Source organism: Lactuca virosa, chromosome 2 (genome assembly GCF_052849685.1).
Source record: "Lactuca virosa cultivar CGN04683 chromosome 2, Lactuca_virosa_CGN04683_v6, whole genome shotgun sequence".
NCBI classification, from domain to species: domain Eukaryota; kingdom Viridiplantae; phylum Streptophyta; class Magnoliopsida; order Asterales; family Asteraceae; genus Lactuca; species Lactuca virosa.
Window position 1 is genome coordinate 256,831,046 of NC_136427.1, and position 72,089 is coordinate 256,903,134.

At 38.8% G+C, this 72,089-nt stretch overlaps 2 protein-coding genes, 1 long non-coding RNA gene and 1 other non-coding gene across 12 annotated transcripts; 2 read left to right on the forward strand and 2 right to left on the reverse strand.

Annotated features, from left to right (window-relative positions):
- Window positions 1-4,008: 4,008 nt before the first annotated feature.
- Window positions 4,009-5,610, forward strand: LOC145160835 (uncharacterized). 2 transcript variants are annotated; one of them, XR_013738255.1, is made up of 5 exons: window positions 4,009-4,311; window positions 4,430-4,580; window positions 4,655-4,758; window positions 4,893-4,950; window positions 5,212-5,610. It is a non-coding gene; the product is annotated as an uncharacterized LOC145160835 (long non-coding RNA). The 2 variants fall into 2 exon arrangements; XR_013738254.1 differs by having other exon boundaries at window positions 4,013-4,311; window positions 4,893-5,610.
- Window positions 5,611-8,206: 2,596 nt separating this feature from the next.
- LOC145160836 (coatomer subunit beta'-1-like) lies at window positions 8,207-13,615 on the reverse strand. 8 transcript variants are annotated; one of them, XM_079080195.1, is made up of 11 exons: window positions 13,059-13,615; window positions 12,709-12,785; window positions 11,426-11,487; window positions 11,177-11,317; window positions 10,979-11,053; window positions 10,377-10,502; window positions 9,743-9,845; window positions 9,528-9,646; window positions 9,265-9,381; window positions 8,984-9,187; window positions 8,207-8,430 (listed from the first exon to the last, which is right to left on the reverse strand). In XM_079080195.1, exons 2-5 carry the CDS (start codon window positions 12,725-12,727, stop codon window positions 11,045-11,047), a joined length of 231 nt encoding a protein of 76 aa, XP_078936321.1. In that variant the 5' UTR covers window positions 12,728-12,785; window positions 13,059-13,615; the 3' UTR covers window positions 8,207-8,430; window positions 8,984-9,187; window positions 9,265-9,381; window positions 9,528-9,646; window positions 9,743-9,845; window positions 10,377-10,502; window positions 10,979-11,044. The 8 variants fall into 8 exon arrangements, with proteins under 8 accessions (XP_078936321.1, XP_078936317.1, XP_078936318.1 ...); XM_079080191.1 differs by having other exon boundaries at window positions 12,709-13,611; XM_079080192.1 differs by having other exon boundaries at window positions 12,709-13,609.
- Window positions 13,616-36,665: 23,050 nt separating this feature from the next.
- On the forward strand, window positions 36,666-39,580 carry LOC145158423 (putative glycosyltransferase At5g03795). The gene is made up of 3 exons (XM_079077325.1): window positions 36,666-37,092; window positions 38,360-38,930; window positions 39,079-39,580. The coding sequence occupies exons 1-3, from the start codon at window positions 36,666-36,668 to the stop codon at window positions 39,578-39,580; spliced, it is 1,500 nt and encodes a 499-aa protein (XP_078933451.1).
- Window positions 39,581-40,208: 628 nt separating this feature from the next.
- Window positions 40,209-40,280, reverse strand: TRNAE-UUC (transfer RNA glutamic acid (anticodon UUC)). The gene has a single exon. It is a non-coding gene; the product is annotated as a tRNA-Glu (tRNA).
- Between the last annotated feature and the right edge of the window lie 31,809 nt (window positions 40,281-72,089).

Consider the following 72,089-nt stretch of genomic DNA (forward strand, 5'->3'; position numbering starts at 1 on the left):
TCAAAGCATTTCCGTGGAAATGTATTTTATTAATTTTAAAACTTTGGGATGTCAACATCAATACAGAAACATAAGCATAAATAGAACTTACATTCAGTACACTAGTGATGTACATCTCTTTAAACTCTCGGTGTAGTGTAGCTTTATGTCGACACCTGTGATACAAATAATATGAGTGGGTCAGGTTGGGAAACCTGGTGAGTATACAGGGTTTTCAACCCACAATAATAATGTTATTATGTTTCATCATCAAACAATTAACCCAGTTAACCATCCCCATTATCTTATTTATTTATTAAGGATCTACCCTAAGAATCATCTATCACTCATTCCTAAGGGTTTTCCTAAGGAATAGGCACGAAGTCCATCGTCGTCAGGGTTTATTCAACAGGCACTAAATCCATAGTTGCCAGGGTTCATCAAACGGTTGCTAAGTCCATAGCTCTCTTTTATCGACAATATTATTTGCGGGAGTCCACCTACAATACATGTCAATGGGTTTTTAGAGTACATCGGGTGAACATATCGCTCACAACACCTACAAGTTGCGAGCCTGCTAGTGTTCCACGGATCGTCTAGAATAGTCCATGGTTGTCATCCATACTCTGCTAGATGACAGGGCCATCGTTTGGGTAAAGGTTTCTCTCATTTTTCACCCCTCACCCTCATCTCATGATCCATATCACCTTTTCATCTCGTCCTCCAACTCATTTTTTTTTCATCACACACCAACTTATTTCATCTGCCCATGTTCTACCCAACATATTAGTAGATATAAAACACATATATAGTTCAGATCTTAAGAAAAAGTTTAGATCTGTAAAAGAAAATACATATACGGTTCAGATCTGAAGAAAAAGGTCTAGATCTGAAAAAAACAAAGTTTAAATCTTTCATCCATCATAACTTTCAAAGCATAAAATACATATATAGTCTAGATCTGAAGAAAAAGTTCAGATTTGAAAAGAAAGAAGCTTAGATATTTCATCCAGCACAGATCTCAAGTACAAAATACTTATATACAGTTTAGATCTAAAAAGTTTAGATCTGAAGTGAGAAAGTTTAGATCTGAAGGGAAAAGTTTCAGATCCAAGAAAAAAAGTTTAGATGTGAAAGATAAAGTTCAGATCTGAAAAGAAAGAAGTATAGATCTTCATACAACATACATCTCAGGTAAACAGGTAATATATATATATATATATATATATATATATATACACACACACACACACACAAAGCACATAATTTATATAAAACACTTCATATCTATGTGTAAGATGAAAGTGACCATACACTCACTTGATAAGGGGGTGATTCGGACATCACTTCGCTTCTTAAAATAATCTTCTTTGATGAAACCGGGAGGTTTGCTTGAAAACCGGGCTCTATGCGGGCATAGTTTCAAACCGAAAAACTCTTTTTATCGGAGTCTTCTAGCGCTCCGGGGCTTTCTTCAAGTGCTAGGGAAGTTTCCTAGGCTTTTGGGGGGTGTTTTGGGAGGTTTAGAGAGTGTGTAGAGAGAGAAAGAAGTGGGGAAGGAGTGAAGGATGAAGGCTGGCCTCGGTTGGTATTTATAGGCTGAAAATGGGGTGAACTGGTCGAGTTTCTGGCCCAACTCTTCGAGTTGCTGGTCCAACTCGTCGAGTCAGTGCCACGTTTTGTCATCTGGTGCGGAGAAAGCAATAGCTCAGATTGCGCCACGTCACCCATTTTGCTGCAAGACCCAGCCGACTTCTAAACCCGGTAACTTTTGCATACGAGCTCCATTTTCGACGTTCTTTATATCCACGCGTAGGTGGGAACATTCTCTACAACTTTTAATTAGACTCCATCGGCTAATTATCGATCGATTTTAGATTTAACAGTATGAGAAGATTACACTGCTAAACGACCGTGTAGAATTCATAACTTCTACATACGGACTCCATTTTTTACTGTCTTTTTATCGTTGAACTCCTATTAATGAGATCTTCAATTCGCATTTAGGTTGCGTCGGCTAAAAATCGCCCGATCTAAAATTCGAACTTCGGGTTTTTCATTGCCGATCCGAAACTTAGAAAAATCATAACTTCCTCATACGAAGTCAGATTTGGGTGTTCTTTTTATGCACGCTCTCGGTTTAACGAACACTACGACTTTAGTTTAGATCGATAGGGCTAAAATGTTCTGTATCATAAATTTACTATTTACGTCATGCAGTGTCGTGCCGGTTCTGTCGCGAAACTTCGACGTGCCATAACTTCTTCGTTATAACTCGGATTTCGGCGTTCTTTATATGTACGGAATCCTTGTCACGAACACTAAATTTTTTTCATAGATATCGAGTTTATCTAACATTTTATTTTTGACACTTATTTTCATTCTTGATTTATTATATCTTTATAGACAAGTATATAAGCACGTAAAATCACATAATTCACATAATATTCAAGTAATTCATCTTTATTACTTCAAAATGAGTTACAATGGTTGACCTATACTATCACATCATCGCATCAACGCTTAGCCTCGAAACACGGGCGTTACATGTAGTAACTTGTACCTGCAATTGTCTAATTTGGAACCGAAGGATAAACTTGGAGACTTGATTTTTCCAGCGTTGAAACCAATTCCCATTGTCGTGAACCATGAGATGGATCTGGGTAATAATGAAATTGATTAATTACAAGTGAATTATTCGAAACTGGTTAGGCAGATGATTTCTTTTATAAACAATCTCTATAATATCCCCATCTGAAGATGTCACCACCTTCTTCCTCATTGAACAATTTCAACTAGAATACTTGTAATAACTTCTTGGATTTTCACTGCCTTTCACTTGTTTTTGCCTGTGCCTGTATTTTCTCTAATTATACCCATCATCTAACTTCTTATGTGATGATCGATGACCAGTTGGGTAATTTGATTCAAAGCTCTGTTTCTGAAATGAATATTCTAATTTTACCAAATTTCTGTCAACTTTGATTCTGGGTTGGTGATAGATTTCCTAAAAAGTTTCAATCCAATTTGTGGTGAGTTCTTGAAGAACTAAAAAACCTATAAAAGATAGAGATATGAAATGAAATTAGGACTAATAAAAAATAAATTAGGGCTAAGAGGAACCCTAGGCGTCGGGGGGGAAGAAATATGAGTAAAACGGTGAAACAGTGGTCGTTGATGGAATACAGAATTTAAGAATACGTGATTTCAGTCATTTTCATATACAAGAACTCACCAATTTCAAAGAATCAGAGAAGATAGAGAAAATGACGAAGAAAGAAGGAGAATCATAGATGAGAATCGGACCTGTGGAAAGAACCGGTGGTGGCTAACACGGCGGCAGTGGCTAGGACGGCGGCAGAGAGCGACGGTGGCTTGGATGATGGTGGAGAAGAAGATGTCGTTTAAGACCGAGCGTGATAGAAGGCTATATTGATTTCATAACTCGTGAGAGAAAAAGAATACGACCTGAGTAAAAGGAATTAGGTTAGAAAACATTAACTACCCAGATAATACTTGCTCATTCTTCAATCTACGATATAACAACTAATCATGAAATAAATGAATAATTCAAAATTCATCATCGATCACAGTTACCAAATTTTTTGAAAAAAATGAACCATGCCGGTTAGAACCACCACAATCAACCGCCTAACCTTTTTTTACCATCTTACCATTATATATGAATTAAAACAATTCAAAATTTCAAAAAATGCTTTTAATTCTATAATACTATTCTCATTGGATGTTTTCATTTTCATAAAATATTTGTATTTTTACAAGAACCTACTTTTATATATATATATATATATATATATATATATATATATATATATATATATATATACCTTAAAAAGCATTTACCATGTTTTGCTGAATTTTAAAAGGTACAACCCCTTATACAGCATTTACAACAACTTTATAAAAAATAAAAATCTTATTGGTCAACGTATTCTTTGAACCTTCAATTTCGCTAGCTTTTGACCACGTCCAATTTCCTATCCCATCCAACAACCACCCAAGTATGTCGCCCTTTTCTTCCGTCTATATTGCAATATCTCTGTTAATATTTTTCCCCATTTATATAATCGTCCCCTATCCGAAACCTCACTCTCTATCTCAATTTTAATCCCTAAAACTCACTTAGATCTTGATATTTTGGAGCTGACAGCCTACGATTTCTCTCTACACTCTACCCATCTGTATTCCGACACCACGAATCATCGGCCATGTATTTGGTCGTCACTATTGTCGCCACCAAAAAACACACAGTCGGACCACTGATCCAGACCCAGTATACCGACGATGGTCCGCTTCTAAGCCCTTACCAAGGTCTCTTTCTCTCTCTCTCTCTCTCTCTCTCTCTCTCTCTATCTATCTAATATGTGTGTGTGTGTGTCAATTTTATGGATTTGTATCTACGCCCATATGAGATTTACCGGTTTTGTAGGGACCTGGCTACATAGCCTTCTTCACATTGGGAGCTTGGAAGGTTAACGGAGGTTGGGGTGGAGGTGCAAACCATCTCTGTGGCTAGAAAGCCTTATTCTCTCTCTCTCTCTCTCCACACTACTGACTTTCTTGAAGAAACCCTTTCTCAGGTTTTAAATTTACATCTTAATAAGTTTTTATGTGTTTAGGTTTCTTTCAAAATCTCATATATGTTGTCTTGTAGGTTTGATAAACGGTTTTCAGATTTAGATGCAGATGAACCAAAAGGGAACGAAAATGGTTTTGAATATGGGTTATCAAGTTGCTCATTAGCTCAAACCCATTAAGGTAAGTTTTATTGCTTTTCTTTGATTATTGGTCTTTTTGTCTAATTTTAGGGTAAATTATGAAGATTAGGTATGGAAAACATTAGTACTTAATATAACTAATTACTCATTTGTATTGATGAATTTGATGTACAGGGGAACAAAATTATAGATACATGTTGATGCTTGTTGATGATCATTCTATTTCAAAGAGGTAAATAAATTATAAACATTTATTGTTTTTCTTTGATAGTGAGTTGGATTGGTTAGTATTAGATACATGTTCTGACCCTAAAACTATATACTCTCTCTGTCACTTGATTCTCATTCCTTGATGAAGAACACTTGCAAACCACGGTTTGTCTAACCCTATTTCTGTCTCTTGCTCTCAAAAGCTTCTATCGGCTGCTTCTCAACCATGATTACTCTATTAATTTTCTGATTATGAAATTTGTGTGTTTGTGCTGATGTGTAGCTTGAAGAACCGATAGTCTAAGTTTCACCTACAGCCCATCTGTTTTCTCTCTTTCTCTTCCTCTTTGTCTCCTAAAATAATATTCCTTAAACATGTATACAACAGGGGATAAATGGAAGGACTGAAAGCTTAATTTTGTGTCTTGGCTTTGTAGGGAAACAAATTTTGTGAGCATGAGTATTGATTTATGCTAATGTTAAATCTGGCACACCTGATCAGGTGATGAACCTCTATCAAAATGACATGGTTAACAGTTAACAGTTGGGGACATGTATGTTTATGCTTATGTTTGGACTCGAATTCACGTGTTAGTTTGGCAAGCCATTTTTTTTTTATTTGTACGCCCTTTGATTAGGGCTTAACTTTATTTTGACTGATATAGTTGGTGGTATTTGTCTATTCCTCCATAGTTATCTTTATAAATTTTCAAGTGTTGATTTAGTTTGACATTAAGGGTTGAAATTAATAGTCTAGCTGTAAAAATTTGATAATGACCAGTTTGCCCTTGGACCAAAACTAAAAAACAATAACGACAAGGACTAACTTTGTAATTTTTGCATGTCCTTGAATAAAAATTTATAAATCACAGATGTGCTCTTCTTTTTGAAAGTTTATAACAAAATCAAAGGATAAGAGCTATTTACAAATTTACTTTTTGTAGTGTACTTTTTCCCACTATCCAAGGGCAAAATGGTCGTTTTAAAAGTCTTAACACTAGGCTATTAGCTTAAGAAAAATTGTAGAAAACTTTTTGGGACCAAAATTGTAAAAATCGAGGACCAAAATGTAATTTACTCGAAAAAAGAAATTAACTTTTCATTTACGTGTATTTCAATTATAACATCTTACTTTCCGTTATATGTGTACTATAGCATCGTACTTCCATTTCGTTTTGGAAATAACAATATGCTTTCAATGTTCCATCCTACATTCTGTAATATCTATTACAACTTTGTACTTGAAACATTTACCAATTATAGAAATGACATACAAGGAAAAATGAAAGTACAATGTTATATTTATATTGGGTAGATTATCGATGTACAAAGGTTTATTAAGAAAAAAATTGGAAGTACAGTGTAATACACAAATAAATCAAAATACATTGCAACAACCACATATATAATGAAGCATCATTGTCTTTTAATCTTCCCGATGAAAATTTTAGAAAATTGTGATTAGTTAAGACACCTAATGAGGTATGTGATCATTTATCTTATTAATATTTTGTACGTTGAATAAAATCTATCCAATTAAGACATTCTACTTTGAATCTACACTCTGGTTGTCGCGGATCTACAATATATGGCTTAATGAACTCACATGCAACTACTTAACTTACCAAAAAGACACAGATCAAGGAAACAACATCAACCCCCCCCCCCCCCCCCCACCCACCCACACACACACACACACATACACACTCTCTACCAATGGCTTTGCCAATATCCCTTGAAATTGCTTTTTAGAGTCCTCACTTTTTTTTTGATTTCTGCCACAACATGTTTGATGAATCCTCGAGTTGTTGATTTTGCTATATAAGGTTTATTTTTTCTGCACTTCTGCCACACTCTACCAATGGCTTTTCCAATGGTCCTTGAAATTGCAGTTGTTATGGAGTTTTTATAACCTCATTTGTTTGATTCTTCATATTGTGATAATCTGATTCGTGTACAAGCATGATTTGTATTTACTTTTTTTTTATGTACTTCCCATATAGATGTGTTTACCCAGCAACTAATTACTTTCACAAAAACAATATATTGACTTTAGGATTAATATATATTATTGGGAGGGCAAATGAAATGGAGCAAATTTTTATTGGCCAAGCCTTTGTAAAAACAATTAAAAGTGTTCCTAACATTAGAGGTGAAATTGATGAATTTTTGGCTGTCTGGAAAATACAGCACGATGTATGTGATGCTAGCTAGAGCTTAATTGTGGAAGATTTGAAAGTAAACGGATTTTTTGTGGAATAGGATTTATATTAGATCACTTATTGAATACTTTTTATACAAAATTTTCACATGATTATTATTAATACTGTAAAGCTTGGATTATATAATATTTCTACCAAGAGAGTATGTAACCTTTGGATTTATGTTTGATGCATTTTTGCATACCAAGTTAAAGAGTTTTATAATGAAAGAGTCTACGTGGTGACTTTTATTTAAAAGTTTCTACGAGATTAAGTAAACACCCGATTTTTAAAAAATGAATTAGGGTGAATAAATTAATTTCATGAAAAAAAAAAACATAATTAATAGCAACCTTATAAAACCCTAAAATAATATGGATTGGTAATATGTGGTTTTAATTACCCTAAACTAAAGTAATTTTTTGTATATTTCATGGAAAATTATATAAAAATAAGGTATTTTAATCGAAGTTTATATTGTAAACTTTAATTTATAAATAAAAAATAATTATTTTACATAATTTATCCATATGGTCTAAAGACTAAAGCAAAATCTAAAATTTAAATAAACAAAACCAAATTAAATTTTTTAACTAATGTTTATTAATCCACAAGCAATAATAATTAAATGCAAATAAATAACAGTTATATAATTGTTAACACAAAACAATGATATGATTTTATTTTAACCAAACAACGGCTATCCCCATTGAATGTGGTGTATAAACACAATGAACATTTATAAATAATCTCAAATTTTCATTTTTAATTATTATTGATTACGTTTATGCTACCATGATTTTTATTGATAATTGTTTAGATGTTTTAACCACGTAAAATAATTAATTTCTTCTACAAATTAGTTTCTAAAAGAAATTATTTGTACCCGTCGCTTGGCGCGGGTAAACGGCTAGTATATATATATATATATATATATATATATATATATACACACACACACGAGCCGTTTACCCGCGCCAAACGCCGGGCGACAGATTTTCTTTCAGAAGATAGTTTTAATGTGATGATTAGTTTCATTTAGACGTGAGCTATTCATTGTGGCCTTTTGGTAGACTATTTTGTGTCGAATAGTTCATTTAAACGGATAGTTTCTAGCTAGGTGCATAGTCATACAATACGGCCGAAGTTGAGTATACATTTGGAATTTCATCTAATAGTTCATACTTGATTTTACAATATATAAATTACAACAATCTGCAATCATATAGTTTTGTACATTTATAACATGTCCAATATATGAACTACACCAATCTGCAATCATGTTGATTAATCTGCTAGTCCTGCATTAAACATCAAATGAGCATATAAGATACATATTAACAAATTGATATCATACCATAAATACTACACATTAACAAATATACTAAAATAAGTTAAAAATCAATTTAATAACTGTCATAAGCCATACCAAAAATATTTTAAATCATACCAAAAATAATTAAAAACTACTTTATTAGTAGTCCTCACTAAAAATTAATTAAAAGTTGTGATTTTTTTATTTCGCAAAATTGACATCATTTTCAAAGATAAAAAAATTGTACTGAAATTTTTTTTTTGGCAACAAAGCTTTATTAAAATCATTAGTTGAAAATGTGGTTATTTTTTTATTAAGCCTTATTAAAATCAAGATTTTTTTTTAAATGTGTAATGAAAAGTTTAATAAATAAAAATGAAAACATTAAAGTATTGAAAAAAAAACACCCTTTGCCTAAGCAACAAATCTTAACAAAATAGAAGGAATCAGATTCCTTAGGGAATCGTCCATTCCATTCCATCAATGAAAATAGATAAATAATAATAATAATAATAATAATAATAATACGGAATTCTTACTTGGTGAAGTCTAAAAAGTGTATAAAACGCATCATTCCCGTAAAAAACACGGAAATCTTTTTTTTCACCACCACATGAAGAAGAAGCTACACATTTCGCCAAGGGCTTAACGGTCCGTAAAAAATGCTCAGATGGTGGTAATAAATACACAGAATCCTCAATTCCATTCCCTTCTCCTTCACTTTCCGGTTTACATTCATCTAGCTGTTTGTATAAAAGAAATTTTAATTACAAATAACATAGATAAAAAAATGGGTGATATAATACTGTGACACAGGAACCTCATGAATATTTGACTTTGCTTCATGACTATTTTCAGTAGCATTACTTGGTCTAAAAGCCCTCATGTGCAAGGTATATGAATGAGATTAACGGACTTAAACTCACTTCAATGAAACCTGGAAATAGGGACCAAAGTGGGAAAAAAAATCTTTTTGGATCAAAACCGACGAAAATTAAGAAACATAGGGACAAAAAATGTAGTTAACTGAAAGAAAAAACAAAATAACATACTGAAAGATAAAGGTAAAAAAAAAGAATATACCCATGAGCTTTTTCTATTATTTTGACTCTAGAAAGTATACAGTCTAATAAGTTGTCATTCATTAAAGTGGAGGCGAATAAACGCTTCTTATCTAGAATAGCAGCAACTTTTTTCATAACCTGAGTGATAATAAGTTGGAAGGAAAAAGGAAAAAAAAAAGAGCTGAATATCAAATTCTAATAAATATACAAATAGAAAAGGTTGCAGAAACTAACTGTATCTTCAGCTGAAAAACCACTGCATTCTAAAGTAATTTTTATCATCAGATGTTTTGAAAAACTCCACAATCCTGCCAACATGTTTTTGCTTTCCCTCACCCTGAAAAAATTTACTTAGATAAATGACCTTCTTACCCCTGTAGTTAAGAATAGAAGTGGCAATGCTAATACATAATGATCTAAACAATTGGTCATACAATTGACCTTGTTATCAAGGAACTTGTTCACAATTAGTCAAACTAACCTCTGTTCTTTGAGGCACATTTTGATTAGTAATTTAAGTATAAACCTTGTATTAATGGCTATTTTTAAAACTTTTATATAAGAAATATTATGTTTAACGATTTGTTTAAAAAAAAGTAAATATAAAAATGCCATATTTCAAAACAAATCATTTTACTTTTTGTATAAATATACCCATTAAAAGAACGTTGTGGAGTCATTTGTTTCTCTGTTGCTAAAAGTATAGCAAAATGAAAAAATCAAAATGTTTTTGTATACATTAGAAATTGTAGGACTCCAACGGAATTGAATTGCCTCTATTTAGCAACCAAACATGCCATGGAATGGAATCTCAAATTCCAATTCCAATAATGCCCTTAGTTTTTAATTAAAGAGCTATTTATATTACCTTGGCAATGTCAAGTTTACCAAGCTGAATGGCCAACTCAAATCTATAATCACGGTCTGTAGCAACTTCCAAGGCCTCTTCATCTACAGGTCTTCCACTATCGAGATGTGCCGATACTACATCACGCTGCAACATAACAAAACTTATATATTAATCATATTTTTGCACAATACAAAAAAACACAATGTACTTTGACCATTTTATCGGTTTAGCCACTTAATTAAACCCTTTATACTCTTTTTTTAATGTTTAAAGAAACCATTTTCTCCCATTAATCGGTTTTGAAAAATGTTAAATTACAGAAAAGCAAAACATATTTTCAACATTTGAAAGATTTAGCCACTGGACACTGAACTACTTTTTTATGCTTAGTACAATAATAGTTCAGTGGCTAAATTGATATTGTAAAAGTAGATTGTGTTTTTCTGTATTTTGCCTTGAGATAAACCCAGGTAACCGCCAAAATGGTTTTCTTCTAAAGTATTTAACTTTTAAATCACTATAGAAAATAGTCAAGCGGCTAAATTCATATAATGCTTTTCTGTATATTTCCCTTTGCACAAATGTAAATGGAGAAAAATGATAAAGATTAAGGATCTTACATCGTATTTTAGCACGTAGAATGATGAATCAATGGAAATTGCCACTAAATCACCACTATCAGCCCATTATAGGTTCTAAAAATGAAGAAAGAAAAACAAAAACAATATTGTTTCTTATATTTAAGCAGAAGTGTTGACAGAAAAGGTGATATGTGAACAATATATAAGCAAAATAAAGATAAGAGTAACAATTATTACCTTGACATTAACATCAATCCGTTGAATCAATCTGCACTCAGACCAATCATGAAAACATATAAAATCATTTGAGCACATTGCCAGCAAAGATCCTCCATATATTCGCTCAGCTGAAAATGTCGGCCTGATACTCTTCTTTTCCTGATTAATAAGACCATCGAAAAGAATTTTAAAAAAATGAATAGAAATGCAAGAAGAGGGGCAATTTCGTCATTGATTAAATTCATTAGGTATAGGGAGTGCACAAACCTGGAAAGATTTGTTAAAAATCTTGACTTTAGATGTGCTCTCTCTAAAAGCATACTCAACATCTGTTGATCAAACAAATTCCAAAACAGAAAAGGTGATATGTGAAAACATACATATCGGCTTCCGTTTCAGCTATGGATACATAAAGCCTTTTGTATTACAAATGATCAATAAAGATTTTATAAGCAATATGTATGTAAGACTTCTAATTTAAAAATAACACCAAGATCAATCTCGAACACAGGCATAAACTTCTAATCTCAAGCTATGTTATTGCAGCAAGTGAGTTAATATGCAAAAGAAATGTTGAAATTTTTTTATTAAAAAACAACAAAATATTTCGAAATATAAAAATAAAATATTAAAGCCTTTTGTATTACAAATGATCAATAAAGATTTTATAAGCAATATGTATGTAAGACTTCTAATTTAAAAATAACACCAAGATCAATCTCGAACACAGGCATAAACTTCTAATCTCAAGCTATGTTATTGCAGCAAGTGAGTTAATATGCAAAAGAAATGTTGAAATTTTTTTATTAAAAAACAACCAAATATTTCGAAATATAAAAATAAAATATTAAAGCCTTTTGTATTACAAATGATCAATAAAGATTTTATAAGCAATATGTATGTAAGACTTCTAATTTAAAAATAACACCACGATCAATCTCGAACACAGGCATAAACTTCTAATCTCAAGCTATGTTATTGCAGCAAGTGAGTTAATATGCAAAAGAAATGTTGAAATTTTTTTCTTAAAAAACAACCAAATATTTCGAAATATAAAAATAAAATATTAAAGCCTTTTGTATTACAAATGATCAATAAAGATTTTATAAGCAATATGTATGTAAGACTTCTAATTTAAAAATAACACCAAGATCAATCTCGAACACAGGCATAAACTTCTAATCTCAAGCTATGTTATTGCAGCAAGTGAGTTAATATGCAAAAGAAATGTTGAAATTTTTTTATTAAAAAACAACCAAATATTTCGAAATATAAAAATAAAATATTAAAGCCTTTTGTATTACAAATGATCAATAAAGATTTTATAAGCAATATGTATGTAAGACTTCTAATTTAAAAATAACACCAAGATCAATCTCGAACACAGGCATAAACTTCTAATCTCAAGCTATGTTATTGCAGCAAGTGAGTTAATATGCAAAAGTAATGTTGAAATTTTTTTATTAAAAAACAACCAAATATTTCGAAATATAAAAATAAAATATTAAATCGTGTGCTAATCATAACATCAGAAATTTAGAAGCAATTACCAAAAGCCCTTGTTCTCATATTGTCGATTTTCCTTGGCTTGGCCTTTCTCCTTTTTGAAAGCCATCTATTTTAAGGTCTAAGCCACCGGCATACCCGAAATTGAAATAAAAACCGAAAATATCCAAATCATTTTGATGATGAAAGATGATGAAGAACTAAGAATCACATAGAGAGATCAGGGTGAACTGGTCAAGATAGGATTGAAAACTTTGTTATGAAGCCATAATTGGGGTTTCACAATGACAAAAACATCTAGAAACTTGTTTAACTTTGATGAATGACTCCACTCATTCAGATCACGGGATGATGAACACACAAATACATACAATCATACTAAAAAATGACTTACATTGGTTATGATTTTCAATTCAAAATCGGGAGCAGTTGAAGATGATCGCGATGTTAGGATTTATCATTTATCAAACACATATACACACACTGCCGGAGGCTTGAAGTGAAAAATTGGGGTTCAGGAAGAATGGTGAGGGATTTCATCTTCGTTTTCATCAAAGACCAACTCCATTCTTCGTAATACACACACTGATGGATGCTGGTGGTGACGGTTAGGGTTGTGGAGACTATTAGCGTTTGTCGTCGTAACAGAAGGTAGAAGAGGGGCAAGAGAGGGGGGCGATGGTGGAGGTAACTTAAGGTTAGGGTTTCCAGTGAATGGTGTGTAACGAAGGGTTATGGTAACATAGGGATACCTGAGACGGAAGAGAGTAAGCGAGAGATAGAAGAGATGTTGCTGGTACGATGGTAGTTTGGGAAGAAGGAGAAGCGGCGTAGCGGACGGCTTAGGGTTTCTCGATGAAGACGACTGGATTAGGATTTCAGTGAGTAATTGTGAGTCCGGGAATAAAAAATGTTGTTTGATTCCCGAATTAATTCCCTAAACGATTCATGTAGTTGTATTGGATAATAAGTTGTATATGGTATTGTATGTCTTAAATTTCAAGAAATGTATAATATGTTTAATAAGATAGTTAAGATAAGTTTTATATATATATATATATATATATATATATATATATATATATATATATATATATATATATGTGTGTGTGATATTTGGCCCATTAGCATGGCCTAGACATATGTGGCACACCAGCCTTGCCTGACACTCTCCTGTCAACCCTGCTTGGCGCTCCCTTGCCAGCCTTGCCTCACACTCTCCTGACAGCCATGTTTGGCGCTCCTTTGCCAGCCTTGCCTGACACTCTCCCGCCATTCCTGCCTGGTGCTCCCTTGCTAGGCTTTCCTAATGCGTGCTCGTCAGCCTTGCCTGGTACGCGCCCCGCCAGCCTCGTCCAACGCCCCTAGGTGGCCTTGCCCAACTCCTTTCTAGTTGGTCCGGAATTGGGTTTGCCCAAGGCCTGGCCTAATTCCCCTTGACCGAATTGTCCCCTATAAACTGAACAGTACCACCTCCATGGAGAGGGACTCTTCCCAATTTCTCAGCCGCCACTCTAGATCTTCTCCGGTGGCTCAGCCGCCACTATCCTCCTACAATCGCAATGCCCATACACTACCCCCATCACCAAGATGGTTCTCTCCAGCCAAAGAGAATCATCTCATCACTACCAACCGATCTAACTTGATTGTTGGAGCTTACTCCCGGGGCACAGTCCCTGGGGCGGTTCTAACGACTTTGCTCTGTGATCCTCAGATCTCCGCCGCAGCAACTGTCTAGAATTCTTCTCAGAGATTTATGTTGCATCATTTGGCGTCATCCTAGACCGGAACGAGTAGCCATCGCCTCAATTGGTCTGAAGCTCGTTCTTTCCTAGATCAGTCAAGATGTGTTGCATTTTCACATCAGGTTTGCTCAGATCTGTTCATTTCTATAGTCATTTGTTCAGATCTATTTGGATCTTGCCAAGATATGTCCAGATCTGATTAGCTATCTTTCAGATCTCTCGATCTGATGCGTTTTTCGTTCAGATCTTTAGATCTGCTTCATTTTTAGCTCAGATGTCTAGATCTACAAGTTTTTGGTCACTCAATCATCTCTCAAGTTTAAAAACACCTTTTCAGACAAGTTTTTATTTATATTTTGGTGGTTCACATTAGCAAGTTGGGGAGAAAAGAGGTTTTTACGAGTCTTTTCCCGTCTCTGTTCATATTTTGGTGTTTTATCCAGCAACTTGAGAGGAGAAGAAATTTTCGTAATTTTTTACCTTATTTCCAGTTTATGTTGTCAAGAAATCACCTTTAGTTTATGATTTTCTGTGTACAACTTCATTCAAGTTGGTTATTTGGTGTTTTCTTTAGAAGCTTAGAGAAGGAAAATGAGTTTTTATCCCATTTTTTGCTCATATTCTATCAGAAAACACCTTTCTACCTTAATATTTACTCATATATTTCGCCCAGATCCCTAGATTTGATGTGTTTTTTGTTCACTCAAACATGCTTAAGTTTGCAAATAATTTCTCAAATAAGTTTTTGCTCACATTTTTTGTGGTGGTTTTGTTCAGTTTTGAGAAGAAAAGAAGTATCTTATGAGTTTTTATCCTCTTTTTCAGTTTATATTATCAGAAAATCCATTGTAGTTGCTGATTTCATATATACAACTTTGTTATGCTTGGACATTCCACAAAACCACCGATAGAAAAAAAAAATATAATTTAAAATCATTTTTTGATACTTCACCTAAATATTTTACTCAACCACTTCTGTTTACCCTTATCGTTAGTGTACAAGAATAGCCATTTGTGTTTCTTTTCAACAAACAAAAAGAAAAGGTGTATAGTTTACACCAGAAACCGACAAAAACATATCTAAGCAAGCAAAAGAAAAAAAACTCAAGGTGGGGCCTTGTGCTATTTAGAAGACTGAAGGCAAAATTGAGGGTGGGACCCATCTTGGTCCATCTCCGTTTTCAATGTCGTTCTTCCCAATCGTGCAATCCCTCGACTCCGATGAAGCAACTTCTGTTGAAATAATTCAGAGTTCAGGTTGTTTTTCTGCACAATTTTTATTAATATTAAGTAGTTTTCCCATTGAATAAATCAAAGACCACGTGTGAAGATGATTCCCTGGTCTTTAGCATGTAGCTAGTTAGTTCCTGCTTTTTTGCTAATTTTCTAGTTTAAATAGCAAGGCATATGTACATTGTGTTTGTATCCCAATTTTCTTTCTTGTTTAGTTCAGTGAATAAAAGTACTTTGCCTCAAAATATCTCTTGTGCCTTTACTTGTCATCTGTGCTTCTCTGTTCACTGTACAGACTAGTAAAAACTGTTTTTCCAGTTTTACCCTTCCTGTCACATACAAGTTTTTTGTCCCCTGTGCAGTTTACTTTCTTGTCCCCTGTTTTCTCTTTTGGTATAAAGTTCTAGTCAACCCTGAAAAAGAGAAACATTTGGTATCAGAGCTCACAGGTGCATGCCCAAGTACCAGTCTCGTGAAGAGATGTCTGGAAATAATGGAAATGGTGACAAGGAAAGTCAGATCACTTTTCACTACCCTATGCTCACCAGGAGTAATTATGGTGCATGGGCTATAAAGATGAGAGTCTTCATGCAAGCTCAAGGAGCTTGGGAAGCAGTGGATCCCAGAACTCAGAACACGGTGGTAGAAGTTAAGAAAGATAAGATGGCATTGGCAGCCATCTATCAAGGCATTCCTGAAGACCTGTTACTCTCATTGGCAGAGAAGAAGACAGCCAAAGAGGCATGGGATGCCTTAAAAACCATGTTTATGAGAGCAGATAGGGTGAAGACAGCTAGAATACAGACATTGAAGACAGAGTTTGAGGCCATGACAATGAAGGAGACAGAAGGGGTAGATGACTTTGCTGCCAAAATATGCAACATTGTGAGCACCATGCGCACTCTTGGGGACACTATAAAGGAGTCATATATTGTGAAGAAGCTGTTGAGGGCAGTACCATCCAAGTTCCTCCAAATTGCTTCAACAATTGAGCAATTTGAAGATATAAATTCCATGTCCATTGAAGGAGTGATAGGAAGGCTTAAAGCCTATGAAGAACGGATGAAATACCATGTTGAGCCAGAAGATAGAAAGCTTCTCATGACCTATCAGCAATGGTCAGAGAAGAACAAGAAGAAAGGTGAGGGTGACTCAAAAACAAAGACAAACCGAGGTGGTTTTAGTGATTCACGTGGAAGAGGAAGAGGCAGAGGAAGAGGTCGTGGTGGCCATGGTAGAGGTGGTCACCATAATCAGGGAGGCCAAGGCACTTCTAGCAGTCAAGATAAAAATGGTGTACTGTGACATCCCCAATTTCACGGCCAGAAAAGACCGATTTGTTTATGATTTGTTTTTAAAATCAGAGTAATCGTTTAAAGAAAACTGTTGCGGAATTTGTTCCCAAAACAAAATATGATAAAAATTTATCAAAGCATTTCTTAAAGAAAAGTATTTTCATTATATAACAAAATCTCGGGATGTCATGTTCCGATACAGACACATAAGCATAAACAGAACTTACATTTATTTACACTAATGATTTACATCTCCTTTAATCCCTCAGTGAAATATGTCTTCGTATTGATACCTGTGATACAAAGAAAACTGAGTGGGTCAGGCTTGGGAGCCTGGTGAGCATATAGGGTTTTCAACCCACAATAATATAATTATTATATTTAATCAACAAACAATCAACCCAATTACCCATCCCCATTATCTTCTTTATTTCTTAAGGTTTTACCCTAAGAACCAACTATCCTTCATTCATTCATTCCTAAGGATTTACCTAAGGAATTGGCACGAAGTCCATTGCTGCCAAAGTTTATCTATCAGGTACTAAATCCATAGCTATCAGGCGCTAACTCCATAGTCACCAAGGTTCACTTAACAAGCGCTAACTCCATAGTCGCCAAGGTTTACTCAACAAGCTCTAACTCCATAGTCGCCAAGGTTTACTCAACGTGCACTAATTCCATAGTCGCCAAGGTTCATCAAATAGGCACGAAGTCACATCGTCGCCAAGGTTTATACAATAGGCGCTAACTCCATAGTCACCAACTATCCCATCTACCCATGTTCTACCCAACATTTTCGTAGATATAAATACTTACACAGTTTAAATCATTTAACACCTGTATAAAACATCAATTTCATGCCCATTTCAAATAGACAAATAATATATAAACACATAGCACGTATTTCATAGCAAATACTTCGTATTTATGTGTTAGAAGAAAGTAACTACACACTCACACCAAACGTATACTTAATACGTTCAAACAATACTTGTATTAAAATCGTGTTTATGAAAGGGACTATACACTCACCTGATCAGAAGATGATCGGGTAGCACTACGACTCTAAGAGTAGTATTTCTTCGGTGAAACTAGAAGATCTTCACACACCGGGCTTCTCGCAGGCAGAGCTTCGGCTCGGAAACTCTTTTCTTCTCGGGATCTTCGGGCTTCGGGACTTGCTTCAGGTATCGGGATGATACTGGGGCTTCGGGGGGTTAAAATAGGGATTAGAGAGGGTATCGGGAGTGAGAGAGTAAGGGAGGAGAAACCAAAATCGGCTGACCCTTGATTTCTATTTATAGGGTCATTTTTCAGCTCTCACGTCGTGAATTTTAAGTTCTCACGTCGTGAACTTAGTCGTCACTGCATGCGTCATCACAGGTTGCGTCTGACAGGCTCTGAAAGGTCAAATCACTGAGTTCACGTCGTGAACATTGTATTCACGTCGTGAACTCTGACACAGTATCGGGGTTCGCGCCCCAAACTTCAGAAATTCATAACTTTTGCATACGAGCTCTGTTTTCGACGTTCTTTATATCGACGCGTAGGTGAGACTATGCTCTACAACTCTCGTTTAGACTCCGTCGGCTAATTTTGACTTTATTTTTACTATATTTTTATTATATTATTTTTAGTAGGTCGGGACAGGAAAACTCCGTTAGAAATTTATAACTCTTTCATCTGTCTTTCTACCGTTGGACTACTATCAACGAGATCTTCGATTCTCGTTTAGATTGTTTCGGCAAAATATCGCTCGATCTCATATTCGAACTTCGGGCTGTACACTGCTAAGCCGAAACTTCGAAAAATCATAATTTCCTCATACGAGGTCAGATTTGGGCGTTCTTTTCATGCACGCTCTCGGTTTAACGTATTCTACGACTTTCGTTTAGATCGCTAAATCCAAATATCGCTCTATCGTAAATTCACTATATACGTCGCGTTGTGTCGTGCCGGTTCTGTCGCGAAACTTCGACATGTCATAACTTCTGCGTTATAACTCGAATTTCGGCGTTCTTTATATTTTCGGAAACCTTGAGACATATACTACAACTTGGTTAAGATTAATCCTTCTAAATAATCTTCCATCAAAAAGTCATTTTTGATGCTTATTGTCTCTAAATTGACTAGCCCTAATCTACGGGCGTTACAATTATCACCCCCTTAGGATGATTACGTCCCGGAGGCTTGTAAAATGATTCCAATCTTATGACTTAAGTCAGATGTTACATCGAACTTGGTCCTCTGGACCATGTAACCAACTCATCGTAGTCAGACTCAATTTAATATGACCACTAGGGTCGGAATAACCATCATCCTACTAGCCATTACCGAAACAAGGGTAATGACATATTTGAATAAAACGAGACCAATCACTAGCTTCTTGGTAACCTTGTGACTTTCCCTGATCCAAGCGTGAGTCCTGTGCTTCCAGTAGTATAGATCTCTACTACCATTCACACCTACTCATACTCGTCCCAAGTATTGTCTCGCAGTCAACCAAGTCACCATACATAAATCATATAATCATTCAACACATCAGATAACAAAACCAGGGTCTATATTAATTCTTGAAACGATTACACAAAGGTTCAAGTTCACCCTATACTATGCCTCTAATAGGCTACACTTCCTGATACAGACTTTATATATAGGTATGAAGTCTTCATCTTTTAATCCTCCCATCGTTTTCTGCTTCGTCGAGGAGTATGTGGAATGCCCTTGGCTGTGGAGGTGTGTTTTTCTTTGGGCAATCTTTAGAAATATGCCCTTCTTCGTTACATCTGTAGCACACCTTCTTGATAGGTGCGCACTTGTTGGCGTAATGCCCTGTCTTCCCACATTTGTAGCAAGTCATCTCCTCGCTATATTTCCCGAAGTGTTTCTTTTTACACTTCTCACACCACTTAGCTTCATCTTTTCCCCCAGATTTCGAGAATTTGCTTTCTTTGTTGGTTATTGAAGATCCTTCACGTTTCCTTTTCTCTCCAACTTCAGCTCTCTCCAGACCCTTTTCTTTTATTTGGGTCTCAACATTCTTGGCTGCCCAGATGGCAGCTTTCAGAGTGGTTGCTTGCTTGACTATCGGACCAAAGTCCGCTGGTAATCCATTGGCAAACTTGTTAACCTTGGAAAGTTCAGTTGGAATTAGGTATGGAATAAGCTTCATCTTCTCCGCAAAGCTTGTAGCGTATTCAGTGACGCTCAATTTTCCTTTCTTCAGATTCTGGAACTCATTGTTGATTTCCAGAAGATCCTGCTCAGAGCAGTATTGCATTTTCAGTTGCACCACGAACTCTTCCCAAGACATCTTGCTAGCTTCCCCCTTGGGCATCGAACCGGCCAGTAACTTCCACCAGCTCAGTACTCCAGATTTTAACAGAGGAATTGCAAGAGCGGTCTTTTGTCTGTTGCTACACTCGCAACTTTCAAACATTGTCTCCATCTCGGAGATCCAGTCCATGACTTGCACCGGTGTCGGGCTCCCAGAAATACACGGTGGTTTGGATGCCATGAAATCCTTGTACTTGCATCCACGTCCGTCATTTCCTCCATCCTGGTTGTTTCGGCGAACTATTGGTGGGTTGGCTTGACCAACGGTCCCACTGTAGTTTCCTCCTTCCGAATGCCCTCCATTTACTTCGGGCTCTTCCACTTGAATTGACAGTTCTTCACGATTCTGTTGAAGCAACCGCCGGGTCTCCTCCATTTGACGATCCAACATCGCCTGCATCATTGCTTGTACACCGGCCATCGTCATTGGATCAGGTGCTGCAGCTACAACAGGTATTTGCTCAATCACTGGTGGTTGATTCCTGTTCTCATTTGCATTTCCAACTCCGCTTCTAGTTCTTGCCATTCTTGAGCTATACACCGAATAAGGTGAATTTAGATCCTCATTCACGATAGATACATATATCATCCTTATCACTCCGAAACGTTTACATGCTAGTCCTAATATCGTAATCGTACGCTTAGAATCCTAAACACATAAGGTTTCCAGATCCGGTCGGCAACAGACCATAGATCCGAACAAATAACATTATATATGGCAAACATATAACATTTAGCACATAAAAGCATTTTAGGCATCATTCCTAAATTATACTAGTGCTTGTGTCAATTTAGGTGTAAACCTAACATATTTTAGACACACTCCTCACGATCATTACTTAGCATTCTAAGTTTAAGTCTAGAAATTTTCCAACAAAATTCCTAGTTTGTTTAAACTAATGCTCTGATACCAACTGTGACATCCCCAATTTCAAGGCTAGAAAAGACCGATTTGTTTATGCTTTGTTTTTAAAATCAGAGTAATCGTTTAAAGAAAACTGTTGCGTAATTTTGTTCCCAAAACAAAATATGATAAAAATTTATCAAAGCATTTCTTAAAGAAAAGTATTTTCATTATATAACAAAATCTCGGGATGTCATGTTCCGATACAGACACATAAGCATAAACAGAACTTACATTTATTTACACTAATGATTTACATCTCCTTTAATCCCTCAGTGAAATATGTCTTCGTATTGATACCTGTGATACAAAGAAAACTGAGTGGGTCAGGCTTGGGAGCCTGGTGAGCATATAGGGTTTTCAACCCACAATAATATAATTATTATATTTAATCAACAAACAATCAACCCAATTACCCATCCCCATTATCTTCTTTATTTCTTAAGGTTTTACCCTAAGAACCAACTATCATTCATTCATTCATTCCTAAGGATTTACCTAAGGAATTGGCACGAAGTCCATTGCTGCCAAAGTTTATCTATCAGGTACTAAATCCATAGCTATCAGGCGCTAACTCCATAGTCACCAAGGTTCACTTAACAAGCGCTAACTCCATAGTCGCCAAGGTTTACTCAACAAGCTCAAACTCCATAGTCGCCAAGGTTTACTCAACGTGCGCTAGTTCCATAGTTGCCAAGGTTCATCAAATAGGCACGAAGTCACATCGTCGCCAAGGTTTATACAATAGGCGCTAACTCCATAGTTACCAACTATCCCATCTACCCATGTTCTACCCAACATTTTCGTAGATATAAATACTTACACAGTTTAAATCATTTAACACCTGTATAAAACATCAATTTCATGCCCATTTCAAATAGACAAATAATATATAAACACATAGCACGTATTTCATAGCAAATACTTCGTATTTATGTGTTAGAAGAAAGTAACTACACACTCACACCAAACGTATACTTAATACATTCAAACAATACTTGTATTAAAATCGTGTTTATGAAAGGGACTATACACTCACCTGATCAGAAGATGATCGGGTAGCATTACGACTCTAAGAGTAGTATTTCTTCGGTGAAACTAGAAGATCTTCACACACCGGGCTTCTCGCAGGCAGAGCTTCGGCTCGAAAACTCTTTTCTTCTCGGGATCTTCGGGCTTCGGGACTTGCTTCGGGTATCGGGATGATACTGGGGCTTCGGGGGGTTAAAATAGGGCTTAGAGAGGGTATCGGGAGTGAGAGAGTAAGGGAGGAGCAACCAAAATCGGCTGACCCTTGATTTCTATTTATAGGGCCAATTTTTCAGCTTTCACGTCGTGAATTTTAAGTTCTCACGTCGTGAACTTAGTCGTCACTGCATGCGTCATCACAGGTTGCATCTGACAGGCTCTGAAAGGTCAAATCACTGAGTTCACGTCGTGAACACTGTATTCACATCGTGAACTCTGACACAGTATTGGGGTTCGCGCCCCAAACTTCAGAAATTCATAACTTTCGCATACGAACTCCGTTTTCGACGTTCTTTATATCGACGCGTAGGTGAGACTATGCTCTACAACTCTCGTTTAGACTCCGTCGGCTAATTTTGACTTTATTTTTATTATATTTTTATTATATTATTTTTAGTAGGCCGGGACAGGAAAACTCCGTTAGAAATTTATAACTCCTTCATCTGACGTCCGTTTTCGTCTGTCTTTCTACTGTTGGACTACTATCAACGAGATCTTCGATTCTCGTTTAGATTGTTTCGGCGAAATATCGTTCGATCTCATATTCGAACTTTGGGTTGTACACTGCTAAGCCGAAACTTCGAAAAATCATAACTTCCTCATACGAGGTCAGATTTGGGCGTTCTTTTCATGCACGCTCTCGGTTTAATGTATTCTACGACTTTCGTTTAGATCGCTAAATCCAAATATCGCTCTATCGTAAATTAATTATTTACGTCGAGTTGTGTCGTGCCGGTTCTGTCGCGAAACTTCGACATGTCATAACTTCTTCGTTATAACTCGGATTTTGGCGTTCTTTATATTTTCGGAAACCTTGAGACATATACTACAACTTGGTTAAGATTAATCCTTCTAAATAATCTTCCATCAAAAAGTCATTTTTGATGCTTATTGTCTCTAAATTGACTAGCCCTAATCTACGGGCGTTACATGTACAATGCTACAATTGCCAGAAGCTCGGGCACTATGCAGTTGAGTGCAAGAACCCAAAGAAAGAAAGAAATCAAGAGAGCAATCTAGTCCAGGATGACAATTAACCAGCTTTGATGTTGTCATCCTTTGTGGCTGAGGAAGAGACATGGGAAGTGTTCTAAAATGAAGAAAAAGTTAAGCCTGAAGTAAAACCAAATGGTGGAGTCTTGAATCAGTAAAAAATGTGGTATCTAGATACTGGGGCTAGCAACCACATGACTGGGGACAAAGAAAAGTTTCAAACACTGGACATAAAAGTTCATGGAGTTGTGAAATTTGGAAATGAATCCAAAGTAATAATTGAAGGGAAAGGATCAATCCTACTAAAATGCAAGAATGGAGAAGAAAGAAGGCTGAAGGATGTGTACTGCATACCTGATCTTTGCGGCAATATAATCAGCCTTGGGCAACTTTCGGAAGGAGGTGATGAGATTAGAATCAAGGAACATTTCCTGTGGGTTCATGAAGATACTAGAAGGCTGCTAATGAAGGTGAAGAAGTCTTCAAACAGGCTCTACAAAATTCAACTAGAAGAGGTTATACCAAGGTGTTTAATAACCAACATAAGTGATCCAACATGGTTGTGGCACACGAGGATAGGCCATGTGAATTTTACCTCTTTGAAGGCTATGTATGAAAGGGCCTTGATTGAAGTAATTCCAAAGGTGGTGGTGCCATCAAAACCATGTGAGGGGTGTTTGAGAGGAAAGAAAGCTCGAATTCCATTCCCAGCAAGCACAAATTTCAGGGCCACGAAGAAGTTGGAACTTATCCATGGTGATTTGTGTGGACCAGTCTCACCTCTAATACCTGAAGGCAACAGATATTTCATGCTGTTAGTTGACGATTACAGCAGGGTCATGTGGGTGTACTTAATGAAAACAAAATACGAAGCTTTTCATACCTTCAAGAACTTCAGAAGAAAAGTGGAGAATGAAACTGGTGAAAAGCTAAAAGTATTAAGAACAGATCGTGGGGGTGAGTTCTTGTCAAATCAATTTGATGAGTACTGCAGTAAAACCGGATTGGAGCGCCACTACACTGCACCTTACTCCCTACAGCAAAACGGGGTGGTGGAGAGACAGAACCGGACGGTGCTAGAAATGGCTAGGAGTTGCCTGAAGACGATGACGGTACCCGATGTATTGTGGGGCGAGGCTGTGAGTCACGTGATTTATGTATTAAATCGCTTAAGCACCAAAGCTTTAAATGACACTACACCGTATGAATTGTGGACCGGAAGAAAGCCACACGTTGGTCACCTGAGAGTCTTTGGTTGTGTCGCTCACATGAAAATAGCGAAGGGTCACCTCAAGAAATTGGAGGATCGGAGTAAGAAAGTGGTGTATCTTGGAACAGAGAAAGGCTCAAAGGCTCACAGGTTAGTAGACCCTAATACCGGTGCGATGTATGTAAGAAGAGATGTAATTTTTGAAGAAAATCAGAGATGGGAGTGGGAGAAATCAACAAAGATAAAATCGACGCCAGGGATAGTCTTCGATGACCAGTACTATAGCGATGAAGGGGAATGGGTGCCGGATACGCTTGAATAAGGAAACGGGTCGGATACATCAGAGCTTGAAATTGGGGCACCACATATTAATGATGTTTGGGCCGAATCTTCTCAACCCACCAACTCACCAGCGGATCCAAGCCCACACACTGAATCTGTTAACACACCACCAGGTACGCCCGGTTCTCCAATTACCCCAAATCTCCCAACTCCCGTGACGACTCCAAGCAGCGACTCGAGCTCCACAGGTGGTGGAGCCCCAAGACGTTACCGTCTACTCACTGACTTATACGAGAATACTGAAGAAATCGAGTTACCATCAGAAGAACTCATGATGGTGAGCAGTGATGACGAACCTTCAAACTATGCAGAGGCAAGTCGCACGAAGGAATGGGTACAGGCGATGGAAGCTGAAATAGCCTCGATTGAGAAAAATAATACCTGGAGTCTGGTTGAAATACCAAGAAATCGGAAGGAAATTGGATTGAAGTGGGTCTTTAAAGTGAAACGAGACCCGACTGGAAGAATAGTGAACCACAAAGCTAGGATCGTGGCAAAAGGTTATGTACAGAAGTATGGAATCGACTATGATGAGGTATTTGCGCCTGTTGCTAGAATTGAAACAGTTCGTGTTATTCTTGCTCTTGCTGGTTCGAATGGGTGGGGTGTTCATCACCTTGATGTGATGTCAGCATTCTTGAATGGGAAGTTAAAAGAGAAGGTGTATGTCACACAACCAGAAGGGTATGAGAAGAAAGGTGAAGAAAACAAGGTCTATAAACTATCGAAGGCCCTTTATGGGCTTAAAAAAGTGCCCATGGCATGGAACTCGTGCCTGGATAATCACTTGAAAAGTCTTGGATTCCAAAGGTGCCCCCAGGAATACTCTGTATATACTAGGATGAAGAATGGAAACACTTTGATCATTGGAGTTTATGTTGTTGACTTGTTGGTGACTAGAAGCTCTACTGCTGATGTGAAAGAGTTCAAGATGGAGATGAATGCAAAATTTGAAATGAGTGATCTTGGTCTTCTAACCTACTACCTGGGAATTGAGGTAAACCAACACAAGAATTCTATTTCATTGAAACAAGAAGCATATGCTAGAAACCTTCTAGCAAAGACTCGTATGCTTGAGTGTAATCCCACAAAAATTTCCATGGAACACAAGACACAACTCACTAAAGAAGGAGATGGAGAGCTGGTCAACCCCACTAAGTACAGGAGTATAGTGGGTGGACTTAGGTACTTGACTCATACCCGTCCAGACTTGGCATTTGCAGTTGGAGTAGTGACCCGCTTTATGGAGAGACCTACCATGGTTCATCTTCAAGCTGTGAAAGGGATTCTCAGGTATATAAAGGGTACCTTAGACCATGGTTTGGTCTATAAAAGAGGAGAAAGGAAAATCAATATTGCAGAGTATTCGGACAGTAATCATGCAAAAGAATTGGACGACAAAAGAAGTACAGGGGGCATGGTGTTATATATGAATGGAAATATGGTTTCTTGGTCATCACAAAAGCAAAGATGTGTAGCTCTATCTTCGTGTGAGGCTGAATTTATGGCAGCCACCATGACTGCATGCCAAGGCACTTGGTTGCGTATGACTGCATGCCAATGCATTTGGCTGCGTAGATTCTTGTCATCAATAACAGGTCAAAACATCCCACCAGTGGCAATGTATGTGGATAACAAGTCAGCTCTAGAGCTCATGAAGAGCCCAGTTTTTCACGGAAGAAGTAAGCACATAGACATAAGATTTCACTTTATCAGGGAATGTGTGGAGAATGGTGAAATCACAGTTGCATATGTAGATGGAAAGGAACAGAAGGCAGACATACTTACAAAAGCTCTGGCTAAAGTGAAGCATGAGGAAATGTGTAAGTTGATTGGTATGAAAAAGGTTGAGAACTCTGAATTAGGAGGGAGACCACTACCTCCAGATCGGACCACCTGTTGTTGCCAACCACCATCAACACAGGTGACGTAAAAGAACAACTTTGTCAGTGATTTGTATCGTCGTTCCCATCTTCTTTTACACCCAGCGACATCCCCAAAAAACCACAGCCGCCAGATGCATCAAAACAGTGTCGTCGGCGTGGTCGGTGTCCTGATCCCCTTCACTGTTGAGCTCCGACGAGGATCAAAAAGAAAAGAAAACAAATGAAAATGAAGAAGAAGAAGAAGTTTACTCGACCTACAATCACCTCCGGTCGTCGATCTCATTTTCAAAGATGATAAATTGATGGGGGCCCACATGTGGTGATTGGAGTGTCCAATACGCCCAAACAAAAAAAGGTGAGGAGAGAGCCACCATCGTGAACTCTTAGGCCTCCATCTGTCGGTGTTTCTTTTTTGATATATCTTTGTGACAGATGTGAGAATGAGACCTGCAAGAATGCTTTTTTTTAGTCTATTCAATGCTGACAAAGAGCAAGGGGACCCATGTGGAAAAGCTTTTGTGTCTTAATTTTGTTATCCAATAGGTGTCAAGCAAAAAAAAAATACCAAATGATGGCACAACATAAAAGAGAAAGACATCTCCGAGAATTTCTAGCTATCAGTCGCCGGTGCCCCATCTTTCAACAGGAGCGTTTGCAGCTTTGCTTCCCCTTGGAAGTCGGAACGAATATAAAAAAATGCAGCAATGTAACACCCCAAATTCAGAAGGTCAAGAAAGGAAAAGAAAAACCCCAAATCAAGAGGTCTACTCGTCGAGTCCAGGGAGGAACTCGACAAGTAGGAGCGCGTTTTAGGTCGCGGGTTTAGTGACCTACTCGACGAGTCGGTAGACCGACTCGGCGAGTTGGTCTGGGTTTGGGAAACCCTAAATTCGGACTTGGTGCCCTATTTAAACATCTCATTCTTATTCCATCAACCTCATTTGTAGCCTCCATTGTCCAGAGCTTAACCCACAAAACCCTAGAGCCTTTTTAGAGTGTGAGAGCCATTGTTGAGTGTCTTATGTGTTCTTGGAAGTTAGAAGAAGGAGAAGGAGCTTGAGGGTTCAAGAAGAAGTTTGTAGATCCAACATCATCATCCCATTTCCATCCTTTTCTGGTAATAAAGTCTTCATCTTGGTTTATAGTTTCTTAGATCTCTTTATGTCCATTTTATGAGAGTTTTGGTCCAAGAAGCTTGATTTATGGGACAAGGACGTCCCAAGCAAAGAGCTTTTCAGATCTAGAGTCCATAAGAATGGTTAAGGCATAAAGGTGCAAGCTTTATGCCATTAGAAACCATCATGAAAGCTTTAAGGGGTTGTTATGGCCTTTTAAGCCTCAAAAGGCCATGCATGGAAGAAAAGGCAGAGACTTTACGTGTTATACCGATCTTAGGAGCCCAGATCTACCTTTGGGAGAAGCTGTTTGGCTTAGAAGTCGTCTATATAGAATGAGACATAGAGGGACTCAGCGAGTCACTTATTGGACTCGGCGAGTCAGTCTGCTTTCTTACCCCAAAACCCTTCTGTTAAAGGGTATGAGTTGAGTTGGTATGGGACTCAGCCAGTCTGGGTCAATAGCGAGTATGAAGATCATTGTACTCGGCGAGTTCAATAAGGAACTTGGCGAGTCTAAGGCAATCTTCTTAGTTTATAAAGATGGACTCGACGAGTTGTTCATACAACTCGCCGAGTCATAGTCTGGACATTCATAAGAGGGAGATGAACTCGACGAGTTCAAGGATGAACTCGGCGAGTCGTTTGATAATGGTCCCGATTGTAAGACTGAAGGAGAACCCGTCGAGTTCTTGCTAGACTCGACGGGTAGGATCGGTGGTTGTATTGGGTTGGAAAAGCATGGACTCGACGAGTTGGTAGACCGAATCAGCGAGTCAAGTCAACTGGAGGTTGACTTTGACCGTTGACTTTGACCAAGTTGACCTGGATTGACTTTTGGAATATTGTGGTCTAAGTGTTACTTTGGGGTATTGATAGTTCGGGAATTGAAGAATCAGCAGTCCGGGGGATTGCCAGCTAGCAGCCAGAAGAGTATCAACAGGTTTTCAGCAGTGCGAGGTGAGTCTCCTCATTGTGTGCATGGGTCTACGGCCACAATGTCGGCCCATTATGTTTATGCTTATGGTTTTGTGTAGTAGGAAGACCCGGGGGTTAGCCCTAGGCACTTATTGTGATATGTTTGGATTTAGATCCGTTACCGGGGTTAGCCCGATGCAGTTTATATATTCCGGATTTCGGTCCGATGCCGGGTGGTACCCGAGGCAGTAGTGTATGTGTAGTTTTACTTGTTGTCTTTGTGATACTTGTATGTGCCTGGTAGGGAGGTGAGTCGGGTGAGGTCCCATATCTCATCACTATCCGAGTATGGACGGGGTTCCGTATCTCATTAGTAGTAGAGCAGGGGCGAGCCCCGAGTTAGGAGGGAGGTGAGTGTGGGCGGGGGCCTATATCTCACTATCAGCAGGAGCGTGGACGGGGTTCCATGGCTCATCAGTAGCAGGATAGGGGCGAGGCCCAAGTTAGGCGAGGCCTTAGAACAGTAGTACAGTAGAGCATGTTTAGATTTATGATATGTGTTATGTTGTATGCTTGTATATGTTAGTAGCGGGCGAGGCCCAGAGACAGGCGGGGCCTAAAAGAACAGATTTGTATACCGAGCGGGGCTCGATGCCAGGCGGGGCCTGATGCCAGAGCGAGTCCGATGCCGGGACTAGTCCCGATGCAGCGGGCGGGGGCCCAGTATGTGGTTATGTATGTGGTATGTGGTAGGTTGGGGAACTCATTAAGCTTCGTGCTTACAGTTTACAATTTTGATTTCAGGTACTTCCGATAGCGGAGGGAAGAGCTCGGGATGATCGCATCGCACACACCAAGAAGTTTAGCCTGGGATGTTTACTCTGATAAAATAAAAATATCTTAGAATTTTTATAGGGTGTCTAAATGGTAAAATGGGGTGTCCATTTAGCCAACCCCTTCAAAAATTAAAAAGACATAGTGGTGGGCCCTCATGTGGAAGACTTTTGGGTCTTCAACTCGTTTCAAAATAATAAAAAGAAAGGAAAAAAAAAGAAAAAAGTGATCCATTTATTTCTCGTATACGGTTGTCAACCAAAAAAAATAATAAAGAATTAGAACTTGGGCCTCTCCAATACAATTTCAGGCTCCGCTGGTGGGCTACTATTTATATTTTGGGCCATTTCTTTCACAAATGGGCTGTAATCATATTGGGCTCCTTCAAAACTAGTTTTTTATTTTATTTTATTGGGCCACCTCAACAACTTATATGGGCTAATTTTACAAGACAAAAGCAAACGCTTAACGCCCAAATGCTGCGATTCCGCTCACCAAAATACGTTTACAAAAGATGTGTCACAACCCGAACTACTTGATGTTTTCAAAAAAAAAAAAGGATAAGAGTAGTGCACTACTGCTACTCCGTAAAGCGCTATTTCAAAAAATGATGGTGATAGAAAGTCTCAATTGAAAACCGACGTAATACACACATCAACTTATTTTAAATGCAAGGTCTACCCATCTTTCTACCACATATCTATATATTATTTCTATCTAGTAAATCTAAACTAATTACTAAAGCTTTATTATGACAATCATCGCATGCATTTACCCTTAGGGAGATAAGGTATTTATGCAACAAATACTGACCTGCTACATAGTAGAAAATATTTCCATATGCAAAGATGCCACACATTTTTGTAACTGAATTAGCGAACAATCATTGAGTTAATGAAACCAATTTGCCATCGTTGGTGCTTAGCTATTGATTGCATGCCACTAAAGAATTCCCAGTATACGAGTAGCTTGCCTTACAAACTTATACAAAGGCACATGTTGTGACCAACTTCCAAAACCTCATACTTATATGCTTTAATTTCCATTATCATGTATTTATCTTACTATTCTTTACATAGTACAAAACTGGATAACTTAGTATTATTCTTTACAATGACATGTACAAACGAGTGAGGCTCAAACGTGAAAGCACAAGCCAATATCATACTTTCATCGTTCTCATATTTCACCCTTCCTAAAAGGGGGGAGTAGGAGGGTTGACATCATCCTATGCAAAAGCGTTATTTCTATTTCAAGTAAAGAGTTGAACTACATAACGAGCTGACATTGCATACAATTCTGGATCCCGGGGAAGCTTCACGGACCAACACCAGACATCAACCATGATGCCCAGCTATCAGTAGTCGTGTTGATTGGCTACCGGCAGTCTCGCTGCTCAGCTCTCAGCATCCGTGTTGCCTGAATTTCAACAACCGTCCCTAAACCCTAAACCACGCTGCCCAGCTATAAGCAGCCGTGTTGACCGAACCATGTTAGTATTGTTGCCCAGCTCAACAATCGTAAAGCCCAGTCCTCAGCAGTTATGTTGTCTGACTCACATCACTCGTGCTACCCAACTCTCAGAAGGCGCACTACCTAGCTCTTGTCAGCACTTGTGTTGCCTAGCCCTTTCCAGCAGCCGTTTTGCCCAAGTTTTAGCAGATATGCTCCATACTCTAAGCAACCTTGTTGATCATCTCTATACATCCATCATTCTTAGTCTTCACCTTCTCTAAGAAAGGGGGGGGGGGGGGGAGAAGGGTTGGTATAACACTATGTAAAAGTGATTTATATTCCAAAGAGCAGAGTTAAAGTACATGAAGAGCTGATATTATATACGATGGTGCATTCCCGAGATGATAATAGTATTCCAGATTGAAGGAGCAACCCCGCGGTTCAATTCCAGAAAATGGCCTTGCTGCCTAACTCTTAGCAACCGTGTTGACCAGCTCTCGATAGCAGTCCTGCTACACACCTCTATACAACAGCTCCACCATCTAGCTCTTAGTAGCCTCAACTCTCGACAAACAGCCAAGACAGCGAGACACTGATTGTCACTACAACTAATGATGCAGCAAAGTATCAAGTGTCGTTACATTCCGGTTGTACTGATCACCCAGGCTGGGCACATAGATCGAAGTCTGCTAAGCCTAATCTTGCTAAAGATTCAGAAGGTTCAGTTCCTTTGCCTCAAGTCGCTTAGCTTCTTAGCCCGACTCCATTATAGCGGTAACCTTTGCCTACAAGGTTCAGAACCCTTGCCTTGAGTCGCTCGGCTTCCCAGCCCGACTCCATTATAGCGGCAAGATCCGCCTGTAAGGTTCAAAACCCTTGCCTTAAGTCATTTGGCTTCTCAACTCGACTCCATTATAGCGGCAAGCTCCGCCTGCAAGGTTCAAGAAGTTCTCCTAGGCTACCAGGCATCATACATCAGACAATTCTATCATGCAATTCCTGAAGATCTCTAGCCTACTTATAACATGCAATTCTATCATAATCATCATAAACAAATAACAGTGTGGGTAATTTGGGGTATACTTCCTTGCTTTGAATGATCGTACACATCTCATCCTTCCTTGATTACTTTTGAAAATAATTTTGGAAACCATTTTGAAATTTTTATAGATCCTTAGTTTGAGTTTGGATTCACAAAAATGCTCATCCAATTCTCTCAAACCAAGGCTCTGATACCAACTTGTAACATCCTAAAAATCGAGGTAAATTTAAAAAAAAAATTCAAAACCAACCCAAAACCATAAATGTTTACAAAACATAATTCTCAAATGTTAAAATCACATATATCAGAGTTTCCTAAAACCAAATCTCATAAAATCCGAAGGATGTGCACGATCGAGCCTTCACATTTCCCTATCCCCTGAAGTACCTGAAACCATAACAATCTAACTGTAAGTCAAAGCTTAGTGAGTTCCCCCGAAGTACCACACTCAACCATACAGATAACAACATGCATATATGAGCCTCTAACCTGACTGGATTGCCTCACAGGGCCTACAACCTATCTGGACCGCTCTCCGCGCCTTTGGCCTGACTGGGCCGCCTCTCAGGCCTTCGGCCTATCCGGATCACCCCGAGTATCTTGGCCTTCAGCATAAAGCAGGACTGCCTTAACTCAACAAACCATAACATGTCGACATATACAATAAAAAATAATAATAACCATCAAATATTAGTAATCATATAGATCTACCAGTCTAACACATAACCAACATAACATCATGCCAATATATCAAGATACATAATCCAGTGGGCAAACATTGGTGCCTTCGACCCATAAGTACAGTGAGGAAAACTCACCTCACAATCTAAAATGTAGTTGAACAGATCATAGCTCCAACTGCTGACTCTACAACAAACAGTGACATGATCTCAAACTACTGCTCAAAATACCCAAAATACCCCTAAGTTAAAATTGGTTAAAATCCTAGTCAAAGTCAAGTTTAATAAGTCAAAGGTCCCACTTAAACTGAGTACGCCTTGCGTACTCCCCTCTACGCCCAACGTAGAGGGTGCCTTCCAAGCTACGAGCTCCAAACATGGTACGTACAGTGTACCTCTGGGTACAGCATACCAGCGCTGAACCACACTTCATCATTAAGTCCTTATTTTAGTAAGCTAAAGCACCAAACTTCAGATCCAGGTAAGAAGGGACGTCTTAATGGTTAAAGTCTCTGACTTTGTCCATTTGCATGCATACAATAGGGTATAAACTCAAACCCTTGGTCCAAAAGTCATCTAAGACCCCAAAACTCTTGCACGGCTTAATAAGAGTGTCCAAGCTCTCATTTTTATGAATCCATGAGCTCAAAACTATAGAAAACTACATTTCAAGGACCTAGAGTAGCTCATACTCTACTAGATCAAAACTATGGGATCAAAAATGTACACAAACTCTAGACTAACAAGATCTAAGCAAATACTTCATCAAGTTCCAAGCTTTATACCTTCAAAGGATGCTTGAGAGTGAGATACTTCTGGATCTAAGTCAAAAGTTTTATTACACTTTTCTTTTGGTATTCGTTGTTGGTATTAGGTTGTTTTTATTACACTTTCTTTTATTATAATTTTTCTTTCAGTTATGAAACTAAGTCAAAAGTTTTATTACACTTTTCTTTTGTTGTCGGAGCTCTTGAAAACCTTGGTCGTCGAAAGTTTTCTACTCTTGTTATTCTTAATGTTTCCGGTTCAATTCATGTTTTTTTAGTTGATTTTGAATCTTCTTAAAAAATAGGTTTTATTATTTTGAATGATTGGTCTAATCTACGTTGTCCTATTCTTCCTTAAAAAAGTTTTTTTTTATTATACTTTTGCAAGAATATCGCTTCATGTTAAGAGAAATTATAATGTTTTCGTTTTATTTTCTTGTTACAAATATGGTTTATTAAGGGTTTTAATGTTTTTTTAAATTTACATGTAGTGTTACGAAAAATATAGATGTTATGCTTCGTTTGGTATTATTTAAAAAAAATCATGTCTTTTGTAATTTGTTTTGTTCTTGCCAGACACTCCATGTTGTGTGTTTTTTTTCCTAACGTTCTTGTTCCGATTCGAGTCATTTTTTCTTTTTCCGGTTGTAGTTTTCATTTCCATTTTATGTTACAAAACTATTTGATTCGGGTTTGTATTCATTTAGTCGTATTTGTTTATGTTCTAGTTTTTCTTCGCGTCTCTATTTTACTTTTATTTTTGTTTGTTGGGTTTTGCTTTTGTTTCGGTGTTGCTATTAAATGTGGGTCATGACTCCATTGTTTCGAAAAAGCTCATGACGGTGTTGTTAAACGTGGCACGTGGCAACGTGCAATATGGCGTGCCATAGCACAAGATTTTCCTTTTGAGACATTTTTTTTCTTCTTTGTTATGTCTTTTCTAATAGGTATACAACTTTTGAGTTTTTGATCATTTTTTCTATTAGTTATTGATATAACATCTTTAAAAACTTGATATGTTTTATATAAATCTATATTTCTGTGATAATATAAGCAGGGGTGGACACATAATTTCATAGTAGGAGTAGTACGGGTAATTTAAGTAGTGGTAGGCAACCACAAATTTTCATAGTAGTAGTGACACGGGGTGGCACGTGAAATTTAAGTAGTGGGGTGATAGTAGAAAAAAATCAAAAATTTTTGTACTGCGTACGGAAATATCAGGCGTTGTCGGTGTCACTACGGGCAGCATATCAAAACTGCCCCTGAATATAAGTATAAATTAATACAAAAATTATTGTCTTACATCACGCCTTATAAAACGTTATGGCCTTGTCATGGCTCGTAAAACTTGAAGTTTTGGTAATGCATGTGGAAGATATGGTGGATAACCTATTGATTCATGTTCAAATCCTGTCACTACTCAGCCCTTGTGGCCATGGAGGTTCGCCTGCAGTGACTCCAGGGCATGAGGCAAAGCCTCATGTTTGCAGCGGGGGATTAGTCGGTGCACGAAAGCTGGCCCGGAAACCATCGTTAGGGAAATTCCCTTTTTAAAAAAAAACTTGAAGTTTTGTATTGCCGTCATGTCACGCCTCATGTCTTTGAACATTGGTATTAGGCGACACTTGGGCACCCCATAGGGAGGTCTCAAGTTCAAACATTTGATGTTGGCCATAAAAAAAAGTGCACCATGCAATTATAAAAGAGACTACTTAGTATTATTGACAAATGCGAGCCTTTTCCCCGAACTCCTATATCGGAGAGCCGCAGTAGGTGGTTAAGAACCTAACTTTTATACGTACTTTTAAATATTAACCCATCCTTTATAGAATGTAGGTTTGTTGGGAAGCAAATTGCATTAACCCACCTTTTTTGTCACATCTAACTTGGTAGCTAGGTTTCATATGTTCTTTCAAATATTAAGTCACCCTCTATAGAATTTGGGTTTGATGGGAAGTGACTTTAAAATCTTCTAACAATGATATGTGACATCTTTATATTAGTTAATTTTGAGGCTTATATAAAATATGTTTTTTTTAATTATTTATTTATATTTAATTTTTTTTAATCAATTCGTATAATACATAATTATCTAAAACTAGTAATAAAATGATTCTTCAATTACACATCTCTTGAATGAGGTTATGCTCATGCTATACATATGCCGGTCCATGCGTTCCTTCATAAATCTACTTACGACATCATATGTTATGCCGATACATAAGTTGTAATATGTTTTTATGAACAAATTATGATAGCACCATACATAAAAATCGTAAGAATCACATAAAAACAGTCCCTCATATATATATATATATATATATATATATATATATATATATATATATATATATATATATATATATATTTCTCCTTAAGTATCCTAATTTAATTCCACATGTCAAACTAATAAAGAATATTTAATTAAATATCAGTAATAAAAAATGAAAAGAAAATATTGATATTAAAATGTGTAATAACTATTCCACATGTCGTTCAAAATATGTTATTTCATAAAATGAATCTTCACCAAAAAAGTTTACTTAAATTTACGTAAGTCTCCACGAATAAACAATTAGAAGACCTCGTTGTGATGGATTGTCTTGTTAATTACGAAAGTATTTTAGATATCTTTATTAATTATTTTTTTGATTGAATTATATGTTAAATAAAAGAATATATAATTAATATAAAACCAATGTTGAAGGGAAAGAAGCATATCATGATGATGGAATTCTGTCCTTGTCATTCTCCCTTTATTAAATTGTGTGCGTTTTTAGTGTTTGTGTGTGTGATATATACACCCATATACCTTCTGAATACCTTAGGTAAAACTCATTGCCTGTGTTAGTGTGTATATATTATTAGTGTTTATGTGTATAGATTATTTATGACCATACTTCTCCAGAACCCAATAACGACATTATATCTTTGTGTCTGTGTTGGTGTTTGTGTTTGAAAGTTTTGAGCTTTGATCACCAAATATCTGGCTCCAATGGTGTTGAAGACTTCATTCAAAGGCTTGTTATTCATGACATCATGCACCTTGGTGGTTTTGAAAGTAACCTTGTTTTTCATAACATTTATTCCTTTAACCTCAAAACTGACGATACACGACCATGATGATCACAATTTTGATATAAAACCCCCGCTTGCTCAATCTGCCAAAAGCTTTAATCCTCACATCTCAACTCATCGACAACATGAGGACGTTGCTCGGATATTGCCCCAAGAACAGCCGGCCTCCACCCACGTTGGTGGACTGCAGCCTGGAGATGGCAATGATGGCGGAAATTCACCGGAGGTGACTGGTCCTCCATGGCAAAGAGGAAGTGGACAACGTCCCGTGGTAAATACAAGTCAAGCGGTGGTGCATGAGGGGGGTCAACTGTTAGCTGGAAGTTCTAACCCCTCAAAAACAGGTAATATTGCATCACATCTACTATAATAAATGAAGATCAATTTGCTACATGTCAATCTCTCATAAGTTTTGACACTTGTCATTTTGTGATATTTTTAAAATAAAATAAAATCCACATGTCAATTTCTAGAATTTTCAATTTTTAAAATTAAAGTCACATAATACTTATGTGCATCTATATGTAAAGTATTAAATGTAATAGATGTCATAATAAATTGCAATTAATATGTTTTTCATTCCTTATTTTAAAATTTTATTTTAAAAAATATTTATTGTTTATATTTTGATATTTAATCTTTTTTTTAATCAACCCGTGTATTACACGAGTTTTACACCTAATATAGGAATAAAAGACAAAATTACCATACAATATTGAGTATATTACGCCACTTGTTTTGTTAATTTATTTTAGATAAATAAAATTCCTTTTTTTAGAACAAGATCCATATTTAGTGAAATAAGTAATGTTTCAAAGCCAAAGGTATTATTGAGAAAATATACATTTTTTCAGAAATGTTTTCAACAAAAAATGTGTAGTGGGGTAAAAGCCAAGATGGGTACCAGAGGTACCGGTACCTCCAAGCTCACGGCTCTGACCCTTGAGTATTTCAAAATGGTGTGGTGAGCGGGTTCACTAACCCGTTCAAATCTTTCCCTCTAAGGTTGTGCATTTGACTTCAGTACTTGTACATTAAGGAGTAGGTTGGGAGGGTTCAGAAAGATGAATTTCTTGTTTTACCTTTCGGGGAATATAGAAATGAGATGAGAGATAAAAAACTAATTTGATGTCTATATATGTGGTTGTTTTTTTGGAATTATTTTTCAATTCTATTGATTATATAATAATTTAAAATTATGACAATTATAATATTATTAAACATAAATTCAAACACAGTTTAATGATAACAAATAGCGTACACATATTAACAATATTAACAAATATGTATTTAAAAAAAAAATACATCAACTAAATTTATGAATTAAGAGACAAAAAGTTATACAAATAAAAAAAACTTCAAACAATGGAATTTAACTGAAACCAAATTATCAAATATGTTGAACTCCTTAAATAAATATTATAAATAACATAAAACTAACCCTTTGTGCCCTAATACAAGAATTTGGGCGTAACCAAAGTATAAAATACTTTAAGGCCAAACGGCACTCGGTCCAGTACTAGATCTTTCTTTTGGTTTGGGCCCAAGTTGTTCTCTTCTTTCTAACTTTTGAGATTTATTTTATTTTTATTTTTATTTTTATTTTTTTAGGAAGGGATGTGAGTGACATAGAGATGTACCATGACAAAGACATCTTCTTTGAGAACTACAAACAAATGAACAAAAGTTTAAAAATCTACATTTACCCACACCAAAAAACTGATCCATTCGCCAACGTCCTATTGCCCGACACCCGCAATTCACCAAGTGGCAACTACGCCAGCGAAAGCTTCTTCAAAATCGCTCTCTCAGCGAGCCACTTCATTACACAAGATCCATCCGAAGCAGACCTCTTTTTCTTGCCTTTTTCCATTGCAAGTATGAGACACGACAAAAGAATCGGAGTCGATGGCATTAAAAACTTCATCAAAGATTATATTTCAACCATCAGGCACGAGTACCCATTTTGGAACCGGACAGGTGGTGCCGATCATTTCTATGTTGCATGTCATTCTATTGGAAGGACTGCAATGGATAAAGCACCCGAAGTTAGAATCAACGCGATTCAAGTTGTTTGTTCTTCAAGTTACTTTTTGCAAGGCTACAATGCACACAAAGATGCATCAATACCACAAATATGGCCAAGACCAGGCGTCACCCCTATCCGACACCCGTCTGAAAGGTTAGTGCTTTGATAACATATTGTAATTATTAAGCTCACATTGACAGACTAGCCCAATAACCTCATAATCACTTTATAAACATGATAGCAGACTGGTAGTTATTGGTAGCACACAACTAAAGAGTTAACATTTTACATGATGTTGCAGGGACATGCTTGCGTTTTATGCAGGGGCGATGAATTCGAGGGTGCGTGAATCGTTGGTTAGGACATGGATGAATGATACGGAGATTGATGTTCATAGAAAACGACTTAAAACGCCTTACTCGGATTCACTACTTGGAAGCAAGTTTTGCATTCATGCGAAAGGGTTTGAAGTGAACACGGCTCGTGTAGGTGATGCAATCTATTATGGATGTGTTCCTGTTGTGTTGGCGGATCATTATGAACTACCATTTGCGGATATTTTGGATTGGAGTAGGTTGTCGGTTGTTGTTTCGACGGAAGATATTCCATTTTTGAAGAGGATACTCAAAGAGATTGTTGATTCTTATGAGTATGTGAAGTTGCAGAAGAATGTGTTAAAGGTACAAAACCACTTTCAATGGCATCGAAAACCGGTAGATTTTGATACGTTTTATATGGTGATGTATGAGTTATGGCTAAGGAGAAGTTCTATTAGGATTCATTTATTCAACGACAACGAGTGATATTTGAAAAATACAGTGTATTTGAAATTTTTAAGAGACTAATAATTAAATTGTTTTAAATAGCCAAGTAGGATCTTTCAAAAGTTATCATTCAAGATCATAACTTTGCAGGTTTCTTTCAGTAAATGAATTACTGTAGCAGAATCATAGAAAAAACATAAGATAAATGAAATTCACATTTGTAATCAATTCAATCCAATTTCAAATATAAGAATCAACATATGTCCAATTAAAACCTACTTTTAATTGATATAAGAACACCCAAATGAAATTGACAAACTTTTTACCAAAAAGAGCAGACGCAAATGAACTCTGCATCACTAATCGATTTAACTAGCAGCAACAAGATATAATTTGAAGAACTATTAACAAGATTTGAACAATGTAAAAAGAAACACAAATCTAAATGAACTCGGTGAACAAGATATAATTAGAAGAAAACGCAATGAACAAGAAGATGAAATAACAAGATTTCCACCGTAAAAAGCATATGCATATGAATTTCTGAGACAGATGCATTAAGAGAATCGAGTGAAGGGAAACCTAAACCAAAAATTTGACCAATTAAGAGTAGCAGAAATATGAATATGAATTAAACCCAAAAAAATGGCGCCGATGGCGAAAACAATTCCATTGCCGGGAATCGAACCCGGGTCTCCTGGGTGAAAGCCAGATATCCTAACCGCTGGACGACAATGTAGTTGTAATCTTTTTGGATATTATCCTATTAATTGCTAAGTTTAGATCAAAATCCCATTTTTGACTTGTTTTCATTCTACCGTAGATGTATCAATAAAATTGATTTTTTATCTACTATAATTTATCTCGCCAATATTTTGTTAACATAATAGATTTTAGTTATAAAAACTTATGTACTATAATTTTCAAAATTAAGTTATATTTTTTGCTTGACTAAATATCTAAATGTATTAGAAGTTAGTACATTTTCACAAAATACCGACAATAGTAAAAAAATAGGTGATATTTTCAAAATTTAGACATGAAAATTGACATTTCCGGGTATAGACATGCATTCCGCGGAGGTAGCTCCGCGGAATCTACTGTAGTTCCGCGGAATGGCAAAATCGTAAATAAATTAGTGTATTAAAAAAAAAAAAAAAACTCAAGATCCATTCCGCAGAGCTACAGTGGATTCCGCGGAGCTCCGAGGAATGGATCTTCAGTTTTTTTTTTTTTTTTTTTTTTTCAAATCGATTTTTCGGGGTTTATATTCATTCCCCAAACTAATTATTTTCATGATAGTATGAATTTTTATTGACAATGTTTGGAATGAATGTGAGGTGGAAAAAAATTAGTCTTTTAATTAGAGATCATTACATAAAAGAATCATTGGAGAAGTTTTTTTTTTTTCTTCTGAAGATCCATTCCTCGGAGCTCCGCGGAATCCACTGTAGCTCCGCGGAATGGATCTTGAGTTTTTTTTTTAATTTCATCATTTATTTACGATTTTGCCATTCCGCGGAGCTACCTCCGCGGAATCCATGTCTATACCCGGAAATTTAATTTTTTGTGTCTATATTTTGGAATTCAACCCCAAATAATGTTTATACCCGGTATTTTCCCATTTGAAAACTATGCATATTTTAAAATTTTAGATAGACAAGTAACCGGTTGTTTAAGTTATTTTCCATTGACCCGTCAACAGTAAATATGGAAGCATATGAGGTTTTTTTTATGATAATATATAAAAAGATATTTGGTTTTTATATGGTCGACAAGTTAAGACTTAAGAACATCTATAATAAGAGTTCTTAGTGGATTGTTTTAATGTAAAATCTCAAAAATAAAATTATCTATATTCCTCCATATAAGAACATTTATAATAAGAGTTCTTAGTGGATTGTTTTAATGTAAAATCTCAAAAAAAAAAATGATCTATATTCCTCCATCAAATGTGTGCTTTTTCAAAATGTTTTATATGAATATTTTTTTTGAAATCTTCAGAAAAGTCCCAATATTTTGGTAATTTTTTAAATAAAGTCCTATTTTTTTTAACAGAAAAGTTTCGACTATTTAACTTTTTCAATATATAAAAATCCAAGAAACCGGCTAATTTATTCAAATTACCCCTTTTTTATATGTTCAATAGGTCATTTGACCAAATCGTTAATTTTTCCAAAATAATTGGACTTTTCTGTAGATTTCAGAAAAATTTATATATAATATATAAACATATTTTTTACGTATTTATATCTATTTTTACGTATTTATGTATTTTTTTTAAGTTTTTATATGTATATGTTTACATATTTTATGTATTTTAAATGTATAAACATATTTTTTACGTATTTATATGTATTTTTAAGTATTTTACATTATTTTTAAGTGTTATTTTTTATGTATTACGTATTTATATGTATTTTTACGTATTTATGTATTTTTTAAGTTTTTTATATAGATGTTTATGTATTTAAATGTATAAACGTATTTTTTTACGTATTTATATCTATTTTTAAAGTATTTTACATATATTTTTATGTGTTTTTTTATGTATTACATATTTATATGTATTTTTACGTATTTGTATATTTTTTTAAGTTTTTTATATAGATGTTTATGTATTTTTATGTATTTTATCTATTTTACATGTATAACCGTATTGTAGGATCTCATGAAGATGACAAATGCGGAATTAAGAACATGCATAATCGAAACGACTCAGATTAACGTTGAAGCATAAGATGTATAGATAATGGAGTAGTACAAAAATGTAGAAGCATGTGCCTGCTTACTACAATACTCTCTCTCTCTCTCTCTCTCTCTTGACGAAACTACTCATTTATACAATGAGAGTTTTCTCAACCTACAATGAATACTAAAACTAGTATTTATAGGCTAGCTCAACCCATAACCCATATCGAATAGGGAAACGCCACATAAGTCACCATCCAATGAAGAGCTTTTCATCCCAACATTCTTCCCCATAAAGCTTGGAATGGATAACTCGGCTTCAAGTTCCAAAAGAGCAACTTTGCGAATTAGACCTCAAGCGTAGCAAAAATATAGAAGCAAACAACAAATCTTCAATTCTTCAATGATCTTCTAATCCAGGTTCTAGAATGTGAGACATTACAATCCAAAGCATCAAAAGGCAACTTTGAGTCCTTGAGTATCCAAAACTCCAAGGCAAATTACCCATATTTCAGCATAAAAGCACATCCCAAAAATCTTCATTAAGAGCAAACCCTTCATAAATGTAACACCCAAAATTTTACAACCAATTTAAAATTTTTAAAAGCCTTTCCAACCATTAAAAATCATTACAATTTTGTTTCAAAATGTATACTATCAGAGTTTTTCCCATAAACATAGACAAAACATAAGGAGCTGTACGATCACGCATTCGCCTTGTCGCGATCCCCTGATGTACCTGAAACAATAAACTGAAACTGTAAGCCCGAGAGCTTATTGAGTTCCCCCAAAATACCCATACCCACAACAATACACATATAATCATAACAGCATACTATGGGTCCAGTCAACCATCGGGTTGGAATACCCCAGACCCTCAATCAACAGGTTGGAATGCCAACACACTATGGGTCCAATCATCCTCGGGATGGAATACCCCAGGCCCTCAACCAACAGGTTGGAATGCCCCGGTCTATTGGTCACCGCACAAAGCAGGTAAACCTCAACCGCCAACAACATGTGCACATACAACAGCTAATCACATAACAGTCTATAGACAGAAACTGATCTAACGGATCATACCACATAGCACATAATACTATCCTATCTACCAGGATACCGATCTAACAGATCATACCATATAATGTCATCCTACCCTCTAGGATACCGATCTAACAGATCATACTACTTAACGTAACCATATAACAATTCAAAAGGGCCGGCCATGGTGCCTTAGACCCTTGAGTATAGTGAGGATAACTCACCTTGCAACTGTCGTCCGAAACTAGAAAACTCAACTCCCGGATCACCAACACGAACTCCACCACCTATAGATACATAAAACCCTTTTTCATAAATCTCCAAATTACCCTCAGAAGTCAACTGGTCAACGCTCGGTCCAAATCAAAGTCCACAGTCAAAGTCAACAGTCCATGTTGACTTGACTCGTCGAGTGCAGATCACCGACTCGTCGAGTCCTTCCTGAACTCGAGAAGTCGTGAAATCCTTGATTGGCTCGTCGAGTTCCCCTTTAACTTCGCCGAGTTCATACGTGTCCAAGAATTTAGGAGAAACCCTAGCCGACTCGCCGAGTCTTCGAACGACTCGTCGAGTTCAAGGCAATCTTCAACGAACTCGCCGAGTTGTTCATCCACTCGTCGAGTTCCTGGCCATCTTCAACGGGCTCGCCGAGTCCTTGCAGATCTTAATCCATGCAGATGCTTTTTAAGCCATGACAACGTTCCAGATTATAGATCCAAGCTTTTAAGGCATGTTTATCACGTAAAGTTGCAAACTTTACGTGTATGCATGGCTAACAAGGCTCTTAATGGCAATTCTAAGCTCTTAATGGGGTTTCATGCACAAGGGGGGGGGTCTCAATCACTCCCAAACCCGCAACTTTATGACTCTAGGACTTAAGAAGGGTCCAGATCTGAAGTTACAACTTCAGATCTAGCCCATAGCTCCCCATATCAACTCAAAATCCATGAAACCCTAAAACTCAACCAAAAGAAAAGAGATCTAGAAGGAAAGGGAAGTAAAGATTGCAACTTGATACCTCCAGAAGATGCTAGCTGAGGTAAGTTTTGCTTCCCACACCTTCCTTGCTTCAACTCCTTTGCTCTTCAAGCTTTTTCTTCCTAGCCAACCTTCTTTCCAAGGCTTAAATCACACCAAGAAGAGTATCACACAAATTAGGGTTTCACTGAGCTCTCAAAGACTGTAAAGAGGCCAAAGGAGGATGAGGCTCCTTTAAATAGGGTGCAAAACCCCGGGATTTAGGGTTTCATCTGCCAGCTCCTACTCGTCGAGTCCCTTCATGGACTCAACGAGTAGGTCACTAAACACGCGTATCAAACCCGTTGCTACTCGACGAGTAGGGCAACCAACTCGTCGAGTAGGCCTTGAAACCAATTAAATTCTTATTTAAACAATACCTGGGAATCGGGGCGTTACAATTCTCCCCCACTTGATCTAGACTTCGCCCTCAAAGTCCGCTGGGATAAACAATGCCGGGTAATGCTCCCGCATTTCCGCCTCCGGCTCCCACGTCCACTCGGATCCTCTACGATGCTCCCACTGCACTTTTACCAAAGGTATCTCTTTATTCCGCAAAATCTTCTTCTTCCTTTCCAAGATGGCTACAGGCCTCTCCACGTAATTCAGGCGTTCATCAACCTGAATATCATCCAGCGGCACCACCGCCTCTTGCTCCATAATGCACTTTCGCAGCTGCGAAACGTGGAAAGTGCTGTGTATCCGACTAAGCTCCTCCGGCAGCTCTAGCCTGTAAGCTACCTTGCCAACCCTGGCAATGATCCTGAACGGCCCAATATATCGGGGACCCAATTTTCCCCTCTTCCTGAAGCGGATCACACCTTTCCAGGGTGAGACCTTTAGGAGTACCATGTCACCGACCTGAAACTCTAACTCGGAGCGGCGTCGGTCGGCGTAACTCTTCTGCCGACTCTAAGCGGTCTGCAGCCACTGCCTAATCTGCTGAATCTTCTCGGTAGTCTGCAAGACCACCTCCGTCCTACCCATCACCTGGTGGCCAACCTCACCCCAACAAACCGGGGTGCGACATCTTCGCCCGCACAACAGCTCGAATGGCGGGGCCCCAAGGCTAGAATGATAGGTGTTGTTATAGGTGAACTCCGCAAGCGGTAGGTGAGAATCCCAACTCCCACCGAAATCGATGACACACCCCCTCAACATGTCCTCGAGGGTCTGAATAGTCTGCTCACTCTGGCCGTCTGTCTACAGGTGGAATGCTGTGCTGAAATGCAACCGCGTGCCCAACTCCTCGTGAAACTTTTGCCAGAAGCGGGAGGTAAACCTGACGTCCCGATCAGAGACAATGGAAACGGGAACCCCATGGCGAGACACGATCTCACGAACATACACTTCGGCCAATTTCTCGGCCGATGAGCTCTCCCGTATAGCCAAGAAATAGGCACTCTTGGTCAATCGATCCACGATGACCCATATAACATCAAACCCCTTCGCCGTCCTCGATAACTTGGTAATAAAATCCATCGTGATATGTTCCCATTTCCACATGGGAATCTCCAGGGGCTGCAACTTGCCATGTGGCTTCTGATGCTCGGCCTTGACCATCCTACAGGTCAAGCACCTCTCGACGTACCAAGCGATTTCTCGCTTCATGCACGGCCACCAATAGCTCGAACTCAAATCTCGGTACATCTTGGTGGCCCCCGGGTGAATAGAGAAATGAGACTTATGAGCCTCCTCCATAACCGTCTGCCTAACCCCACCCGACATTGGAACCCAAACCCGACCGCATCGGGTCAATAATCCCCGACTATCCTGCACGAACCGGGTATTCTCACCCTTGATCCTCTCCAGCCTCCAATTTTCCGGTCGTATGCCCTCAACCTGGGCATCTCTGATCAAACTCACAAGCGGAGAATCCACCGCTATCCTCATACATACCGCTGGGGTGGAAGACCCAGCTGACTTGTGGCTCAAAGCATCCGCAACTACATTCACTTTACCAGGATGGTAAAGGATCTCGCAATCGTAGTCCTTGACTACATCCAGCCACCTGCGATGCCTCATGTTTAGGTTTGGCTGATCCATGATATGTCTCAAGCTCTTGTGATCCGTATAAATGGTACAGTGGACCCCATAGAGGTAATGTCTCCATATCTTGAGGGCGAACACCACCGCCCCCAGCTCCAAGTCATGCGTAGGGTATCTCGTCTCATACGGCTTTAGGTGCCGCAATGCATAAGCTATCACTCGTCCCCTCTGCATGAGGACCGCCCCTAAGCCTGTGATGGATGCATCACAGAACACCACAAAATCCTCAACTCCCTCCGGGAGTGTCAAGACTGGGGCCTCGCATAACCGCTGACGGAGGGTCTCAAACGCCCTCTGCTGCTCGGGTCCCCATCGGAAATCCACCCCCTTTCTCGTCAGACGAGTGAGGGGTACTGCAATCTTGGAGAAATCCCGTATGAACCTTCGGTAATACCCTGCTAATCCCAGAAAGCTCCTAATATCTGAGGGAGATTTCAGAATCTCCCACTGCATAACCGCCTCGATTTTGGCCGGATCGACCAAAATCCCCTCCTGGTTAACGAGATGTCCGAGGAACTGGACCTCTCGTAACCAAAACTCACACTTCGAGAACTTGGCGTACATCCGTTTTCGTCTCAGAACTCCCAATAACTCTCGCAGATGTTCCTCATGCTGCTCTCGGGTCTTGGAATACACCAAGATATCATCTATAAACACTATGACCGAGCGATCAAACATCGGTCTGCAGACCCGATTCATCGGGTCCATAAATACTGTTGGCGCGTTGGTGAGCCCGAACGGCATCACCACAAACTCGTAATGTCCATATCGAGTTCGGAACGCGGTCTTCTCCACATCCTCCTCTCTGACCCTGACCTGATGATACCCAGACCTCAAGTCTATCTTGGAAAACCAAGATGCGCCCTGCAACTGATCGAAGAGATCGTCTATCCTTGGGAGTGGGTAACGGTTCTTCACCGTTAACTTATTCAACTCCTGGTAATCAATGCACATCCGGTGTGAACCGTCCTTCTTCCGGACAAAAAGAATCGGTGCTCCCCATGGAGAACTGCTTGCCCAACAGTTCCTGTAGCTGCGACGACAGCTCCTGCATCTTTGGTGGTGCCAATCGGTACGGCGCCTTAGCGATAGGGGCCGCACCTGGCACCAGGTCGATCCTGAACTCGACCTGCCTCTCCAGAGGTATCCCTGGAAACTCCTCCGGAAACACATCTGCAAACTCCCTGACCACCGATACATCGGAGACCGAAATCTGATCCCTGACTCACGTATCTACCACGTACGCTAGATAATCCGCACACCCGTGCTGAATGTACTGCCGAGCCCTGGCAACTGAACAAAACCCTGATCCCGCTCTGGTGCCCTCGCCATATATAATCAGTTCTCCCCCACTTGGGGTTCGAACTACTACTCGCTGGCCCTCGCAATCAATCATAGCACCAAACCGACTGAGCCAATCCATGCCTACAATCACGCACACCTCCCCCATGGGGATCGGAATCAAATCTATCGGAAAGGACACCCTGAAAATCTCCAAGTCACACCCTCGATACACTGAAGACGCAGAAATCCCGTGTTCGTTGGCGATAGACACTCGCAACAGACACTCTAACTCGCCCACTAGCGCACTAAACTCCCTACTAAATAACTGTGATACGAAGGACCGACTCGCCCCCGAGTCAAATAAGACCAAGGCAGGTAAGGAGTTCACTAAAAACGTACCTAATCACAGGTACAACAGATAAGCATATAACAGATATAACTAAAGGGAGTAAGAATAGAAACATACCAGCAACCACATCCGGTGCTGCCCTGGCCTCCTCGGCTGTAAGCTGGAAGGCACGCCCCTGAGCCTTCGGAGGCTCTGCCCTGGCTGGTCTCCCATCCGTGATCCTCAATGTAGCCGGCGTTGGGGCCTGCGCCGGCTTGGCGGCTAGCAGAGGACACTGGGCCCTCATATGGCCCACCTGCTCACAATGATAGCAAAGCCTGACTCCGGAAGTCGGAGTCGGCTGCCTGCAATCCCTGGCCAAATGGCCCTGCTTGCCACATCGGTGGCACCCACTCCCTGTCCGGCACATCCCTGAATGAGCCTTCCCACACTTCCCACAAGTGCGGCCTGGCTGTCCCCTAGTCCTAGAATCAGCGGTCTTGGACCGTTTTGGCACCGACTGTGACTGTGCCGGGGCCTGTCGCTGCTCCCTCAACTGCAACTCAATCTCCAACTCACGCCGCCTAGTGGCCTCCTGCAACTCCAGGAGAGTATCACATCGCTGGGTGGCAACAAACTGACGGATGTCAGTCTTGAGCATGCTCAGATAACGGGTCATCTGAGCCTGCTCAGAAGCAAACTCCGGGAAAAACATCGCCCTCTCAGTGAACATACGGGTGATCTCCGTCACCGACTCCCCATCTTGTCTCAAACTCAAAAACTCCTGCGCCAAACGTTCCCGCTCGACCCGCGGAATGTAACGAGCGCGGAACATGTCCCTGAACTGCTCCCAAGTAACAGCAGTTCTCTGGTCGTCAGTGTATGACCCAGTCGCATGTCTCCACTAGTCCTTGGCCCCGGACCTTAGCAGGTTCAGAGCACACCTGACCTTCTGGTCAGTAGGACACGAGCAGGTGAAGAAACACCCCTCCACATCCGAGATCCACCTCATCGCCTTGATGGGATCCTGCGTCCCATCAAAGGTAGGGGCTTCGTGTTATCGAAGTCCCTGTACTGAAAAACTCGCCCCGCTCCTCCCCCTGCTGCTGTTACAGCCGCGGTGGCTGCAGCGGCAGCTGTCTCAGCAAGGGCTGCATATCTGTCGTCGAAATACTCCATCATAACGGACTTAATAGTCCCGAACAACTCCAGAATCTGACCCCGGACAATCTCGACTACCTCCTCGCGGATGATCCCCCTGACCCGATCCTTGGTCAACATTGGCCCCTCATGGCCGACAATCTCAGGTGCAACTGGGGCCTCCTGATCACCCCGTCCTGATCCTGATCCGGACCCCGTCGTGAAATGTCTCGTAACTGCCATTCTGAAACATAACAGGAAGATGTCAGACCATCCGCATAAATAACCGGGAACTAACTCCCGACTAATCCCTAGGGGTTGGGACTTCCTTGCTACGCGTATGGGTCCTGTGCTTTCAGTAGTACGGGCCCATACTACCTTCCACACCTACCCATATTTGTCTCAAGTATCACCACAACACCCTAACAACATACATATACATAGCAAGCACTCAATCCCCACTCCTAGAGGAAAGCTAACCGTCTCACAACTGACCTACCGGTCCCACACAGCTCACCCATCCATGAAACTTCCACCAGCCCTGTAGCACTAGTGTATGCTAGCCATACATAACGCTGGACCCTATAGACTTTCGAATATCCAATCCTACCCTAAGCTCCCAATCAAACAAGAACAGAACATAAGGCTAAATCAAACATTCTCAGGCTATAAGATCTTAATTATCTATGGTCGTGATGCGTACACCTAGCAACCACAGTAATGATGTCAATTTCATATAAGGAAACCCTAGGTTATCAGGCATCATACCATCAGGCAATTCTATCGTGCAATTCCCGAAGATCCCTAACCTAGCACTAGCATGTTGTTATAACATATCACATAATCAAATAACTGTACGGTATTTTGGGGCTACTTACTGGCTCTGGTTGATCGTACATCCTGCATCCTCATTTACTTATTTGAAAATCATTTTAGAAAACATTTTGAAACCTTTCCTTGATTTGAGACTGGATTCACACGCATGTTCCTCCAATTCACTCAAACCAAGGCTCTGATACCAACTTGTAACACCCAAAATTTTACAACCAATTTGAAATTTTTAAAAGCCTTTCCAACCATTAAAAATCATTTCAATTTTGTTTCAAAATGTATACTATCAGAGTTTTTCCCAGAAACATAGACAAAACATGAGGAGCTGTACGATCACACCTTCGCCTTGCCGCGATCCCCTGATGTACCTGAAACAATAAACTGAAACTGTAAGCTCGGGAGCTTAGTGAGTTCCCCCAAAATACCCATACCCACAACAATACACATATAATCATAACAGCATGCTATGGGTCCAGTCAACCATCGGGTTGGAATACCCCAGGCCCTCAACCAACAGGTTGGAATGTCAACACACTATGGGTCCAATAATCCTCGGGATGGATTACCCCAGGCCCTCAACCAACAGGTTGGAATGCCCCGGTCTATTGGTCTCCGCACAAAGCAGGTAAACCTCAACCGCCAACAACATGTGCACATAGAACAGCTAATCACATAACAGTCTATAGACAGAAACTGATCTAACGGATCATACCACATAGCACATAATACTATCCTATCTACCAGGATACCGATCTAACAGATCATACCATATAATGTCATCCTACCCTCTAGGATACCGATCTAACAGATCATACTACCTAACGTAACCATATAACAATTCAAAAGGGCCGGCCTTGGTGCCTTAGACCCTTGAGTATAGTGAGGATAACTCACCTTGCAACTGTCGTCCGAAACTAGAAAACTCAACTCCCGGATCACCAACACGAACTCCACCACCTATAGATACATAAAACCCTTTTTCATAAATCTCCAAATTACCCTCAGAAGTCAACTGGTCAACGCTCGGTCCAAATCAAAGTCCACAGTCAAAGTCAACAGTCCATGTTGACTTGACTCGTCGAGTGCAGATCACCGACTCGTCGAGTCCTTCCTGAACTTGAGAAGTCGTGAAATCCTTGATTGGCTCGTCGAGTTCCCCTTTAACTTCGCCGAGTTCATACGTGTCCAAGAATTTAGGAGAAACCCTAGCCGACTCGCCGAGTCTTCGAACGATTCGTCGAGTTCAAGGCAATCTTCAACGAACTCGCCGAGTTGTTCATCCACTCGTCGAGTTCCTGGCCATCTTCAACGGGCTCGCCGAGTTGTTCCTCCAACTCGCCGAGTCCTTGCAGATCTTAATCCATGCAGATGCTTTTTAAGCCATGGCAAGGTTCCAGATTACAGATCCAAGCTTCTAAGGCATTTTTATCACGTAAAGTTGCAAACTTTACGTGTATGCATGACTAACAAGGCTCTTAATGGCAATTCTAAGCTCTTAATGGGGTTTCATGCACAAGGGGGGGGGGTCTCAATCACTCCCAAACCCGCAACTTTATGACTCTAGGACTTAAGAAGGGTCCAGAATCTGAAGTTACAACTTCAGATCTAGCCCATAGCTCCCCATATCAACTCAAAATCCATGAAACCCTAAAACTCAACCAAAAGAAAAGAGATCTATAAGGAAAGGGAAGTAAAGATTGCAACTTGATACCTCCAGAAGATGCTAGCTGAGGTAAGTTCTGCTTCCCACACCTTCCTTGCTTCAACTCCTTTGCTCTTCAAGCTTTTCCTTCCTAGCCAACCTTCTTTCCAAGGCTTAAATCACACCAAGAAGAGTATCACACAAATTAGGGTTTCACTGAGCTCTCAAAGACTGTAAAGAGGCCAAAGGAGGCTGAGGCTCCTTTAAATAGGGTGCAAAAGCCCGGGATTTAGGGTTTCATCTGCCAGCTCCTACTCGTCGAGTCCCTTCATGGACTCGGCGAGTAGGTCACTAAACATACGTATCAAACCCGTTGCTACTCGACGAGTAGGGCAACCAACTCGTCGAGTAGGCCTTGAAACCAATTAAATTCTTATTTAAACAATACCTGGGAATCGGGGCGTTACAATAAAAACTGTAACGCCCGCGTTTCTGGCTAAGCGTTACTTTAATGATGTAATAGTTAGGGTCAACAATTGTAACATATTTTGGAGTAACGAAGAAGAATTATTTGAGTATTATGTGATTTATGAGCAATATACGTGTTTATAACGATATAATAAATAATAGTAAAAATATGCGTCAAAAATAGAATATTTGACCCAATATCTTTAAAGAAAGTTGAAGTATGTAACAAGGATTTCGGGGATATAAGGAACGTTGAAATCCGACTTATAACGAAGAAGTTATGACCCGTCGAAGTTTTGCGACTAAACCAGCACGACGTCGCGTATCGTAAAAAAAAGTGAATTTTTGATAAGCTAGTTTTAATCCTTAGAGATCTAAATGATAGTCGTAGTATACGTTAAACCGAGAACGTACATAAAAAGAACGTCCAAATCTGACTTCGTTAGAGGAAGTTATGATTTTTCTAAGATTTAGCACAGTAGTACACAGCCCGAAAATCGAATTTTAGACCGATCAATTTTTAGCCGACACAACCTAAACGAGAATTGAAGATCTCGTTAATAGGAGATCAACGATATAAAGACAGTCGAAAACGGAAGTCGGGTGACAAAATTATGAATTTTTAACGGACTTTAACTGTCTAAGCCTGTTAAAATATAACTTTAAAAACAAAATCAAAATTAGCCGACAGAGTCTAAATGAAAGTTGTAGATCACGTCGCTACCTACTCGTGGATATAAAGAACATCAAAAACGGAGCTCGTATGCGAAAGTTACGAATTTTAGAAAATAATTAATTTTCCTATTAAGTTCCGGAGGTGACACGTGGCATCATCTCAGCCACACCTTCCTCCCCACGGCTTCGTATACGATATCGACACGTGTCACCGGTAAGCCCAGTGTAGGGCCTGGTACGCCCAGCGTACCAAGTACGCCCAACATTCAGCCTATAAATAGAGGCGTTTTTCCTCATTTTTCTTCACAGATTTTCTCAACTTCTCTCCCTAATACCCCCAAACCCTCTTCCCCTTTCCCTAGCACCTCCTAGGTGTTAGTAGCGAGTCCCGGAGCGCCAGAAGGCCCCGAGAAGAAGAGCTTTCGGCTCAGAAGTTCTGCCCGCGCAGAGCCCGGTTTCTCACTAGACCCCCCTTGTAAGTGAGTTATGCTTACCATACTTCAAGTATAACTTATGTTTAAGTTCATTATCATTATTATGAACCTATAAAGAAGATTTATCAGTGATTCCAAGTCGTTATACTTATTGATCTACTTACGGGGATGATGTCTAGGCTGTGATTTAGTGAGGTGTTTAAAGTGGGATTTCCAAACAGTATACTTCGTATACCAAACGAACTCTACTTCGGATATGATCCTACCTGGTTGTTCCTTACTTGATAGATCATGAAAGTAGACCCTGAGTTAATGATGAATCTAGACTAATAATTAGTCGTAATAATATTAGACTAAAGTTAGTAATAATGATACTAGGTTTCGTCGAAAAAAAGAAAATTATTAGAAGCGAAGCGCTGCCCGAATTTCAAGTCATCACTTTAACAAGTGAGTGCATAATTACTTTCATCTTACACATAGATATGAAGTATATAATATAAATTATGTGCTACACGTGCATATTATCTGTGTTCTAGATATATATGTTGGATGAACGATGTATACATGTTTTACTTGATTTAAACTTTATATGTATTTTATACCTATCAATATGTTGGGAAAAGATGGGTAGATGAAATAGATGATGAAAGATGAAAAAAAATGATGAGAGTCCTCGATGTTGAAAGTTGACTCAGTCATCTAGCGGAGTATAGATGACGACCACGAACTATTCTAGATAGTCTAGTGGAACGCTAGCAGGCTCGCAACATGTAGGTTTTTGTGAACGTTGTGTTCACCAGATGTACTCCATCACCCTCATGGTTGCCTTACTGACATATATTGCTGAGGAATCCCCTAAGCAGTATTGTCTATCCCGATGATGATCCTTGGGATAGGTCCCTTAAATTAGATACTTTAGGGACATGAAGTGAGGATAACGGGAACGGGTAATCAGGTTGAATGATTTGATGAGATTAAAGAACTTAATTATTGTGCGTCGAAAACCCTATGTGCTCACCAGGCTCCCAAATCGGACCCACTCAGTTTCTTGTATTACATGTAGTGGCAAAAGAGCACAGGAGTGATGATTTGATGAGAGATATATGGATTATAGGCCACTAGAATAATAGATGTTTGTAAGGCTTGTACCATTTCTGTTTATGCTTATGTATTGTATTCACAATGACATCCCAATGTTTTTAATATAATTAAACACATTTCTTCGGAAATGCTTTGATAAAATCTTTATCATATTTTTGGGAACAAATTCCGCAACATCATTCTTCAAAAGGATACTCTGATTTTTATATAAGGCATAAACAAATCGGTATTTTCTGGCCGTGAAATTGGGGATGTCACAGTTGATATCAGAGCATTAGTTTAAGCGAACTAGGAATTTGTAGGATTTCTAAACTTAAACTTAGAATGCTAAGCGATGATTGTGAGATGAGTGCCTACTATATTTTAGACACGAGCACTAGCTTATTTTAGGAAAGTTGTCTAAATTGCATTTATATGCTAAATGATTTATGTATAGCTATAAAATGCCTTATGATGCTATTATTTGCTCGGATCTATGGTCTATTGCCTACCGGATCTGGAAACTTTATGTGTTCAAATTTCTAAACGTCTAATTACGGTATTAGAACTGGCATGTAACTTTTCGAAGTGACCATGAGGATTTAAACGTCTATTGTAAATAAAAATCTAAATTCCCCTACTTTGGTGTATAGATCGACATGGCGAGAAATCAAAGCGGATTAAGAAACGCTAATGGAAATGCTAATGGTAATCAGCAACCTGTGATTGAGCGTGCACGAGAGGTAGTAGCTGCACCCGAGCCAATCACGATTAAATGAGTACAAGCCATGATGCAAATGATGTTGGATCGTCAGATGGAAGAAACAAGGCGTCTACTTCAAAAGAATAAGGGACGAACCTACTATGCCTATTGAACAGCCTGAACTGAACATTGAACAGTCAAAGGAAGGAAACTATAGTCAGACTGTTAGTCAAGCTGAGCCACGAGTGGGTAGAAGAAACCAACTCAAGGGAGGAAATGATGGATGTGGGTGCAAGTACAAGGATTTCATGGCATCCAAACCACCAAGTCTTTCTGGAAGCCTAACATCGTACTAGGAATGGATTGGCTTAGTGAGAACGATGCCGAGATACTATGCAGGAAGAAGATGGTAAGAGTAAACCCACCTAGAAAGGAGTCATTTATGGTGTACGGGGACAAACGTAGAGTAAATTCCAGAATCATTTCCCTGATTAAAGCCAGAAAATGTTTGTCCGAAGGATGCACATCATACTTGGCATTTGTGAGCGACATAAAGAAGGAGAAGAAAGAAATACAAAGAATACCAGTGGTGTGTGACTATCCGAAACTCTTTCTCAAAGATCTTCGTGGATTGCCCCCGGTAGACAAGTAGAGTTTCGAACAGACTTGTTGTTAAACCTACAAGATTAAGCTCTGACACCACATGCGTAATCGAAAAGACCCAGATTAACGTTTAAGCACAAAACGTATAGATAATGGAGTAGTACAAAAATGTAGAAGCATGTGCATGCTTACTACAATACTCTCTCTCTCTCTCTCTAGACTAAACTACTAATCTATACAATAAGAGCTCTCTCAACCTATAATGAATACTAAAACTAGTATTTATAAGCTAACTCAACCCATAACCCATATCGAATAAGGAAACGCCACCTAAGTCACCATCCAATGAAGAGTTTTGCATCCCAACATTTGTTATTTTAACGTATTTATGTATTATTTTAATGTATTTATTTATTTTTTATTTTAAGTCGTCTTCACCATTTATCCAATTCACACAGCTTCTTAGAGTATGTCTAAATGGTTTTCCTACATACCCATATATTTTAAGCTTTTCCTATTCGCTTATCTTGAAATTAAACAGTAAATTAGAAAATAAAATAATAATTTATGCCTTCGGGTAGAACGCGGCCGTCTTAGAGATGTTAAAATTAGAGAAGATTTTATCGATCACTAACAAAATATGTATCCCTTATAAATTCCGAATTTATGGGAAAAAATTTAAGTATGTAATAGCTTTTGTAAGGTTCTTTACTTAATACCAAGGTTGTAAAAAACGTCAGTGGACTGAGATTAAGGTACTAATTAGTTAGGCGGAGATTAATCAGGGGATTAATCGATGACCATTAATTATTAATAAATTTATTCAAAAAATAATAAATATAAGTTTACTCATAAGAATATAAATATACAATAATGTTTTTCTTTATAAAAAATATGCTACAACTTTTTAAAATAAGGCCAAATAATATATTGAATTCACATGAAATTGTTAAATGTTTGATGTTCCATTAGTTTTTAGATTTAAAGTCACGTAAAGACATAAGGAATAAAAAATTTCCACCACACACATTTTTATCTTCTCCACGTAAGACTTAGGGTTCCCGTGAGGCCACATGAGACTGATGAAGTTTTTGTATGTGCATAAATTATTATTTTGTTTATTAATTCGATGTTTAATTTCAAGATAAGAGTATGAGAAAAGCTTAAAATATGTGGGTATGTAGGAAAACCATCTAGACATACTTGAAGAAGCTATGAGAATTAGATAAAATGGTGAAGACGACTTGAAGTAAGATATACATAAATACGTAAAAATAATATGGTTATACATTTAAAATACATAAAAAATACACTTAAAAAAATACATAAATATGTAAAAATACATATATATATATATATATATATATATATATATATATATATATATATATACACACACACACACGTAAAAAAAGTACGTTTATATATTCAAAATACATAAACATCAATATAAAAAACTTAAAAATACATAAATACGTGATACATAAAAAAAGAACACATAAAAATACATAAAAATATGTAAAATACTTAAAAATGCATATAAATATGTTAAAAAAATATGTTTATACATTTAAAATACATAAAAATACGTAAACATATACATTTAAAAATTTTAAAAATACATAAATACGTAAAAATAGATATAAAAACGTAACAAGATACGCTTATACATTATATACAAAATTTGACGAAATCTACAGAAAAGTCTTATTATCTTGGAAAAATTAACGATTTGGTCTCATGATCTGCTGAACGGGTTAAAAATGGTTAAAGTGAATAAATTAATCAGGTTCTTAGGCTTTTCTATTCAAAAGGTTAAATAGTCAAGACTTTTCTGTTCAAAAAAATTATTTTAAGACTTTATTAAAAATTTCCTAGGATATTGAAATTTATTTAGATATTTTCGTTTTTTTTGTTGCAAATTGTTAGAAACATGAGACATACACAACGATTGAAAAAGTCACAAGAACTTTTATTAATTAACAAGATCAATGAAAAAATAAAATTTTTAAAAACTAATCAAATACTTTTCCATTTTTCAAGACTTTTTTAGTTTGAAAAAACTCTTAAATTATTTTCTAAAAAACTCTTATTCTAAATGCTCTAAAGGATTAACCATGCAATATTTGTATAGCTTATGTGCAAGAAATGTGAAAATTAATAATTATGAAAAAAATCAAAATTTTGAATTTGGAGTTTTTAACCGATTGATACAAACAAGTTGTTTTTATCTTTTTAAATACATCGTTTTATTATCCCCTACTCTAATAAAAAGTACCTATTATGTCACGTGTCCTATCAATAATACTACGAGAGCTCATTTTCCCTCTCATTTCACCTTCTACTTAAATTAATATCTTACATTTCTTATCCTTTAAAGTCGAAGTGCTATTTCTTCTTAAGCTGATTTTTCTGCACATTCCTTTCATCAAACGTGTTCAACAATAGAAGATTTGCTTTTGAAGCGGATCTCTTAAATCTTGGACCCTTCTATTCACATTTTTAAGTTTTAAGATACTATGCATCCCATCTCTATCTCTCTAAACCCTAACACATGCTAAAACGCTGCCACATGTTATCGATTAAGCTCCTAATTGAAATTGTCACCAAAATTTTGATTTAACTAATGTGTTGCAGCTGCCATAGCCTCCCACACACTCTTTATTCACCTGTTTCCCTTAATCTAGGGTTTTTATTTCATCGCTTTTAGAGAAAGTTATGGCCTAAAAAAGACCAAATCAAGCACCAGGTTCGGTCTCATCAGCATCGTCTATGGGTTGGCCAGTTACATGTGTAATGCTTTGGCTATCATCGCTATAAAAAGATAACGTCAAAATGTTAGTTGAATCTCTTCACATGTGTTCCTCTTCATCTCTCTTGCTTTCAAGTTCATATACAGAGAGAAATTGTTCATAGGGTAGTGTGTTCTTCTTTATAATCTTTTAGATGTAGATGAAATGATTTACCCTTTGTGTGTATGGTTCTGGAGGTTCCCAAGTCAGTCACTTCATGACCATCCATCTCGAATATGTGAGAGTTAATTATTGAAAATAGTTTCAGTAGCCTTGGCATTTCCTAATGTAACATGTACTTACTTCGACCGTGTTTTTTGCAGCTCGGGTGATCTTTCTGTGTTATGTTGGTCAACAAGAATAGGTTGGTTCAAATATTCCTAAAACATCTTTAAAAATAATTATTTATTTTCTAATTTTGGTCAATGGTGTTTGTTAGCACTCCGGTGAATAAAGAGACACCTGACTTGAGATACTTGAGGAAATGAGATTAGGAGCCTGTGATCTGACAGACAACTAAAAAGTGTAGTATTTGTAGCAACGGTACAAAAGAGGTGCATTTGGTCATACTCATAGTTAAAGTCGGTTTAGATTTGTTTAAATAGGAGTTTATAGTGAACATGTCATTATCTTGAAATTGAGTTAATGAACGAGAGATCTTGACCTAGGGTTGTTCCATGGTACTGTCTTGAGTGACTTTTCAGGTTATCCGTTATGAATGAATAAGAAATTACAGGTATATAATGAAATTTCTAAACTCATTTTCTTTTCTTTTTGTATAGGGAACCAATAATGGTTAGGATCTTAGATTAATCTTTTTATACATCTTCTTCAATGTTTGTAGAAAATAAGGCCAAATATGGAATATGAATCACATTATCCACCAGTAACTGGCGCATCCTCATTCATATGTGTATATATTAGGAAAATATATAATTAGTATGATTTATTGTATGAGGTGAAAATAAAAAATATTAAAATTTCAATATTCATTTTAATGATGCATTTACAATAATATAAATTAGTTAAAATATTCAGTAATATATATATATATATATATATATATATATATATATATATATATATATATATATATATATATATATATATATATATATATATATATATATATATATATATATATATATATTGTAACACCCGTTTTTACGGAATTGATCAGACGTGAACTAGAGGATTTCAAATATGATTTTTTTGGGAAAAAAACTCATGACACAAAGTGGTGAGAAGGTTACCACGACGTGGCCACGTCAATAATGAAGAATGCAAGCCTGCCTTGTTGCCACGACGTGGAAAGAAGGTGGCAACTGTCGCAGCCCAAGCCCGATATTTTAAGGTTTTCTCCTATATTTAAGGGCATTAACACCAAGATTAGGACATCCTCTTCAGCCCCCATTCTCCCATTTCAAAACCCTAGCCTCCCTTTGAAGTCATTGGCTCATTTTGGTGTCTTTGATACACTTTGCAGAAGAATAATGTTTTGGTGCAAGGATCAAGCAAGCAACTCTTCTCCATTCTTGGAATCATTCTCTAGACCATTTGTAAGAGTCCAAGATCTTGTCTTTTTGGTTCCTTCTTTTTAGATCTTGCTTTATTTTCATGATTTGGTCTATAAGTGAAATTTGAATGTTGGGATGAGATAAAGTTTGCAAATTTATTGATCCTTGTTGTCCTAAGGGGGTTAGATGTTCTAGATCTTAAAAGTTATGGTAATTTGAGCTCATGCATGGATCTTGGTCCCATTTATGTTACTTTTGACCTAGTTGAGAATATGATATGCATTGGACATGCATGTCATCAAAAGCAAGAATTTGTATCAACCATAAGTGTCTCAAGAAACTTTCTGGAATATATAAGCTTAGGGATTAACGGATTGAGAGCTCAATCCATTAAGTTGTTTCTGCCCAAGTTCCACGACTTGGTGGTTGGCCTGGCCGTGACTATTTTGTCGAGAAGGTTCCATGACGTGGTCAAAGAATGACCATGACGTGGAGGTCAACTGACGTTGACTTTGACTGTTGATTTTTGACCAGGTTTGAATTTTGGAAAAATTGCTAGTTTTAGAAGGTAGACTAAGGGTTTATGTTGTGTGATTCGATAGGTGGTGTGTAGTACCCATTTCTTAGTTATGTGAGCTGATTAGTTGTTGACTACGTGACGAGGTGAGTCTCCTCACTATACTATGTAGGATGCTAGTTGTATTTGTGATACTTGCATGGAGGACCATGGTTTGGCCCCTGGCATTTGTATGAAAGATTAGGATTTAGCCCCTCACATTTGCATGTAAGACCAGGGTTTGGCCCCTAGCAGTTGTATGGAAGACCAGGATGTGGCCCGTAGCACTTGTATAAGTAAAGACCATGATTTGGACCATGACAAAGAGTAAGACTATCATTTGTCCATAACATCTTCTTAGGGTTGAAATAGACCCGTTATGTATGGTATGTGGTATTTTGGGGAACTCACTAAGCTTTATGCTTACGGTTTTGTGGTTTAAATATTTCAGGCACTTCTGGTTCCAAGGGGAAGAGTCTGGCATGATTGCAACGCATCCACAGGAGATTTTATACTTATGATTTTGTTACCACTTTGAGGTTATTTTAAACCCTTTTGATACTATCACTATCTCTGAAAGTAATGAATGAATCTTTTGGATGATTTAAAAAAAATTATCTAGTATTTTTGGAACATTACAAGTTGGTATCTGAGCGTTGGTTTTAGGGATCCGGGCACACTCTCAGGTGTGTCTGAACTCAAACTGAGGAATTGATAAAAACTTTTAAAAGAAACCAATTTTCTAAAAAGGATTTTATAAAGAAAAAGGGGTGCGATGCATACAATCAGCCGAGATCAAGTAAGTGATTCCCAGAATACCCATACATGTTGATATGTTATATGTGTTATAATATTATATGCATGATAAAAGTTAGAGTAAGGATCTGCTCAGGGTTGCAAGATAGAATGCATGTTTAGGACATATGATTTTTTGTGCCTGATATGTGAACTGGTAGAGATGCCTTTTAGTGATTAGGTTAAGGTATTTCAGGAATTGCATGGTAGGATTGCATGATGTTTTATGATGCCTTATTGCCATTCGGTTTTGCTGCTCGAATGTTGCTTGCTTTGTGCTATGTGAGGCCTATATTGATGCTAATTAACTATTAATCGAATACATTAGGTTGCATGCCATAACGATTAAATAATTTTAGATTGCTTGATTCGGCTCTACTGCGTAGCTCTTGTCTGAGTCCAACCATTGTAGGGCAGGATCTTTCAGTCGAAAGGTTGTTTAATCTTTGTTGCATGTAATTGTATTCGTAAGATAGTTAATTGACATTGGTAGAAGTTTCCTTTGCAGCTGAGATCAGGGTGAGCTAGGGTTCCTAGTGGGTTAGGAACAATGTTAGAACGTGCTTATATGAGATGTAGAATCCTATGAGAGCCTAGGAAGCGCCTTAGTATGTTGTTTAGCGTAAGGACCTATGAGAGTAGTCACAAGGTAAGTGAGTTAGAGGATCCGGGGTGATTCTTGAGGAAAGTAAGGATAGGTGTGTAAGGTAGTATTGGGCCTATACTATTATAAGCACAAGATCCTTACTCGAATCAAGGAAAATCATGGGGTATCTAAGAAGATGGTAGAGGGTTGGTGTGCGGGTTTCTGAGTACCAGGTAAAATGTGACAACAGGGATGTGCGTGTTTTCCTTCAGGGATGCCTTCAGGGATGTACGTGTTTTCCTCACACCGAAAGCTGTTGGTAGAAGATATTGTTGTGACCTATTATCCCTATCGGGGACGTCAAATATTAGGTTAAGAGGCGCTTGATCTGCTCAGGTTTAATATCATTTGTTGGAGGATCAGTTAGCTCACTGTATCGACCGCCATCGATAGTACGGGAAGAACGGTTGTTGATCTATCAACCAGCTTTAGAGTTTGGTATATGTATTTTTGCATCGGTCCTTATTCAATAATAAGTTCAACCATCAGATTAGTTATCTATACATTTTCGATAATTGGTTATTTCATTCATCATCATCAACTGAAATTGTTCTCAGGTTTTGGAGTTGTATCAGTTGAAGGTGTTATGGATGCGTCAATCTTTTTTAAAGTTTTGTTTAATGTATATCTTGACTCCTTGGTATGTGTAACCCTAATTTTTTGTTGTGGAAATTATTGGTCATAGCAGACTCGAGTTTGGGCAGCTGTCCTTTGGCTGCATGAAGTTTGGAGGTCGGAGCGACATTGTTCGGTTTTCAGGATAAACCTCAGATCGATGCAAAATCCAAATTTTGTCAGGTCGTGTTAGCAGGGTTAGTAATGGGTTCGATGCGATCGCGGTCCCGACAACATTCTAATTAATTTTGGAATCTTCCTCCGAGCGGGAAGTTTTATTAGATAAGTTGTGTATTGGTAGAATCTGTTTGGTTTATCTAAGATTGGGATATTGCTTTGAGTTGGGAAGGTTTTATGGTTGGGTTGCTTATTGATGTGGGATTTTAATCACAAGTTAGAACTCGTGGGGTCTTGTCATTATGGGTTGTAAATATATGTATTAGCTTTTGAGTGATGTTTGAAGAATTCAGATTCTCTTATACTTGGTGATGTCATGCATGGTTGTTAAGAACCATATTGTGAAGTTATTAGATTGGCATGGAAATTCGAACAATTATGAAGTCGTCAGAGTTTAGCCAAATCCAGTTGGGGGAGAATCTCTTGGGTTAGATGGAAATAATTATGAGTGCAGTTCATCCTGGAGTTTCATATTCAAGGGTAGGAGGATAGTTGGTTTGATTGTCGTCCAAATTGAAGCTTATGCAAGGAGTGATGTTCAACAATCAGTTGTAATCAGGGAAGCAGATGTTGAGGAGTCAGGGTTATCTAATCTGAAGGGTTGAAGCATCAGTAGCAGCTCAAGATTGAGTTAGTGTCTAGGCTCAGGTCGAGAGTTGTGTGATGGCCGCACTACCTGTTCTTGTATGATTAAGGATTTGGGGTTCGAAACATGACCTGAAACCTGATGGGGACTAGCAGGCTAGGGGTCCGACTCATGTTAGTTTTCCTTGGTATTTTTGTATATTGTTTGAAAGACCATGGGGGAGTCTGTGACAATCGCAGGAGTGTTGTAAGACTACGATCTGACCTGTAGCATTCACTTGGATGTGATAGGCCGTTGCAGGGGTGTTTGTAAGATTGTGGGAGGACAACAACATCCGTGTGGGTTGAGTCAGACCCATGATTGTTTTTTAGCTGCTCCTTGTACATGCGTGAGGGATGTTAGATCTGTGTCGATGCTTAGACTCGCGTAACTTTTGGTTGTGGGGCAAGACCCATTTTTTATGTTATCTTGGGTGAGGTTCGTGGGCGAGGCGTATTTATATGTTTGTTAAAGTTTTGTTCATGGTCTCGTTTTACGTCAGTATGTGAGGTTGTCAACGACTGTGGTCGACCGTGGATTCCGTATTTCAGTTTATTAGTGGGACGACGTGGGACCGGGAATATATTGATCAAATCGAATTAGAAAATTTTTGGTCAGCATGATTCACGTATAGATTAGTGTAGTATTTGTTTGTTGGGGGTCATGTTTGGATTCGCCTTTGTATCTGAGTGTGAGGTTGTCGGCATCGGCGGTTGGTCATGGAATCTGTTTTCCAGTTATCAGTAAGACGATGCGAGGTCGGGGAGGCCTTTGTAGGACCAAATTTGCGAGTTTTTGTTTGGCATGGGTGTCGTATGGTGTGGATCTGTCTACCTGGGAGTCAGGCATAACTCCAAAGTCATCAAGTTATGGTTAAGGAATTGTCTCTCTTAAGATTGGTTAGATACGAGGTGTGAATAATCGTTTCTTCGAAAAATCGAATTCGTGAGCTAGTGGTCCGCATGGTTGACGTATGGAGTGGCTTGGTCTGCCTAGAGTTCATGCATAATCTTGGAGTCTTCGAATTATGAGTAAGGAATAGCTCTTCTCGATGTTGGTTAGCTGTGACGGGTTGGTAGCCATTTCTTCGTCAGGTCGCATCTTTCTCACTAAAGATTGATTCGACATCGGTGTTGGAAGGTGATGGTTTTCTTAATGTGTCATCTCAGTGTTGTATTGGATGCACTTTCGGCCTCTAAGAGTTTACGCTTAGGTTTGGCTTATGCGCTTGGTTTTGGAAATCCTCATGATTTTAGACGTAGTTTTTCGGCATTCATAGTAGTGTCGACTTGTGCAAGAGGGTGCAGAACTGGAAATCCTACAAGGGGTTCGAAGGGTGTTTTTAAAAATATCATGTAAAGACAGATTTCGAGGACGAAATCTAATATAAGTAGGAGAGAGTTGTAACACCTGTTTTTTCGGAATTGATCAGACGTGGACTAGAGGATTTCAAAGATGAGGTTTTTGGGAAAAACCTCATGCCACAACATGGTGAGAAGGTCACCACGATGTGGCCACGTCATTAATGAAGAATGCAGGTCTCGCTTGTTGTCATGACGTGACAAGAAGATGGCCATGACGTGGCAACTTTTAGGGGTTCTCCCATATTTAAAGGCATTAATCCCAAGATCAGGGCATCCTCTTCAACCCCACTCTACCATTTCAAAATCCTGGCCTCCCTTTGAAGTTCTTGGCTCATCTTGGTGTCTTTGGTGCACTTTGAAGAATAAGAAGAAGGTTTTGTTTCAAGGATCAAGCAAGAAACTCTTCTCCATTCTTGGAATCATTCTCTAACCCATTTGTAATACTCCAAGATCTTGTCTTTTTGGTTCATTCTTTGTAGATCTACCTTTACTTTCATGATTTGGTCCATAAGTGAAATTTGAATGTTGGGATGAGACAAAGTTTGCAACTTTATTGATCCTTGTTTTCCCATGGGTGGTTAGATGTTCTAGATCTAAAAAATTTATGGTACTTTGAGCTCATGCATGGATCTTGATCCTATTTATGTCAATTTTGATCTAGTTGAGCAAATGATATGCATTGTACATGCATGTCATCAAAGCAAGGATTTTTATGGACCATTAGTGTCTCAAGAAACTTTTTGGAAAATATGAGCTTAGGTATGAATGGATTGAGAGCTTAATCCATTAAGCTGTTTCTGGCCAGATGCCACGACGTGGTGGCATGCTTGCAACAATGTCGTGGTTGGCCTGGTCGCGACTGTTTTGTCGAGAAGTTTCCACGACATGGCCAAAGAATGATCACGACATGGAGGTCAACTGACGTTGACTTTGACCATTGACTTTTGACCATGTTCGACTATTGGAAAAATTGCTAGTGTTAGAAGGTAGACTAAGGGTTTACCTTGTGTGATTCGGTAGGTGGTATGTAGTACCCATTTCTTGGTTGTGTGAGCTGATTAGCTGTTGACTATGTTGTGAGGTGAGTCTTCTCACTATACTATGTAGGATGCTAGTTGTCTTTATGATACTTGCATGGAAGACCAATGTTTGGCCCCTGGCATTTGTATGAAAGACCAGGATTTGGCCCCTGTCATTTGCATGTAAGACTAGGTTTTGGCCCCTGGAAATTATATGGAAGACCAGGATCTGGCCCATGACACTTGTACTAGTAAAGACCATGATTTGGCCCATGGAAAAGAGTAAGGCTATGGTTTGGCCCATAGCATCTTCTTGGGGTTGAAATTGACCTATTGTAACTTCACAAAATCATGATAAAATTTTTCATTTTTATAAAAACATTTCGACAAGAATCCATAGATAAATAACCATTTTTTCACATCATATCCAAGAAAATGAGAGTATCAAGTCCATCTCTCAAAATATAAAACCATATGAGGATGTGTACGATCACACCTTCGCCTTGCCACGATCATCAGAAGTACCTGAAACATTGAAATCAACAACTGTAAGCCAAAGCTTAGTGAGTTCCCCCAAAATACCCCACAAAACAATACATAAACAATACATGCACACCGTGCCTATAATATAAAACTGGATTTCCCCTGGGCCCATAGTCTCCCGACTGGATTTCCCCTGGCCCGCAGTCTCCTCACTGGATTGCCCCTAACCCACAGTCTCCCGACTGGATTGCCCCTGGCCTAAATTCTCCCAACTGGATTTCCCTTGGTTTTGTTGGGCTACAACATAAAACTGTACCGCCTCAACCCAACAACATTATGTCGACATATGCAAACAAGAAATAAATGACTAGCAAGTACATGAAATCATACAGTTTTACCAATCTAATAGATCACTAAAGCATAGCAACATCCTATACATAAGGATACATAACATAAATAAGTGTGCCAAAATTGATTCCCTTCGACCCACGAGTATAGTGAGAAAACTCACCTTGAAGTCTAGAAGATAGCCGAACTGATCACAGATCAAAATATAGGCTCTATGGGTCACCTATACAACAAAAAGAGACCGAGTCTCAAACTACATCTCAAAATCCTCAATTTGACCTAAAGTAAAACTTCGTAAAAGTCAACGGTCAACGGTCAAAAGTCAACAGCCAGTTACCACGACGTGGACAAGCTTATGCTACGCCGTGGGGATAATAGGACAATATAGACATGAATCTTCCAAACACCATAGCATGGAGACCAAACCTCCATATCGTGGGAACTATACATACCAACTTAATCCATTAAGCTCTTAATCCTTTACCCCACCATCCATAATTTCCAGAAGGCTTTCATACTCCTAAAATGTCATAAAAATCGTAGCTTTATAGACATGCATGTCTTGAACTCAAGCTAGGTGAAAATGGTGTAAAATGGGGTCAAGATCTCATGCAGGAGTTCAAAACTCTACCAAACTTCAGATCTATCACTTTTAACTACAAAGGGACTCTGGGATCCATAAAGTTGGCAACTTTATGGAAACCCAACATTTCAACTAGCCTAAATATGAATAAAAGCACAAGAAAACCTAGATATAATCACATGCAGTCATAAAGCTTGGGACTTGAGGACTTAGAAGAGTCCAGCGGGTGTGAACAAGGAGGATGGCAAGAGTTGCTTGCTAAAACAAAGCTCAAGGGTCACCTTCTTCTTCTTCAAGACACCACCAAACACCACAAAAGCTCAAAAGTTAGCAATAGAGGCTAGGGTTTGCTTTGGAGGCTGAGAGAGTGTGTTAGATGTTGAGGGTGGGCAACCATAGCCATCTCATTCCTTAAATAGGGGATGAAACACCAGAAATTAGGGTTTCTCATTAAGTGGTTGCCACGCCGTGGCCAATAAGCTACCTCGTCGTGGCTCCCACTTAACCCTCGCATATTCTAAGGCCATGTCCATGTCGTGGGAACTCATTCACCACGTCGTGTCCACAAAAAATCCAAACTTAAACAATAACAGTTTAAGAAGAACATACTGAAAACTTGTCATTACAGTTCTCCCCCACTTGAACTAGATTTCATGTAACGCCCCGATTCTCAGGTATTGTTTAAATAAGAATTTAAGTGGTTTCAAGGCCTACTCGACGAGTTGGTTGCCCTACTCGTCGAGTAGCAACGGGCTTGGTACGCGTGTTTAGTGGCCTACTCGCCGAGTCCATAAAGGGACTCGACGAGTAGGAGCTGGCAGATGAAACCCTAAATCCCGGGGTTTTGCACACTATTTAAGGAAGCATAAGCCTCCTTTGGCCTCTTTGCAGTCCTTTGAGAGCCCTAAAAAGCCTAATTCGTGTGGTGCTTCATTCTTGTATGTCTAAAGCTTTGGGGAGGAGATCTTTGGAGAAGAAGAGCTTGGAGAACAAAGGGCTAGGAGCAAGGAAGTGTGGGAAATCAGAAATCTACCTCAGATAACATCATTTTGAGGTATCAAGTCGTCACCTTTTCTCCTTTTTCTTTCTAGACCTCTTTTTGTTGAGATATAGGGTTTTTATGGTTTGGTTGAGGTGGTAATGTGGGATATGAGCTAGATCTAAAGTTGTAACTTCAGATCTGTACCCTTCTTGAGTTCTAGAGCCATAAAGCTCCGAATTTGGTCATGTATGAAGCCTCTTTGAGTATGAAACTCCCATTGTGAGCTTGGATTTGACATTAAGAGCCATTGTAGCTATGCATGCATGTAAAGTTTGCAACTTTACGTGAAAAGCATGCCTTAGAAGCTTGGATCTGTAGTTTGGAGCCGCTGCATGGCTCAAATGAGTTTGTATGGCAAAAAGGACTGAAGGGACTCGGCGAGTCGCATGGTCGGCATGAACTCGGCGAGTTGGAAGAACAACTCGGCGAGTCTGATGAAGATTGTCGTAGACTCGACGAGTGTATGAATAACTCGGCGAGTCGGATGAGGTTGCCCCAAATTATGTATGCGCGGGTAACTGTCGAGTTGCAAGAAGGAAGCTCGACGAGTGGCCTTAGGGTCTCGATCGTAAACCAAAGGAACTCGACGAGTCACTCAGGTGACTCGGCGAGTGGGTTAGTACTTCAAGGAACTCGGCGAGTAGCCGGGGGTACTCGGCGAGTCAAGGTCAACATGAACTGTTGACCTTGACTGATGACTTTGACTTTAACCAGGGTTTGATTAGTTGGGTTATGGGGTACCTTGAAGGGTTGGGAACTTATGGGTATGATTATACTATGGTAATAGGTGGTGGAGTTTGTGGCAGTGATCTGAGGGTTGAAGTTTATCTACCGAGTCGACATCTGCAAGGTGAGTTATCCTCACTATATCGATAGGGTCTAAGGCACCAAGGCCGGCCCTTTAGTCGTTATTGTTATGGTATGCTACATGTGGATATGATCTGTTAGATCAGAATCAGGATAGACAGTATGTTATGATCTTATGATCCGTAGGGATTGATATGTTAGTGACCTGCTAGGTTAGTGCTCTAGTTATTAGAGATTGATATGTTTGGTAATCAGTGAGATAGATATGTTCGATGTTTGTATATGCTAGTAAATGTTAGTTATGCGCACATGGTTATTTGCTTGTTGTTTGGGTTGAGGCGGTCCTGCTTTGTGCTGAAGGCCAACACACCCTATGAGCGGTCCGGCAAGACTGTAGGCCCACGTGGCGGTCCAGTCATGCCGAAGGCTCGGTATAGATTCAGTTGGACTGTAGGCCCTATAGGGCGGTCTAGTCAGGCCGATGGCCCAGTATGCATGTTGATTGATTGGTTATTACGGATATGGTATTATCAGTGTGGTATTGGTATTTTGGGGGTAGCTCATTAAGCCCTCGGGCTTACAGTTTTGAGTTTATTGTTTCAGGTACTTCAGGAGTTCATGGCAAGGCGAAGGCATGACCGTACCGCTCCTCATCCTTATGATCTGACTTTTGGGACACTCTGATTGAATAAGGAATTGAAAAAAAATATGTAAACAATACTATTGGGTTTTATTTATGATTGAAAAGTTTAAATTTGGCATAAAATTTTTGGATGTTACAAGTTGGTATCAGAGCCTTGGTTTGAGTGAATTGGGGGAAACACACGTGTGAACTCAGTCTCAAATCAAGGAAAATTTCGGAATAAATTCTAAAATGGTTTTCAAAATAAAGGATGGAGGATGCAGAGGGTACGATCAGCCGGAGCCTATAAGTAAACCCCAAAATACCATACAGTTATTATGATATGTTAGAACAGCATGCTAGTGCTAGGCTAGGGATCTTCAGGAATCGCATGATAGACTTGCCTGATTATATGATGCCTACTAGCCTAGGGTTTCTTGTATATGGAATTGACATCATTACTCTAGTCGTTAGTGTAGGCGTCACGGCTGTGCGTAATCAGGATCTTATAGCCTGAGAATGTTTGATCCAGTCTACGGATCAGATTGGATATTCGAAAGTCTATTGGGTCCAGTGTTATGTGCGACTAGCCTGCACTAGCACTGCAGGGGTTGATGAAAGTTTCATGGATGTGTGGGTTGTGAGGAGCTGTGAGATCAGTTGTGGGATAGGCGATGTTTCCCTAGGAGTAAGGGTTGAGCGCATATTATGTTGATGATAGTGTTAGGGTGTTGTGGTGATACTTGAGACAAATATGGGTAGGTGTGGAAGGTAGTATGGGCCCGTACTACTGAAAGCACAGGACCCATACGCGTAGCAAGGAAGTCACAACCCCTAGGGTTTGTGGGTTTTGGCCTCCCAATATTATGTTATTTATCTGATGACTTGAATATATATTTCAGTATGGTGGTGACGAGACGTGTTACTACTGGATCCGGGTCAGGAACAGTATCAGGATCAGGATCGGGAGACGGAGGGTCGGAGGTGCCGATAGCACCTGAGCCCGTGGTACAGATAGGGACAGAGGAGTTGGATGCCAGGATCCGGGAGATTATACACGACGAGATTGTTGTAGCGTTCCGAGCGCAGCTGACAGAGATGTTTGGGTCGATTAAGACTGTGATGCTTGAGTACTTTGATGAGCGATATACAGCTCTAGCAGAGACAGCTGCCGTTGCAGCCACATCGGCTGTAACTGCGGCAGGGGTTGGAGGAGGAGCCGACAGGGCTTTCCAGTACCGGGACTTCGATAACACGAAGCCCCCGACGTTTGATGGTACTCAGGACGCGATTAGGGCTATGAGGTGGTTATCTGACGTGGAGGGATGTTTCTTCACGTGTTCATGCCCTGCTGACCAGAAGGTCAGGTGTGCCCTGAACCTGCTGAGGCTTGGGGCAAAGGACTGGTGGAGATTGACGATAGGGTCGTACACGGATGATCAGCGAGCTGCTGTTACTTGGGAGCAGTTCTGGGATATGTTCCGCACCAGCTACGTTCCACGCGTTGAGCGGGAGCGGCTTGCTCAGGAGTTTTTGACATTGAGACAGGATGGGGAGTCAGTGATGGAGATCACTCGTATGTTCACGGAGAGGACTATGTTCTGCCCGGAGTTTGCTTTAGAGCAGTCTCAGATGACTCGTTATCTGAGTATGCTCAAGACTAATATTCGTCAGTTTGTTGCTATGCAACGTTGTGAGACTCTTTTGGATCTTCAGGAAGCCGCGAGGCGGCGCGAGTTGGAGATAGAGCTGCAGTTGAAGGAGCAGCGTCAAGTTCCGGCACAGTCTCAGCCGGCACCTAAGCGGTCCAAGACCGCTGATACTCGAACCGGGGGTCAGCAGAGCCGCACTTGTGGAAAGTGTGGCAGGGGTCATTCTGGGATTTGTCGAGCAGGAGGTGGTTGCCACAAATGTGGCAAGGAGGGGAACTATGTTAGGGACTATCGGCAGTCCGCCCCTCCAGCAGATATGAGGATTTGTTATCATTGTCATCAGGTTGGTCACGTGAAGACCAACTGCCCGCAGCTCGCCGCCAATCCGGCGCAGGGATCCGCACCGGCTACTTTGAGGATTGGGGATGGGAGGCCAGTCAAGGCGGAGCCTCCGAAGGCTCAGGGGCGCTCCTTCCAGCTTACGGCCGAGGAGGCCAAGGCAGCACCAGATGTGGTTGCTGGTATGTTTCTATTTTCTGTTTCAGTCATTTTATCTATGTTGTGCTTATCGTTGGTACCTGTGTTTAGGTACGTTTTTAGTAAACTCTTTGCCTGCATTGGTTTTATTTGACTCGAGGGCGAGTCGGTCGTTTGTATCTCAGACTTTCAGTAGAGAGTTCAGTGTGTCGGTAGATGAGCTTGAGTGTCCGTTGCGAGTTTCGATCGCTAACGAGCACGAGATTTCTGCTTCTTCGGTTTACCGGGGATGCGAGCTGGAGATTTTCGGGGTATCATTTCCGATAGATTTGATTCCTATTCCCATGGGGGAAGTATGTGTGATCGTAGGGATGGATTGGCTCAGCCGGTTTGGCGCCATGATCGACTGTGAGGGACAGCGAGTAGTAGTTTGAACCCCAAG

Excerpts from the sequence above, each read along its gene's own strand:
- LOC145160836 (XM_079080190.1), bottom strand. The coding sequence starts at position 10,459 with ATGAAGAGGCCTTGGAAGTTGCTACAGACCGTGATTATAGATTTGAGT. Across the intron at positions 9,846-10,376 it reads GTAAACTTGACATTGCCAAG|GGTGAGGGAAAGCAAAAACA; the intron begins GTAATATAAATA and ends AAATTTTTTCAG. Across the intron at positions 9,188-9,742 it reads GTTTTTCAGCTGAAGATACA|CTAGATGAATGTAAACCGGA; the intron begins GTTAGTTTCTGC and ends TTATACAAACAG.
- LOC145158423 (XM_079077325.1), top strand. The coding sequence starts at position 36,666 with ATGGTGTTGAAGACTTCATTCAAAGGCTTGTTATTCATGACATCATGC. Across the intron at positions 37,093-38,359 it reads TTCTAACCCCTCAAAAACAG|GAAGGGATGTGAGTGACATA; the intron begins GTAATATTGCAT and ends TTATTTTTTTAG. Across the intron at positions 38,931-39,078 it reads ATCCGACACCCGTCTGAAAG|GGACATGCTTGCGTTTTATG; the intron begins GTTAGTGCTTTG and ends ATGATGTTGCAG.